We start from the raw sequence: 72,089 nt of genomic DNA, 5'->3' as shown, positions 1-72,089 counted from the left end.
TAGAAACAGACTGTGATCAATATGAATCAATTGTGATCAATGGAAACAGACTGTGATCCATATGAATCAATTGAGATCAATGGAAACAGACTGTGATCCATATGAATCAATTGCGATCAATAGGAACAGACTGTGATCCATATGAATCAATTGTGATCAATAGAAACAGACAGTGATCAATATGAATCAATTGCGATCAATATAAACAGACTGTGATCAATATGAATCAATTGTGACCAATGTGAACAGACTGCGATCCATATGAATCAATTGTGATCAAGGGGAACAGACTGTGATCCAGTTTAATCAATTGTGATCAATAGGAACAGGCTGTGATCCATATGAATCAATTGTGATCACTGGAAACAGACTGTGATCAATATGAATCAAATGTGATCAATAAAATAGACAGTGATCCATATGAATCAATTGTGATCAATAGAAACAGACAGTGATCAATATGAATCAATTGTGACCAATATGAACAGACTGCGATCAATATGAATCAATTGTCATCAAGGGGAACAGACTGTGGTCCATATGAATCAATTGTGATCAATGGGAATAGACTGTGATCCAAATGAATCAATTGTGATAAACAGGAACCGATTGTGACCCATATGAATCAATAATGATCAATAGAAACAGACTGATCAATATCAATCCATTGTGATCAATAGAAACAGACTGGGATCCATATGAATCAATTGTGATCACTGGAAACAGCCTGTGATCCATGTGAATCAATTGTGATCACTGGAAACAGACTGTGATCCATGTGAATCAATTGTGATCAATTCAAACAGACTGTGATCCATATGAATCAATTGTGATCACTGGAAACAGACTGTGATCCATGTGAATCAAGTGTGACCAATGGGAAGAGACTGTGATCCAAATGAATCAATTGTGATCAATTCAAACAGACTGTGATCAATATGAATCAATTGTGATCAATTCAAACAGACTGTGATCAATATGAATCAATTGTGATCAAGGGAAACAGACTGTGACCCATATGAATCAATTGCGATCAATAGAAACAGACTGATCAATATGAATACATTGTGATCAATAGAAACAGACTGTGATCAATATGAATCAATTGTGATCAATGGGAACAGACTGTGATCCATATGAATCAATTGTGATCAGTGGAAACAGACTGTGATCCATGTGAATCAATTGTGATCAATGGGAAGAGACTGTGATCCATATGTATCAATTGTGATCAATTCAAACAGACTGTGATCCACATGAATCAATTGAGATCAATGGAAACAGACTGTGATCCATATTAATCAACTGTGATAAATGGGAACAGACTGTGATCGATATGAATCAATTGTGATCAATCCAAACAGACTGTGATCAATATGAATCAATTGTGATCAATAGAAACAGACTGATCAATATGAATACATTGTGATCAATAGAAACAGACTGTGATCAATATGAATCAATTGTGATCAATGGAAACAGACTGTGATCCATATGAATCAATTGAGATCAATGGAAACAGACTGTGATCCATATGAATCAATTGCGATCAATAGGAACAGACAGTGATCAATATGAATCAATTGCGATCAATATAAACAGACTGTGATCAATATGAATCAATTGTGACCAATGTGAACAGACTGCGATCCATATGAATCAATTGTGATCAAGGGGAACAGACTGTGATCCATTTTAATCAATTGTGATCAATAGGAACAGGCTGTGATCCATATGAATCAATTGTGATCACTGGAAACAGACTGTGATCAATATGAATCAAATGTGATCAATAAAATTGACAGTGATCCAGATGAATCAATTGTGATCAATAGGAACAGACTGTGATCCATATGAATCAATTGTGATCAATAGAAACAGACAGTGATCAATATGAATCAATTGTGACCAATGTGAACAGACTGCGATCAATATGAATCAATTGTCATCAAGGGGAACAGACTGTGGTCCATATGAATCAATTGTGATCAATGGGAACAGACTGTGAACCACATTAATCAATTGTGATCAATAGGAACAGACTGTGATCCATTTTAATCAATTGTGATCAATAGAAACAGACTGTGATCCATATGAATCCATTGTGATCAATAGGAACATACAGTGATCCATATGAATCAACAGTGAACAATAGGAGCAGACTGTGATCAATATGAATCAATTGTGATCAATTCAAACAGACTGTGATCCATATGAAACAATTGTGATCCAGAGGACCAGACTATGATCCATATGAATCAATTGTGATCAATTCAAACAGACTGTGATCAATATGAATCAATTGTGATCAATGGAAAGAGACTGTGATCGATATGAATCAATTGTGATCAATAGGAAAAGACTGTGACCCATATGAATCAATTGTGATCAATAGGAACAGACTGTGATCAATATGAATCAATATTGACCAATAGGAACACACCGTGATCCATATGAATCAATTGTGATCAATAGGAACAGACTATGATCAAAATGAATTAATTGTGATAAATATAAACAGACTGTAATCAACAGGAATCAATTGTGATCAAGTGAAACAGACTGTGATCAACATGAATCAATTGTGATCAATGGGAACAGAGTGTGATCAACTGAATTGGCCTGTGATCAACATGAATCAATTGTGATCAATGGAAACAGACCTTGATCCATATTAATCAACTGTGATCAATAGGAACAGACTGTGATCAACATGAATCAATTGTGATCAATGGGAACAGACTGTGATCAATTGAATTGGCCTGTGATCAACATGAATCAATTGTGATCAATGGGAACAGACTGTGATCATTTGAATTGGCCTGTGATCAACATGAATCAATTGTGATCAATGGGAACAGACTGTGATCAATATGAATCAATTGTGATCAATGGGAACAGACTGTGATCAACATGAATCAATTGTGATCAATGGAAACAGACTGTGATCACATGAATTGGCCTGTGATCAACATGAATCAATTGTGATCAATGGGAACAGACTGTGATCAATAAAATTGGCCTGTAATCCATATAAATCAATTTTGATCAAGGGGAGCAGTCTGTGATCTGTACGAATCAATTGTGATCAATAGGAACAGACTATGATCAAAATTAATCAATTGTGATAAATATAAACAGAATGTAATCAACATGAATCAATTGTGATCAATTGAAACAGACTGTGATCCATATAAATCAATTGTGATCAAGGGGAACAGTCTGTGATCGATATGAATCAATTGTGATCAAGGGGGACAGACTGTGATCCATATTAATCCACTGTGATCAATGGGAACAGACTGTAATCAATATGAAGCAATTGTGATCAATAGGTACAGACTGTGATCCGCATGAATCATTTGTGATTAAGGGGAACAGACTGTGTTCAATATTAATCAATTGTGATCAATGGGAACAGACTGTGATCAATCGAATTGGCCTGTGAACAACATGAATCAATTGTGAACAATGGGAACAGACTATGATCAATAGAATTGTCCTGTGATCAACATGAATCATTTGTGATCAATAAGAACAGACTGTGATCCATATTAATCCACGGTGATCAATAGGAACAGACTGCGATCTGCATGAATCAATTGTGATCAATGGGAACAGACTGTGATCCATATTAATCAATTGTGATCAATGGAAACAGACTGTGATCCATATTAATCAATTGTGATCAGTAGGAACAGACTGCGATCCATATGAATCAATTGTGATCAATAGGAACAGACTGCGATCCATATGAATCAATTGTGATCAATAGGAACAGACTGTGATCCATATTAATCAATTGTGATCAATAGGAACAGACTGTGATCAACATGAATCAATTGTGATCAATAGGAATAGACTGTGATCAATTGAATTGGCCTGTGATCAACATGAATCAATTGTGATCAATGGAAACAGACTGTGATCATTTGAATTGGCCTGTGATCAATATCAATCAATTGTGATCAATGGGAACAGACTGTGATCAATATGAATCAATTGTGATCAATGGGAACAGACTGTGATCAACATGAATCAATTATGATCAATGGGAACAGACTGTGATCAATAAAATTGGCCTGTAATCCATATAAATCAATTTTGATCAAGGGGAGCAGTCTGTGATCTGTACGAATCAATTGTGATCAATAGGAACAGACTATGATCAAAATTAATCAATTGTGATAAATATAAACAGAATGTAATCAACATGAATCAATTGTGATCAATTGAAACAGACTGTGATCAATATGAATCAATTGTGATCAAGGGAACCAGACTGTGATCCATATAAATCAATTGTGATCAAGGGGAACAGTCTGTGATCGATAGGAATCAATTGTGATCAAGGGGAACAGACTGTGATCCATATTAATCCACTGTGATCAATGGGAACAGACTGTGATCAATATGAATCAATTGTGATCAATAGGTACAGACTGCGATCCGCATGAATCATTTGTGATTAAGGGGAACAGACTGTGATCAATATTAATCAATTGTGATCAATGGGAACAGACTGTGATCAATCGAATTGGCCTGTGATCAACATGAATCAATTGTGATCAATGGGAACAGACTATGATCAATAGAATTGTCCTGTGATCAACATGAATCAATGGTGATCAATGGGAACAGACTGTGATCCATATAAATCAATTGTGATCAAGGGGAACAGTCTGTGACCCATATGAATCAATTGTGATCAATAGGAACAGACTATGATCAATATGAACAGACTGTAATCAGTATGAATCAATTGTGATCAAGGGGACCAGACTATGATCCATATGAGTCAATTGTGATCATGGGAAACAGACTGTGATCCATATTAATCAATTGTGATCAATAGGAACAGACTGCGATCCATATGAATCAATTGTGATCAATAGGAACAGACTGTGATCCATATTAATCAACTGTGATCAATAGGAACAGACTTTGATCAACATGAATCAATTGTGATCAATGGGAACAGACTGTGATCAATAGAATTGGCCTGTGATCAACATGAATCATTTGTGATCAATAAGAACAGACTGTGATCCATATTAATCCACGGTGATCAATGGGAACAGACTGCGATCTGCATGAATCAATTGTGATCAATGGGAACAGACTGTGATCCATATTAATCAATTGTGATCAATGGAAACAGACTGCGATCCATATTAATCAATTGTGATCAGTAGGAACAGACTGCGATCCATATGAATCAATTCTGATCAATAGGAACAGACTGCGAGCCATATGAATCAATTGTGATCAATAGGAACAGACTGTGATCCATATTAATCAATTGTGATCAATAGGAACAGACTGTGATCAACATGAATCAATTGTGATCAATGGGAAGAGACGGTGATCAATAGAATTGGCTGTGATCAACATGAATCATTTGTGATCAATAAGAACAGACTGTGATCCATGATGCTGACTGATCAATGGACAGACTGTTCTGCATGCTTCAATTGTGATGCTGAACAGCAGGATCCTCTTAATCAACTGCAATTCAAAAAGATGTGACTGCATATTAATCATTTGTGATCAATGGAAACAGACTGCGATCCATATTAATCAATAGTGATCAATGGAAACAGACTGTGATCGACATGAATCAATTGTGTTCAATGCAAACAGACTGTGATCCAGACTGCTTCATTTGTGATGACTGCAGGACACTCTTCCCAGACTGCTTCATCGTGATGCTGACTGCAGACACTCTTCCAGATATTCACCAATTGTGACTCAAGACAGACTTGATCCATATGAATCAATGATGCTGACTGCAGGACACAGACCCAGACTGCTTAAGAATGATGTGACTGCAGGACACTCTTCCAGACGCTTCACTGTGATCTGACTGCAGGACACTGATCCAGACTGCAATTGTGATCAATGCAGGACACTCTTCCCAGACTGCTTCACCGTGATCAATGACTGCAGGACAACTCTTCCAGATGCTTCATCGTGATGCTGACTGCAGGATCAATCTTCCCAGACTGCTTCAACGTGATGCTGACTGCAGGACACTCTTCCCAGACTGCTTCACCGTGATCTGACTGCAGGACACTCTTCAAGACTGCTTCACCTGATGCTGACTGCAGGACACTCTTCCCAGACTGCTTCAAATGATGCTGACTGCAGGACACTCTTCCCAGATGCTTCAATCAATGTGACTGAGGACACTGTTCCAGATGAATCAATTGTGATCAATAGGACACTCTTCCAGACTGAATCAATTGTGATCAATAGGACACTCTTCCCAGATGCTTCAATTATGATCTGACAGCAGGACTCTTCCCAGACTGAATCAATTGTGCTGACTGCAGGACACTCTTCCAGACTGCTTCATGTGATGCTGAATGCAGGACACTCTTCCAGACTGCTTCACGTGATGCTGACTGCAGGACACTCTTCCCAGACTGCTTCAATTGATGCTGACTGCAGGACACTCTTCCCAGACTGCTTCATGTGATGCTGACTGCAGGAACTCTTCCCAGACTGCTTCACCTGATGCTGACTGCAGGACACTCTTCCCAGACTGCTTCAATCAATGCTGACTGCAGGACACTCTTCCCAGACTGCTTCACGTGATGCTGACTGCAGGACACTCTTCCCAGACTGCTTCAATGTGATCAACTGCAGGACACTCTTCCCAGACTGCTTCACCAATGCTGACTGCAGGACACTCTTCCAGACTGCTTCAGTGATGCTGTCTGCAGGACGCTCTTCCCAGACTGCTTCATCGTGATGCTGACTGCAGGACACTCTTCCCAGACTGCTTCACCACGATGCTGACTGCAGGACACTCTTCCCAGACTGCTTCATCGTGACGCTGACTGCAGGACACTCTTCCCAGACTGCTTCACTGCGATGCTGACTGCAGGACACTCTTCCCAGACTGCTTCACCATGATACTGACTGCGAGACACTCTTCCCAGACAGCTTCACCACGATGCTGACTGCAGGACACTCTTCCCAGACTGCGTCATCGTGATGCTGACTGCAGGACACACTTCCCAGACTGCTTCACTGCAATGGTGACTGCAGGACACTCTTCCCAGACTGCTTCACCATGATGCTGACAGCAGGACACTCTTCCCAGACTGCTTCACCATGATGCTGACTGCAGGACACTCTTCCCAGACTGCTTCACCATGATGCTGACATGCAGGACACTCTTCCCAGACTGCTTCACACAGATAGCTGACTGCAGGACACTCTTCCCAGACTGCTTCACCAGTGATGCTGACTGCAGGACACTCTTCCAGACTGCTTCATCGTGAAACTGACTGCAGGACACTCTTCCCAGACTGCATCATTGTGAGGCTGACTGCAGGACACTCTTCCCAGACTGCTTCATCGTGATGCTGACAGCAGGACACTCTTCCCAGACTGCTTCACCGTGATGCTGACTGCAGGACACTCTTCCCAGACTGCTTCAAAGTGATACTGACTGCAGGACACTCTTCCCAGACTGCTTCATCGTGACGCTGACTGCAGGACACTCTTCCCAGACTGCTTCACCGTGATGCTGACTGCAGGACACTCTTCCCAGACTGCTTCACCGTGATGCTGACTGCAGGACACTCTTCCCAGACTGCTTCACCGTGATGCTGACTGCAGGACACTCTTCCCAGACTGCTTCACCACGATGCTGACTGCAGGACTCTCTTCCCAGACTGCTTCACCGTGATGCTGACTGCAGGACACTCTTCCCAGACTGCTTCACCGTGATGCTGACTGCAGGACACTCTTCCCAGACTGCTTCACCATGATGCTGACTGCAGGACAATCTTCCAGACTGCTTCACCGTGATGCTGACTGCAGGACACTCTTCCCAGACTGCTTCACCGTGATGCTGACTGCAGGACACTCTTCCCAGACTGCTTCACCGTGATGCTGACTGCAGGACACTCTTCCCAGACTGCTTCACCTTGATGCTGACTGCAGGACACTCTTCCCAGACTGCTTCACCGTGAAGCTGACTGCAGGACACTCTTCCCAGACTGCTTCACCGTGATACTGACTGCAGGACACTCTTCCCAGACTGCTTCACCGTGATGCTGACTGCAGGACACTCTTCCCAGACTGCTTCACCCTGATGCTGACTGCAGGACACTCTTCCCAGACTGCTTCACCGTGATGCTGACTGCAGGACACTCTTCCCAGACTGCTTCATCGTGATGCTGACTGCAGGAAACTCTTCCCAGACTGCTTCACCGTGATGCTGACTGCAGGACACTCTTCCCAGACTGCTTCACCGTTATGCTGTCTGCAGGACACTCTTCCCAGAATGCTTCATCCGTGATGCTGACTGCAGGACACTCTTCCCAGACTGCTTCACCGTGATGCTGACTGCAGGACACTCTTCCCAGACTGCTTCACCGTGATGCTGACTGCAGGACACTCTTCCCAGACTGCTTCATCGTGATGCTGACTGCAGGACACTCTTCCCAGACTGCTTCACCGTGATGCTGACTGCAGGACACTCTTCCCAGACTGCTTCACCGTGATGCTGACTGCAGGACACTCTTCCCAGACTGCTTCACCGTGATGCTGACTGCAGGACACTCTTCCCAGACTGCTTCACTGATGCTGACTGCAGGACACTCTTCCCAGACTGCTTCACCGTGATGCTGACTGCAGGACACTCTTCCCAGACTGCTTCACAGGATGCTGACTGCAGGACACTCTTCCCAGACTGCTTCACCGATGATGCTGACTGCAGGACACTCTTCCAGACTGCTTCACCGTGATGCTGACAGCAGGACACTCTTCCCAGACTGCTTCACCAAGATGCTGACTGCAGGACACTCTTCCCAGACTGCTTCACATGATGCTGACTGCAGGACACTCTTCCCAGACTGCTTCACCGAGATGCTGACAGCAGGACACTCTTCCCAGACTGCTTCACAACGATGCTGACTGCAGGACACTCTTCCCAGACTGCTTCACCGCGATGCTGACTGCAGGACACTCTTCCCAGACTGCTTCACCATGATACTGACTGCAGGACACTCTTCCCAGACTGCTTCAACACAATGCTGACTGCAGGACACTCTTCCCAGACTGCTTCACCGTGAAACTGACTGCAGGACACTCTTCCCAGACTGCTTCATTGTGATGCTGACTGCAGGACACTCTTCCCAGACTGCGTCATCGTGATGCTGACTGCAGGACACTCTCCCAGCCTGCTTCACGTGATGCTGACTGCAGGACACTCTTCCCAGACTGCTTCATCGTGTTGCTGAGCTGCAGGGACACTCTTCCAGACTGCTTCACCGTGATGCTGACTGCAGGACACTCTTCCCAGACTGCTTCACCAGCGATGCTGACAGCAGGAAACTCTTCCCAGACTGCTTCACACGATACTGACTGCAGGACACTCTTCCCAGACTGCTTCACCATGATGCTGAATGCAGGACACTCTTCCCAGACTGCTTCACAGCGATGCTGACAGCAGGACACTCTTCCCAGACTGCTACACAACGATGCTGACTGCAGGACACTCTTCCCAGACAGCTTCACTGCGATGCTGACTGCAGGACACTCTTCCCAGACTGCTTCATCGTGATACTGACTGCAGGACACTCTTCCCAGACTGCTTCATCGTGATGCTGACTGCAGGACACTCTTCCCAGAATGCTTCATCGTGATGCTGACTGCAGGACACTCTTCCCAGACTGCTTCACCACGATGCTGACTGCAGGACACTCTTCCCAGACTGCTTCACTGTGATGCTGACTGCAGGACACTCTTCCCAGACTGCTTCACCGTGATGCTTACTGCAGACACTCTTCCCATACGAGCTTCACTGTCGTGATGCTGACTGCAGGACCACTCTTCCCAGACTGCGTCCATCCGTGATACTGACTGCAGGACATCTCTATCCCAGACTGCTTCACTCGTGATGCCTGCCGCAGGACACTCGTCCCCGACTGCTTCACCGCTGATGCTGACTGCCAGGACACTCTTCCCAGATTGCTTCATCGTGATGCTGACTGCAAGACGCTCTTCCCAGACTGCGTCATCGTGATGCTGACTGCAGGACACTCTTCCCAGACTGCTTCACTGCGGTGCTGACTGCAGGACACTCTTCCCAGACTGCTTCACGATGTTTCTGACAGCAGGACAATCTTCCCAGACTGCTTCACCGTGATGCTGACTGCAGGACTCTCTTCCCAGACTGCTTCATCGTGATGCTGACTGCAGGACACTCTTCCCAGACTGCTTCACCGCGATGCTGACTGCAGGACACTCTTCCCAGACTGCTTCACCGTGATGCTGACTGCAGGACACTCTTCCCAGACTGCTTCACCGTGATGCTGACTGCAGGACACTCTTCCCAGACTGCTTCACGTGATGCTGACTGCAGGACACTCTTCCCAGACTGCTTCATCGTGATGCTGACTGCAGGACACTCTTCCCAGACTGCTTCACCGTGATGCTGACTGCAGGACACTCTTCCCAGACTGCTTCACCGTGATGCTGACTGCAGGACACTCTTCCCAGACTGCTTCACCGTGATGCTGACAGCAGGACACTCTTCCCAGACTGCTTCACCGTGATGCTGACTGCAGGACACTCTTCCCAGACTGCTTCATCGTGATGCTGACTGCAGGACACTCTTCCCAGACTGCTTCACCGTGATGCTGACTGCAGGACACTCTTCCCAGACTGCTTCACCGTGATGCTGACTGCAGGACACTCTTCCCAGACTGCTTCACGTGATGCTGACTGCAGGACACTCTTCCCAGACTGCTTCACCGTGATGCTGACTGCAGGACACTCTTCCCAGACTGCTTCACCGTGATGCTGACTGCAGGACACTCTTCCCAGACTGCTTCACCGTGATGCTGACTGCAGGACACTCTTCCCAGACTGCTTCACCGTGATGCTGACTGCAGGACACTCTTCCCAGACTGCTTCACCGTGATGCTGACTGCAGGACACTCTTCCCAGACTGCTTCACATCGATGCTGACTGCAGGACACTCTTCCCAGACTGCTTCATCGTGATGCTGACTGCAGGACACTCTTCCCAGACTGCTTCACCGTGATGCTGACTGCAGGACACTCTTCCCAGACTGCTTCACTGTGATGCTGACTGCAGGACACTCTTCCCAGACTGCTTCACCGTGATGCTGACTGCAGGACACTCTTCCCAGACTGCTTCATCGTGATGCTGACTGCAGGACACTCTTCCCAGACTGCTTCACCGCGATGCTGACTGCAGGACACTCTTCCCAGACTGCTTTATTGTGATGCTGACTGCAGGACACTCTTCCCAGACTGCTTCACCGTGATGCTGACTGCAGGACACTCTTCCCAGAATGCTTCATCGTGATGCTGACTGCAGGACACTCTTCCCAGACTGCTTCACCGTGATGCTGACTGCAGGACACTCTTCCCAGACTGCTTCACCGTGATGCTGACTGCAGGACACTCTTCCCAGACTGCTTCATCGTGATGCTGACTGCAGGACACTCTTCCCAGACTGCTTCACCGTGATGCTGACTGCAGGACACTCTTCCCAGACTGCTTCACCATGATGCTGACTGCAGGACACTCTTCCCAGACTGCTTCACCATGATGCTGACTGCAGGACACTCTTCCCAGACTGCTTCACCGTGATGCTGACTGCAGGACACTCTTCCCAGACTGCTTCATCGTGATGCTGACTGCAGGACACTCTTCCCAGACTGCTTCACCGCGATGCTGACTGCAGGACACTCTTCCCAGACTGCTTCACCGAGATGCTGACTGCAGGACACTCTTCCCAGACTGCTTCTCCACGTTGCAGACTGCAGGACTCTCTTCCCAGACTGCTTCACCGTGATGCTGACTGCAGGACACTCTTCCCAGACTGCTTCACCGTGATGCTGACTGCAGGACACTCTTCCCAGACTGCTTCACTGTGATGCTGACTGCAGGACACTCTTCCAGACTGCTTCAACCGTGATGCTGACTGCAGGACACTCTTCCCAGACTGCTTCACCGTGATGCTGACTGCAGGACACTCTTCCCAGACTGCTTCACCATGATGCTGACTGCAGGACACTCTTCCCAGACTGCTTCACCGTGATGCTGACTGCAGGACACTCTTCCCAGACTGCTTCACTGTGATGCTGACTGCAGGACACTCTTCCCAGACTGCTTCACACGATGCTGACTGCAGGACACTCTTCCCACACTGCTTCACCATGATGCTGACAGCAGGACACTCTTCCCAGACTGCTTCACCATGATGTTCACTGCAGGACACTCTTCCCAATCTTCTTCACCATGATACTGACTGCAGGACACTCTTCCCAGACAGCTTCAACAGTGATGCTGACTGCAGGACACTCTTCCCAGACTGCTTCACCGTGATGCTGACTGCAGGACACTCTTCCCAGACTGCTTCATCGAGACGCTGACTGCAGGACACTCTTCTCAGACTGCTTCACCACGATGCTGACTGCAGGACACTCTTCCCAGACTGCTTCACTGTGATGCTGACTGCAGGACACTCTTCCCAGACTGCTTCAACGTGATGCTGACTGCAGGACACTCTTCCCAGACTGCTTCATCGTGATGCTGACTGCAGGACACTCTTCCCAGACTGCTTCATCGTGATGCTGACTGCAGGACACTCTTCCCAGACTGCTTCACCGTGATGCTGACTGCAGGACACTCTTCCCAGACTGCTTCACCGTGATGCTGACTGCAGGACACTCTTCCCAGACTGCTTCACCGTGATGCTGACTGCAGGACACTCTTCCCAGACTGCTTCATCGTGATGCTGACTGCAGGACACTCTTCCCAGACTGCTTCACCGTGATGCTGACTGCAGGACACTCTTCCCAGACTGCTTCACCGTGATGCTGACTGCAGGACGCTCTTCCCAGACTGCTTCACCGTGATGCTGACTGCAGGACACTCTTCCCAGACTGCTTCACCGAGATGCTGACTGCAGGACACTCTTCCCAGACTGCTTCACCATGATGCTGACTGCAGGACACTCTTCCCAGACTGCTTCACCATGATGCTGACTGCAGGACACTCTTCCCAGACTGCTTCAAAACAATGCTGACTGCAGGACACTCTTCCCAGACTGCTTCACCAATGATGCTGACTGCAGGACACTCTTCCTAGACTGCTTCACTGCGATGCTGACTGCAGGACACTCTTCCCAGACTGCTTCACCGCGATGCTGACAGCAGGACACTCTTCCCAGACTGCTTCACCGTGATGCTGACTGCAGGACACTCTTCCCAGACTGCTTCACCGTGATGCTGACTGCAGGACACTCTTCCCAGACTGCTTCACCGTGATGCTGACTGCAGGACACTCTTCCCAGACTGCTTCATCGTGATACTGACTGCAGGACACTCTTCCCAGACTGCTTCACCGTGATGCTGACTGCAGGACACTCTTCCCAGACTGCTTCATCGTGATGCTGACTGCAGGACACTCTTCCCAGACTGCTTCACCGTGATGCTGACTGCAGGACACTCTTCCCAGACTGCTTCTCCACGATGCTGACTGCAGGACACTCTTCCCAGACTGCTTCACCGTGATGCTGACTGCAGGACACTCTTCCCAGACTGCTTCACCGTGATGCTGACTGCAGGACACTCTTCCCAGACTGCTTCACAACGATACTGACTGCAGGACACTCTTCCCAGACTGCTTCACCATGATGCTGACTGCAGGACACTCTTCCCAGACTGCTTCACCGCGATGCTGACTGCAGGACACTCTTCCCAGACTGCTTCACCGTGATGCTGACTGCAGGACACTCTTCCCAGACTGCTTCACCGTGATGCTGACTGCAGGACACTCTTCCCAGACTGCTTCACCGTGATTCTGACTGCAGGACACTCTTCCCAGACTGCTTCAACGTGATGCTGACTGCAGGACACTCTTCCCAGACTGCTTCATCGTGATGCTGACTGCAGGACACTCTTCCCAGACTGCTTCATCGTGATGCTGACTGCAGGACACTCTTCCCAGACTGCTTCACCGTGATGCTGACTGCAGGACACTCTTCCCAGACTGCTTCACCGTGATGCTGACTGCAGGACACTCTTCCCAGACTGCTTCACTGTGATGCTGACTGCAGGACACTCTTCCCAGACTGCTTCTCCACGATGCTGACTGCAGGACACTCTTCCCAGACTGCTTCACCGTGATACTGACTGCAGGACACTCTTCCCAGACTGCTTCACCGTGATAGTGACTGCAGGACACTCTTCCCAGACTGCTTCACCGTGATGCTGACAGCAGGACACTCTTCCCAGACTGCTTCACCATGATGCTGACAGCAGGACACTCTTCCCAGTCTGCTTCACCATGATGCTGACTGCAGGACACTCTTCCCAGTCTGCTTCACCATGATGCTGACTGCAGGACACTCTTCCCAGACTGCTTCACCATGATGCTGACTGCAGGATACTCTTCCCAGTCTGCTTCACCATGATACTGACTGCAGGGCACTCTTTCCCAGACTGCTTCACTGTGATGCTGACTGCAGGCCACTCTTCCCAGACTGCTTCACTGCGATGCTGACTGCAGGACACTCTTCCCAGACTGCTTCATCATGATGCTGACTGCAGGACACTCTTCCCAGACTGCTTCAACACAATGCTGACTGCAGGACACTCTTCCCTGACTGCTTCCACGTGATGCTGACTGCAGGACACTCTTCCCAGACTGCTTCATCGTGATGCTGACTGCAGGACACTCTTCCCAGACTGCTTCATTGTGATGCTGACTGCAGGACACTCTTCCCAGACTGCTTCAACATGATGCTGACTGCAGGACACTCTTCCCAGACTGCTTCACCATGATGCTGACTGCAGGACACTCTTCCCAGACTGCTTCACCGTGATGCTGACTGCAGGACACTCTTCCCAGACTGCTTCACCGTGATGCTGACTGCAGGACACTCTTCCCAGACTGCTTCACCGTGATGCTGACTGCAGGACACTCTTCCCAGACTGCTTCACCGTGATGCTGACTGCAGGACACTCTTCCCAGACTGCTTCACCGTGATGCTGACTGCAGGACACTCTTCCCAGACTGCTTCACCATGATGCTGACTGCAGGACACTCTTCCCAGACTGCTTCACCGTGATGCTGACTGCAGGACACTCTTCCCAGACTGCTTCACCATGATGCTGACTGCAGGACACTCTTCCCAGACTGCTTCACCATGATGCTGACTGCAGGACACTCTTCCCAGACTGCTTCACTGTGATGCTGACTGCAGGACACTCTTCCCAGACTGCTTCACCGTGATGCTGACTGCAGGACACTCTTCCCAGACTGCTTCACCGTGATGCTGACTGCAGGACACTCTTCCCAGACTGCTTCACCGTGATGCTGACTGCAGGACACTCTTCCCAGACTGCTTCACCGTGATGCTGACTGCAGGACACTCTTCCCAGACTGCTTCACCGTGATGCTGACTGCAGGACACTCTTCCCAGACTGCTTCACCATGATGCTGACTGCAGGACACTCTTCCCAGACTGCTTCACCGTGATGCTGACTGCAGGACACTCTTCCCAGACTGCTTCACCATGATGCTGACTGCAGGACACTCTTCCCAGACTGCTTCACCGTGATGCTGACTGCAGGACACTCTTCCCAGACTGCTTCACCGTGATGCTGACTGCAGGACACTCTTCCCAGACTGCTTCACCGTGATGCTGACTGCAGGACACTCTTCCCAGACTGCTTCACCATGATGCTGACTGCAGGACACTCTTCCCAGACTGCTTCACCATGATGCTGACTGCAGGACACTCTTCCCAGACTGCTTCACCGTGATGCTGACTGCAGGACACTCTTCCCAGACTGCTTCACCGTGATGCTGACTGCAGGACACTCTTCCCAGACTGCTTCACCGTGATGCTGACTGCAGGACACTCTTCCCAGACTGCTTCACCGTGATGCTGACTGCAGGACACTCTTCCCAGACTGCTTCACCGTGATGCTGACTGCAGGACACTCTTCCCAGACTGCTTCACCGTGATGCTGACTGCAGGACACTCTTCCCAGACTGCTTCACCATGATGCTGACTGCAGGACACTCTTCCCAGACTGCTTCACCGTGATGCTGACTGCAGGACACTCTTCCCAGACTGCTTCACCGTGATGCTGACTGCAGGACACTCTTCCCAGACTGCTTCACCGTGATGCTGACTGCAGGACACTCTTCCCAGACTGCTTCACCGTGATGCTGACTGCAGGACACTCTTCCCAGACTGCTTCACCATGCTGACTGCAGGACACTCTTCCCAGACTGCTTCACCGTGATGCTGACTGCAGGACACTCTTCCCAGACTGCTTCACCGTGATGCTGACTGCAGGACACTCTTCCCAGACTGCTTCACCGTGATGCTGACTGCAGGACACTCTTCCCAGACTGCTTCACCGTGATGCTGACTGCAGGACACTCTTCCCAGACTGCTTCACCGTGATGCTGACTGCAGGACACTCTTCCCAGACTGCTTCACCGTGATGCTGACTGCAGGACACTCTTCCCAGACTGCTTCACCGTGATGCTGACTGCAGGACACTCTTCCCAGACTGCTTCACCGTGATGCTGACTGCAGGACACTCTTCCCAGACTGCTTCACCGTGATGCTGACTGCAGGACACTCTTCCCAGACTGCTTCACCGATGCTGACTGCAGGACACTCTTCCCAGACTGCTTCACCGTGATGCTGACTGCAGGACACTCTTCCCAGACTGCTTCACCGTGATGCTGACTGCAGGACACTCTTCCCAGACTGCTTCACCGTGATGCTGACTGCAGGACACTCTTCCCAGACTGCTTCACCGTGATGCTGACTGCAGGACACTCTTCCCAGACTGCTTCACCATGATGCTGACTGCAGGACACTCTTCCCAGACTGCTTCACCGTGATGCTGACTGCAGGACACTCTTCCCAGACTGCTTCACCGTGATGCTGACTGCAGGACACTCTTCCCAGACTGCTTCACCGTGATGCTGACTGCAGGACACTCTTCCCAGACTGCTTCACCGTGATGCTGACTGCAGGACACTCTTCCCAGACTGCTTCACCATGATGCTGACTGCAGGACACTCTTCCCAGACTGCTTCACCGTGATGCTGACTGCAGGACACTCTTCCCAGACTGCTTCACCATGATGCTGACTGCAGGACACTCTTCCCAGACTGCTTCACCGTGATGCTGACTGCAGGACACTCTTCCCAGACTGCTTCACCGTGATGCTGACTGCAGGACACTCTTCCCAGACTGCTTCACCGTGATGCTGACTGCAGGACACTCTTCCCAGACTGCTTCACCGTGATGCTGACTGCAGGACACTCTTCCCAGACTGCTTCACCGTGATGCTGACTGCAGGACACTCTTCCCAGACTGCTTCACCGTGATGCTGACTGCAGGACACTCTTCCCAGACTGCTTCACCGTGATGCTGACTGCAGGACACTCTTCCCAGACTGCTTCACCGTGATGCTGACTGCAGGACACTCTTCCCAGACTGCTTCACCATGATGCTGACTGCAGGACACTCTTCCCAGACTGCTTCACCGTGATGCTGACTGCAGGACACTCTTCCCAGACTGCTTCACCGTGATGCTGACTGCAGGACACTCTTCCCAGACTGCTTCACCGTGATGCTGACTGCAGGACACTCTTCCCAGACTGCTTCACCGTGATGCTGACTGCAGGACACTCTTCCCAGACTGCTTCACCGTGATGCTGACTGCAGGACACTCTTCCCAGACTGCTTCACCGTGATGCTGACTGCAGGACACTCTTCCCAGACTGCTTCACCGTGATGCTGACTGCAGGACACTCTTCCCAGACTGCTTCACCGTGATGCTGACTGCAGGACACTCTTCCCAGACTGCTTCACCGTGATGCTGACTGCAGGACACTCTTCCCAGACTGCTTCACCATGATGCTGACTGCAGGACACTCTTCCCAGACTGCTTCACCGTGATGCTGACTGCAGGACACTCTTCCCAGACTGCTTCACCGTGATGCTGACTGCAGGACACTCTTCCCAGACTGCTTCACCGTGATGCTGACTGCAGGACACTCTTCCCAGACTGCTTCACCGTGATGCTGACTGCAGGACACTCTTCCCAGACTGCTTCACCATGATGCTGACTGCAGGACACTCTTCCCAGACTGCTTCACCGTGATGCTGACTGCAGGACACTCTTCCCAGACTGCTTCACCGTGATGCTGACTGCAGGACACTCTTCCCAGACTGCTTCACCGTGATGCTGACTGCAGGACACTCTTCCCAGACTGCTTCACCGTGATGCTGACTGCAGGACACTCTTCCCAGACTGCTTCACCATGATGCTGACTGCAGGACACTCTTCCCAGACTGCTTCACCGTGATGCTGACTGCAGGACACTCTTCCCAGACTGCTTCACCATGATGCTGACTGCAGGACACTCTTCCCAGACTGCTTCACCATGATGCTGACTGCAGGACACTCTTCCCAGACTGCTTCACCGTGATGCTGACTGCAGGACACTCTTCCCAGACTGCTTCACCGTGATGCTGACTGCAGGACACTCTTCCCAGACTGCTTCACCGTGATGCTGACTGCAGGACACTCTTCCCAGACTGCTTCACCGTGATGCTGACTGCAGGACACTCTTCCCAGACTGCTTCACCGTGATGCTGACTGCAGGACACTCTTCCCAGACTGCTTCACCGTGATGCTGACTGCAGGACACTCTTCCCAGACTGCTTCACCATGATGCTGACTGCAGGACACTCTTCCCAGACTGCTTCACCGTGATGCTGACTGCAGGACACTCTTCCCAGACTGCTTCACCGATGCTGACTGCAGGACACTCTTCCCAGACTGCTTCACCGTGATGCTGACTGCAGGACACTCTTCCCAGACTGCTTCACCGTGATGCTGACTGCAGGACACTCTTCCCAGACTGCTTCACCGTGATGCTGACTGCAGGACACTCTTCCCAGACTGCTTCACCGTGATGCTGACTGCAGGACACTCTTCCCAGACTGCTTCACCATGATGCTGACTGCAGGACACTCTTCCCAGACTGCTTCACCGTGATGCTGACTGCAGGACACTCTTCCCAGACTGCTTCACCGTGATGCTGACTGCAGGACACTCTTCCCAGACTGCTTCACCGTGATGCTGACTGCAGGACACTCTTCCCAGACTGCTTCACCATGATGCTGACTGCAGGACACTCTTCCCAGACTGCTTCACCATGATGCTGACTGCAGGACACTCTTCCCAGACTGCTTCACCGTGATGCTGACTGCAGGACACTATTCCCAGACTGCTTCACCATGATGCTGACTGCAGGACACTCTTCCCAGACTGCTTCAACGCGATGCTGACTGCAGGACACTCTTCCCAGACTGCTTCACCGTGATGCTGACTGCAGGACACTCTTCCCAGACTGCTTCACCGTGATGCTGACTGCAGGACACTCTTCCCAGACTGCTTCACCGTGATGCTGACTGCAGGACACTCTTCCCAGACTGCTTCACCGTGATGCTGACTGCAGGACACTCTTCCCAGACTGCTTCACCGTGATGCTGACTGCAGGACACTCTTCCCAGACTGCTTCACCGTGATGCTGACTGCAGGACACTCTTCCCAGACTGCTTCACCGTGATGCTGACTGCAGGACACTCTTCCCAGACTGCTTCATCGTGATGCTGACTGCAGGACACTCTTCCCAGACTGCTTCACCACGATGCTGACTGCAGGACACTCTTCCCAGACTGCTTCACCGTGATGCTGACTGCAGGACACTCTTCCCAGACTGCTTCACCGTGATGCTGACTGCAGGACACTCTTCCCAGACTGCTTCACCGTGATGCTGACTGCAGGACACTCTTCCCAGACTGCTTCACCGTGATGCTGACTGCAGGACACTCTTCCCAGACTGCTTCACCGTGATGCTGACTGCAGGACACTCTTCCCAGACTGCTTCACCGTGATGCTGACTGCAGGACACTCTTCCCAGACTGCTTCACCGTGATGCTGACTGCAGGACACTCTTCCCAGACTGCTTCACCGTGATGCTGACTGCAGGACACTCTTCCCAGACTGCTTCACCGTGATGCTGACTGCAGGACACTCTTCCCAGACTGCTTCACCGTGATGCTGACTGCAGGACACTCTTCCCAGACTGCTTCACCGTGATGCTGACTGCAGGACACTCTTCCCAGACTGCTTCACCGTGATGCTGACTGCAGGACACTCTTCCCAGACTGCTTCACCGTGATGCTGACTGCAGGACACTCTTCCCAGACTGCTTCACCGTGATGCTGACTGCAGGACACTCTTCCCAGACTGCTTCACCGTGATGCTGACTGCAGGACACTCTTCCCAGACTGCTTCACCGTGATGCTGACTGCAGGACACTCTTCCCAGACTGCTTCACCGTGATGCTGACTGCAGGACACTCTTCCCAGACTGCTTCACCGTGATGCTGACTGCAGGACACTCTTCCCAGACTGCTTCACCGTGATGCTGACTGCAGGACACTCTTCCCAGACTGCTTCACCGTGATGCTGACTGCAGGACACTCTTCCCAGACTGCTTCACCGTGATGCTGACTGCAGGACACTCTTCCCAGACTGCTTCACCGTGATGCTGACTGCAGGACACTCTTCCCAGACTGCTTCACCGTGATGCTGACTGCAGGACACTCTTCCCAGACTGCTTCACCGTGATGCTGACTGCAGGACACTCTTCCCAGACTGCTTCACCGTGATGCTGACTGCAGGACACTCTTCCCAGACTGCTTCACCGTGATGCTGACTGCAGGACACTCTTCCCAGACTGCTTCACCGTGATGCTGACTGCAGGACACTCTTCCCAGACTGCTTCACCGTGATGCTGACTGCAGGACACTCTTCCCAGACTGCTTCACCGTGATGCTGACTGCAGGACACTCTTCCCAGACTGCTTCACCGTGATGCTGACTGCAGGACACTCTTCCCAGACTGCTTCACCGTGATGCTGACTGCAGGACACTCTTCCCAGACTGCTTCACCGTGATGCTGACTGCAGGACACTCTTCCCAGACTGCTTCACCGTGATGCTGACTGCAGGACACTCTTCCCAGACTGCTTCACCGTGATGCTGACTGCAGGACACTCTTCCCAGACTGCTTCACCATGATGCTGACTGCAGGACACTCTTCCCAGACTGCTTCACCGTGATGCTGACTGCAGGACACTCTTCCCAGACTGCTTCACCGTGATGCTGACTGCAGGACACTCTTCCCAGACTGCTTCACCGTGATGCTGACTGCAGGACACTCTTCCCAGACTGCTTCACCGTGATGCTGACTGCAGGACACTCTTCCCAGACTGCTTCACCGTGATGCTGACTGCAGGACACTCTTCCCAGACTGCTTCACCGTGATGCTGACTGCAGGACACTCTTCCCAGACTGCTTCACCGATGCTGACTGCAGGACACTCTTCCCAGACTGCTTCACCGTGATGCTGACTGCAGGACACTCTTCCCAGACTGCTTCACCGTGATGCTGACTGCAGGACACTCTTCCCAGACTGCTTCACCATGATGCTGACTGCAGGACACTCTTCCCAGACTGCTTCACCGTGATGCTGACTGCAGGACACTCTTCCCAGACTGCTTCACCGTGATGCTGACTGCAGGACACTCTTCCCAGACTGCTTCACCGTGATGCTGACTGCAGGACACTCTTCCCAGACTGCTTCACCGTGATGCTGACTGCAGGACACTCTTCCCAGACTGCTTCACCGTGATGCTGACTGCAGGACACTCTTCCCAGACTGCTTCACCGTGATGCTGACTGCAGGACACTCTTCCCAGACTGCTTCACCGTGATGCTGACTGCAGGACACTCTTCCCAGACTGCTTCACCGTGATGCTGACTGCAGGACACTCTTCCCAGACTGCTTCACCGTGATGCTGACTGCAGGACACTCTTCCCAGACTGCTTCACCGTGATGCTGACTGCAGGACACTCTTCCCAGACTGCTTCACCGTGATGCTGACTGCAGGACACTCTTCCCAGACTGCTTCACCGTGATGCTGACTGCAGGACACTCTTCCCAGACTGCTTCACCGTGATGCTGACTGCAGGACACTCTTCCCAGACTGCTTCACCGTGATGCTGACTGCAGGACACTCTTCCCAGACTGCTTCACCGTGATGCTGACTGCAGGACACTCTTCCCAGACTGCTTCACCATGATGCTGACTGCAGGACACTCTTCCCAGACTGCTTCACCGTGATGCTGACTGCAGGACACTCTTCCCAGACTGCTTCACCGTGATGCTGACTGCAGGACACTCTTCCCTTCACTGCTTGCTGACTGCAGGACACTGCACTTCCCAGACTCTTCCCAGACTGCTTCACTGCAGGACACTCTTCCCAATCTTCTTCACCATGATACTGACTGCAGGACACTCTTCCCAGACTGCTTCACCGTGATGCTGACTGCAGGACACTCTTCCCAGACTGCTTCATCGAGACGCTGACTGCAGGACACTCTTCCCAGACTGCTTCACCGTGATGCTGACTGCAGGACACTCTTCCCAGACTGCTTCACCGTGATGCTGACTGCAGGACACTCTTCCCAGACTGCTTCACCGTGATGCTGACTGCAGGACACTCTTCCCAGACTGCTTCACCGTGATGCTGACTGCAGGACACTCTTCCCAGACTGCTTCACCGTGATGCTGACTGCAGGACACTCTTCCCAGACTGCTTCACCGTGATGCTGACTGCAGGACACTCTTCCCAGACTGCTTCACCGTGATGCTGACTGCAGGACACTCTTCCCAGACTGCTTCACCGTGATGCTGACTGCAGGACACTCTTCCCAGACTGCTTCACCGTGATGCTGACTGCAGGACACTCTTCCCAGACTGCTTCACCGTGATGCTGACTGCAGGACACTCTTCCCAGACTGCTTCACCGTGATGCTGACTGCAGGACACTCTTCCCAGACTGCTTCACCGTGATGCTGACTGCAGGACACTCTTCCCAGACTGCTTCACCGTGATGCTGACTGCAGGACACTCTTCCCAGACTGCTTCACCGTGATGCTGACTGCAGGACACTCTTCCCAGACTGCTTCACCGTGATGCTGACTGCAGGACACTCTTCCCAGACTGCTTCACCGTGATGCTGACTGCAGGACACTCTTCCCAGACTGCTTCACCATGATGCTGACTGCAGGACACTCTTCCCAGACTGCTTCACCGTGATGCTGACTGCAGGACACTCTTCCCAGACTGCTTCACCGTGATGCTGACTGCAGGACACTCTTCCCAGACTGCTTCACCGTGATGCTGACTGCAGGACACTCTTCCCAGACTGCTTCACCATGATGCTGACTGCAGGACACTCTTCCCAGACTGCTTCACCATGATGCTGACTGCAGGACACTCTTCCCAGACTGCTTCACCATGATGCTGACTGCAGGACACTCTTCCCAGACTGCTTCACCGTGATGCTGACTGCAGGACACTCTTCCCAGACTGCTTCACCGTGATGCTGACTGCAGGACACTCTTCCCAGACTGCTTCACCGTGATGCTGACTGCAGGACACTCTTCCCAGACTGCTTCACCGTGATGCTGACTGCAGGACACTCTTCCCAGACTGCTTCACCATGATGCTGACTGCAGGACACTCTTCCCAGACTGCTTCACCGTGATGCTGACTGCAGGACACTCTTCCCAGACTGCTTCACCGTGATGCTGACTGCAGGACACTCTTCCCAGACTGCTTCACCGATGCTGACTGCAGGACACTCTTCCCAGACTGCTTCACCGTGATGCTGACTGCAGGACACTCTTCCCAGACTGCTTCACCGTGATGCTGACTGCAGGACACTCTTCCCAGACTGCTTCACCGTGATGCTGACTGCAGGACACTCTTCCCAGACTGCTTCACCATGATGCTGACTGCAGGACACTCTTCCCAGACTGCTTCACCGTGATGCTGACTGCAGGACACTCTTCCCAGACTGCTTCACCGTGATGCTGACTGCAGGACACTCTTCCCAGACTGCTTCACCGTGATGCTGACTGCAGGACACTCTTCCCAGACTGCTTCACCGATGCTGACTGCAGGACACTCTTCCCAGACTGCTTCACCGTGATGCTGACTGCAGGACACTCTTCCCAGACTGCTTCACCGTGATGCTGACTGCAGGACACTCTTCCCAGACTGCTTCACCGTGATGCTGACTGCAGGACACTCTTCCCAGACTGCTTCACCGTGATGCTGACTGCAGGACACTCTTCCCAGACTGCTTCACCGTGATGCTGACTGCAGGACACTCTTCCCAGACTGCTTCACCATGATGCTGACTGCAGGACACTCTTCCCAGACTGCTTCACCGTGATGCTGACTGCAGGACACTCTTCCCAGACTGCTTCACCGTGATGCTGACTGCAGGACACTCTTCCCAGACTGCTTCACCGTGATGCTGACTGCAGGACACTCTTCCCAGACTGCTTCACCGTGATGCTGACTGCAGGACACTCTTCCCAGACTGCTTCACCGTGATGCTGACTGCAGGACACTCTTCCCAGACTGCTTCACCGTGATGCTGACTGCAGGACACTCTTCCCAGACTGCTTCACCGTGATGCTGACTGCAGGACACTCTTCCCAGACTGCTTCACCGTGATGCTGACTGCAGGACACTCTTCCCAGACTGCTTCACCGATGCTGACTGCAGGACACTCTTCCCAGACTGCTTCACCGTGATGCTGACTGCAGGACACTCTTCCCAGACTGCTTCACCGTGATGCTGACTGCAGGACACTCTTCCCAGACTGCTTCACCGTGATGCTGACTGCAGGACACTCTTCCCAGACTGCTTCACCGTGATGCTGACTGCAGGACACTCTTCCCAGACTGCTTCACCGTGATGCTGACTGCAGGACACTCTTCCCAGACTGCTTCACCGTGATGCTGACTGCAGGACACTCTTCCCAGACTGCTTCACCGTGATGCTGACTGCAGGACACTCTTCCCAGACTGCTTCACCGTGATGCTGACTGCAGGACACTCTTCCCAGACTGCTTCACCGTGATGCTGACTGCAGGACACTCTTCCCAGACTGCTTCACCGTGATGCTGACTGCAGGACACTCTTCCCAGACTGCTTCACCGTGATGCTGACTGCAGGACACTCTTCCCAGACTGCTTCACCGTGATGCTGACTGCAGGACACTCTTCCCAGACTGCTTCACCGTGATGCTGACTGCAGGACACTCTTCCCAGACTGCTTCACCGTGATGCTGACTGCAGGACACTCTTCCCAGACTGCTTCACCGTGATGCTGACTGCAGGACACTCTTCCCAGACTGCTTCACCGTGATGCTGACTGCAGGACACTCTTCCCAGACTGCTTCACCGTGATGCTGACTGCAGGACACTCTTCCCAGACTGCTTCACCGTGATGCTGACTGCAGGACACTCTTCCCAGACTGCTTCACCGTGATGCTGACTGCAGGACACTCTTCCCAGACTGCTTCACCGTGATGCTGACTGCAGGACACTCTTCCCAGACTGCTTCACCGTGATGCTGACTGCAGGACACTCTTCCCAGACTGCTTCACCGTGATGCTGACTGCAGGACACTCTTCCCAGACTGCTTCACCGTGATGCTGACTGCAGGACACTCTTCCCAGACTGCTTCACCGTGATGCTGACTGCAGGACACTCTTCCCAGACTGCTTCACCGTGATGCTGACTGCAGGACACTCTTCCCAGACCGCTTCACCGTGATGCTGACTGCAGGACACTCTTCCCAGACTGCTTCACCGTGATGCTGACTGCAGGACACTCTTCCCAGACTGCTTCACCATGATGCTGACTGCAGGACACTCTTCCCAGACTGCTTCACCGTGATGCTGACTGCAGGACACTCTTCCCAGACTGCTTCACCGTGATGCTGACTGCAGGACACTCTTCCCAGACTGCTTCACCGTGATGCTGACTGCAGGACACTCTTCCCAGACTGCTTCACCGTGATGCTGACTGCAGGACACTCTTCCCAGACTGCTTCACCGTGATGCTGACTGCAGGACACTCTTCCCAGACTGCTTCACCGTGATGCTGACTGCAGGACACTCTTCCCAGACTGCTTCACCGTGATGCTGACTGCAGGACACTCTTCCCAGACTGCTTCACCGTGATGCTGACTGCAGGACACTCTTCCCAGACTGCTTCACCGTGATGCTGACTGCAGGACACTCTTCCCAGACTGCTTCACCGCGATACTGACTGCAGGACACTCTTCCCAGACTGCTTCACCACAATGCTGACTGCAGGACACTCTTCCCAGACTGCGTCATCGTGATGCTGCCTGCAGGTCTCTCTTCCAAGACTGCTTCACTGCAATGGTGACTGCAGGACACTCTTCCCAGACTGCTTCACCATGTTGCTGACTGCAGGACACTCTTCCCAGACTGCTTCACCGTGATGCTGACTGCAGGACACTCTTCGCAGACTGCTTCACCGTGATGCTGACTGCAGGACACTCTTCCCAGACTGCTTCACCGTGATGCTGACTGCAGGACACTCTTCCCAGACTGCTTCACCGTGATGCTGACTGCAGGACACTCTTCCCAGACTGCTTCACCATGATGCTGACTGCAGGACACTCTTCCCAGACTGCTTCACCGTGATGCTGACTGCAGGACACTCTTCCCAGACTGCTTCACCATGATGCTGACTGCAGGACACTCTTCCCAGACTGCTTCACCGTGATGCTGACTGCAGGACACTCTTCCCAGACTGCTTCACCGTGATGCTGACTGCAGGACACTCTTCCCAGACTGCTTCACCGTGATGCTGACTGCAGGACACTCTTCCCAGACTGCTTCACCGTGATGCTGACTGCAGGACACTCTTCCCAGACTGCTTCACCGTGATGCTGACTGCAGGACACTCTTCCCAGACTGCTTCACCGTGATGCTGACTGCAGGACACTCTTCCCAGACTGCTTCACCGTGATGCTGACTGCAGGACACTCTTCCCAGACTGCTTCACCGTGATGCTGACTGCAGGACACTCTTCCCAGACTGCTTCACCGTGATGCTGACTGCAGGACACTCTTCCCAGACTGCTTCACCGTGATGCTGACTGCAGGACACTCTTCCCAGACTGCTTCACCGTGATGCTGACTGCAGGACACTCTTCCCAGACTGCTTCACCGTGATGCTGACTGCAGGACACTCTTCCCAGACTGCTTCACCGATGCTGACTGCAGGACACTCTTCCCAGACTGCTTCACCATGATGCTGACTGCAGGACACTCTTCCCAGACTGCTTCACCGTGATGCTGACTGCAGGACACTCTTCCCAGACTGCTTCACCGTGATGCTGACTGCAGGACACTCTTCCCAGACTGCTTCACCGTGATGCTGACTGCAGGACACTCTTCCCAGACTGCTTCACCGTGATGCTGACTGCAGGACACTCTTCCTAGACTGCTTCACTGTGATACTGTCTGCAGGATACTCTTCCCAGAATGCTTCATCGTGATTCTGACTGCAGGACACTCTTCCCAGACTGCTTCACCACGATGCTGACTGCAGGACACTCTTCCCAGACTGCTTCACCGTGATGCTGACTGCAGGACACTCTTCCCAGACTGCTTCACCATGATGCTGACTGCAGGACACTCTTCCCACAGTGCTTCACCATGATGCTGACTGCAGGACACTCTTCCCAGACTGCTTCACCATGATACTGACTGCAGGGCATTCTTCCCAGACTGCTTCACTCTGATGCTGACTGCAGGACACTCTTCCCAGACTGCTTCATCGTGATGCTGACTGCAGGACACTCTTCCCAGACTGCTTCACCGTGATGCTGACTGCAGGACACTCTTCCCAGACTGCTTCACCGTGATGCTGAAAGCAGGACACTCTTCCCAGACTGCTTCACCATGATGCTGACAGCAGGACACTCTTCCCAGACTGCTTAACCATGATGCTGACTGCAGGACACTCTTCGCAGACTGCTTCACCGTGATGCTGAAAGCAGGACACTCTTCCCAGACTGCTTCACCATGATGCTGACAGCAGGACACTCTTCCCAGACTGCTTAACCATGATGCTGACTGCAGGACACTCTTCCCAGTCTGCTTCACCATGATACTGACTGCAGGACACTCTTCCCAGACAGCTTCACCGTGATGCTGACTGCAGGACACTCTTCCCAGACTGCTTCACCATGATGCTGACTGCAGGACACTCTTCCCAGACTGCTTCACCGTGATGCTGACTGCAGGACACTCTTCCCAGACTGCTTCACCGTGATGCTGACTGCAGGACACTCTTCCCAGACTGCTTCACCGTGATGCTGACTGCAGGACACTCTTCCCAGACTGCTTCACCGTGATGCTGACTGCAGGACACTCTTCCCAGACTGCTTCACCGTGATGCTGACTGCAGGACACTCTTCCCAGACTGCTTCACCGTGATGCTGACTGCAGGACACTCTTCCCAGACTGCTTCACCGTGATGCTGACTGCAGGACACTCTTCCCAGACTGCTTCACCGTGATGCTGACTGCAGGACACTCTTCCCAGACTGCTTCACCGTGATGCTGACTGCAGGACACTCTTCCCAGACTGCTTCACCGTGATGCTGACTGCAGGACACTCTTCCCAGACTGCTTCACCGTGATGCTGACTGCAGGACACTCTTCCCAGACTGCTTCACCGTGATGCTGACTGCAGGACACTCTTCCCAGACTGCTTCACCGTGATGCTGACTGCAGGACACTCTTCCCAGACTGCTTCACCGTGATGCTGACTGCAGGACACTCTTCCCAGACTGCTTCACCATGATGCTGACTGCAGGACACTCTTCCCAGACTGCTTCACCATGATGCTGACTGCAGGACACTCTTCCCAGACTGCTTCACCGTGATGCTGACTGCAGGACACTCTTCCCAGACTGCTTCACCGTGATGCTGACTGCAGGACACTCTTCCCAGACTGCTTCACCGTGATGCTGACTGCAGGACACTCTTCCCAGACTGCTTCACCGTGATGCTGACTGCAGGACACTCTTCCCAGACTGCTTCACCGTGATGCTGACTGCAGGACACTCTTCCCAGACTGCTTCACCGATGCTGACTGCAGGACACTCTTCCCAGACTGCTTCACCGTGATGCTGACTGCAGGACACTCTTCCCAGACTGCTTCACCGTGATGCTGACTGCAGGACACTCTTCCCAGACTGCTTCACCGTGATGCTGACTGCAGGACACTCTTCCCAGACTGCTTCACCGTGATGCTGACTGCAGGACACTCTTCCCAGACTGCTTCACCGTGATGCTGACTGCAGGACACTCTTCCCAGACTGCTTCACCGTGATGCTGACTGCAGGACACTCTTCCCAGACTGCTTCACCGTGATGCTGACTGCAGGACACTCTTCCCAGACTGCTTCACCGTGATGCTGACTGCAGGACACTCTTCCCAGACTGCTTCACCGTGATGCTGACTGCAGGACACTCTTCCCAGACTGCTTCACCGTGATGCTGACTGCAGGACACTCTTCCCAGACTGCTTCACCATGATGCTGACTGCAGGACACTCTTCCCAGACTGCTTCACCGTGATGCTGACTGCAGGACACTCTTCCCAGACTGCTTCACCGTGATGCTGACTGCAGGACACTCTTCCCAGACTGCTTCACCGTGATGCTGACTGCAGGACACTCTTCCCAGACTGCTTCACCGTGATGCTGACTGCAGGACACTCTTCCCAGACTGCTTCACCGTGATGCTGACTGCAGGACACTCTTCCCAGACTGCTTCACCGATGCTGACTGCAGGACACTCTTCCCAGACTGCTTCACCGTGATGCTGACTGCAGGACACTCTTCCCAGACTGCTTCACCGTGATGCTGACTGCAGGACACTCTTCCCAGACTGCTTCACCGTGATGCTGACTGCAGGACACTCTTCCCAGACTGCTTCACCGTGATGCTGACTGCAGGACACTCTTCCCAGACTGCTTCACCGTGATGCTGACTGCAGGACACTCTTCCCAGACTGCTTCACCGTGATGCTGACTGCAGGACACTCTTCCCAGACTGCTTCACCGATGCTGACTGCAGGACACTCTTCCCAGACTGCTTCACCGTGATGCTGACTGCAGGACACTCTTCCCAGACTGCTTCACCGTGATGCTGACTGCAGGACACTCTTCCCAGACTGCTTCACCGTGATGCTGACTGCAGGACACTCTTCCCAGACTGCTTCACCGTGATGCTGACTGCAGGACACTCTTCCCAGACTGCTTCACCGTGATGCTGACTGCAGGACACTCTTCCCAGACTGCTTCACCATGATGCTGACTGCAGGACACTCTTCCCAGACTGCTTCACCGTGATGCTGACTGCAGGACACTCTTCCCAGACTGCTTCACCGTGATGCTGACTGCAGGACACTCTTCCCAGACTGCTTCACCGTGATGCTGACTGCAGGACACTCTTCCCAGACTGCTTCACCGTGATGCTGACTGCAGGACACTCTTCCCAGACTGCTTCACCGTGATGCTGACTGCAGGACACTCTTCCCAGACTGCTTCACCATGATGCTGACTGCAGGACACTCTTCCCAGACTGCTTCACCGTGATGCTGACTGCAGGACACTCTTCCCAGACTGCTTCACCGTGATGCTGACTGCAGGACACTCTTCCCAGACTGCTTCACCGTGATGCTGACTGCAGGACACTCTTCCCAGACTGCTTCACCATGATGCTGACTGCAGGACACTCTTCCCAGACTGCTTCACCATGATGCTGACTGCAGGACACTCTTCCCAGACTGCTTCACCATGATGCTGACTGCAGGACACTCTTCCCAGACTGCTTCACCGTGATGCTGACTGCAGGACACTCTTCCCAGACTGCTTCACCGTGATGCTGACTGCAGGACACTCTTCCCAGACTGCTTCACCGTGATGCTGACTGCAGGACACTCTTCCCAGACTGCTTCACCGTGATGCTGACTGCAGGACACTCTTCCCAGACTGCTTCACCGATGCTGACTGCAGGACACTCTTCCCAGACTGCTTCACCGTGATGCTGACTGCAGGACACTCTTCCCAGACTGCTTCACCGTGATGCTGACTGCAGGACACTCTTCCCAGACTGCTTCACCGTGATGCTGACTGCAGGACACTCTTCCCAGACTGCTTCACCGTGATGCTGACTGCAGGACACTCTTCCCAGACTGCTTCACCGTGATGCTGACTGCAGGACACTCTTCCCAGACTGCTTCACCGTGATGCTGACTGCAGGACACTCTTCCCAGACTGCTTCACCGTGATGCTGACTGCAGGACACTCTTCCCAGACTGCTTCACCGTGATGCTGACTGCAGGACACTCTTCCCAGACTGCTTCACCGTGATGCTGACTGCAGGACACTCTTCCCAGACTGCTTCACCGTGATGCTGACTGCAGGACACTCTTCCCAGACTGCTTCACCGTGATGCTGACTGCAGGACACTCTTCCCAGACTGCTTCACCGTGATGCTGACTGCAGGACACTCTTCCCAGACTGCTTCACCGTGATGCTGACTGCAGGACACTCTTCCCAGACTGCTTCACCGTGATGCTGACTGCAGGACACTCTTCCCAGACTGCTTCACCGTGATGCTGACTGCAGGACACTCTTCCCAGACTGCTTCACCGTGATGCTGACTGCAGGACACTCTTCCCAGACTGCTTCACCGTGATGCTGACTGCAGGACACTCTTCCCAGACTGCTTCACCGTGATGCTGACTGCAGGACACTCTTCCCAGACTGCTTCACCGTGATGCTGACTGCAGGACACTCTTCCCAGACTGCTTCACCGTGATGCTGACTGCAGGACACTCTTCCCAGACTGCTTCACCGTGATGCTGACTGCAGGACACTCTTCCCAGACTGCTTCACCGTGATGCTGACTGCAGGACACTCTTCCCAGACTGCTTCACCGTGATGCTGACTGCAGGACACTCTTCCCAGACTGCTTCACCGTGATGCTGACTGCAGGACACTCTTCCCAGACTGCTTCACCGTGATGCTGACTGCAGGACACTCTTCCCAGACTGCTTCACCGTGATGCTGACTGCAGGACACTCTTCCCAGACTGCTTCACCGTGATGCTGACTGCAGGACACTCTTCCCAGACTGCTTCACCGTGATGCTGACTGCAGGACACTCTTCCCAGACTGCTTCACCGTGATGCTGACTGCAGGACACTCTTCCCAGACTGCTTCACCGTGATGCTGACTGCAGGACACTCTTCCCAGACTGCTTCACCGTGATGCTGACTGCAGGACACTCTTCCCAGACTGCTTCACCGATGCTGACTGCAGGACACTCTTCCCAGACTGCTTCACCGTGATGCTGACTGCAGGACACTCTTCCCAGACTGCTTCACCGTGATGCTGACTGCAGGACACTCTTCCCAGACTGCTTCACCGTGATGCAGACTGCAGGACACTCTTCCCAGACTGCTTCACCGTGATGCTGACTGCAGGACACTCTTCCCAGACTGCTTCACCGTGATGCTGACTGCAGGACACTCTTCCCAGACTGCTTCACCGTGATGCTGACTGCAGGACACTCTTCCCAGCCTGCTTCACCATGATGCTGACAGCAGGACACTCTTCCCAGACTGCTTCACCATGATGCTGACTGCAGGACACTCTTCCCAGACTGCTTCACCATGATGCTGACTGCAGGACACTCTTCCCAGACTGCTTCACCATGATGCTGACTGCAGGACACTCTTCCCAGACTGCTTCACCGTGATGCTGACTGCAGGACACTCTTCCCAGACTGCTTCATCGTGATGCTGACTGCAGGACACTCTTCCCAGACTGCTTCACCGTGATGCTGACTGCAGGACACTCTTCCCAGACTGCTTCACCGTGATGCTGACTGCAGGACACTCTTCCCAGACTGCTTCACCGTGATGCTGACTGCAGGACACTCTTCCCAGACTGCTTCACCGTGATGCTGACTGCAGGACACTCTTCCCAGACTGCTTCACCGTGATGCTGACTGCAGGACACTCTTCCCAGACTGCTTCACCGTGATGCTGACTGCAGGACACTCTTCCCAGACTGCTTCACCGTGATGCTGACTGCAGGACACTCTTCCCAGACTGCTTCACCGTGATGCTGACTGCAGGACACTCTTCCCAGACTGCTTCACCGTGATGCTGACTGCAGGACACTCTTCCCAGACTGCTTCACCGTGATGCTGACTGCAGGACACTCTTCCCAGACTGCTTCACCGTGATGCTGACTGCAGGACACTCTTCCCAGACTGCTTCACCGTGATGCTGACTGCAGGACACTCTTCCCAGACTGCTTCACCGTGATGCTGACTGCAGGACACTCTTCCCAGACTGCTTCACCGTGATGCTGACTGCAGGACACTCTTCCCAGACTGCTTCACCGTGATGCTGACTGCAGGACACTCTTCCCAGACTGCTTCACCGTGATGCTGACTGCAGGACACTCTTCCCAGACTGCTTCACCGTGATGCTGACTGCAGGACACTCTTCCCAGACTGCTTCACCGTGATGCTGACTGCAGGACACTCTTCCCAGACTGCTTCACCATGATGCTGACTGCAGGACACTCTTCCCAGACTGCTTCACCGTGATGCTGACTGCAGGACACTCTTCCCAGACTGCTTCACCGTGATGCTGACTGCAGGACACTCTTCCCAGACTGCTTCACCATGATACTGACTGCAGGACACTCTTCCCAGACTGCTTCACCATGATGCTGACTGCAGGACACTCTTCCCAGACTGCTTCACCATGATGCTGACTGCAGGACACTCTTCCCAGACTGCTTCACCGTGATGCTGACTGCAGGACACTCTTCCCAGACTGCTTCACCGTGATGCTGACTGCAGGACACTCTTCCCAGACTGCTTCACCGTGATGCTGACTGCAGGACACTCTTCCCAGACTGCTTCACCGTGATGCTGACTGCAGGACACTCTTCCCAGACTGCTTCACCGTGATGCTGACTGCAGGACACTCTTCCCAGACTGCTTCACCGTGATGCTGTCTGCAGGACACTCTTCCCAGACTGCTTCACCGTGATGCTGACTGCAGGACACTCTTCCCAGACTGCTTCACCACGATGCTGACTGCAGGACACTCTTCCCAGACTGCTTCACCGTGATGCTGACTGCAGGACACTCTTCCCAGACTGCTTCACCGTGATGCTGACTGCAGGACACTCTTCCCAGACTGCTTCACCACGATGCTGACTGCAGGACACTCTTCCCAGACTGCTTCACCGTGATGCTGACTGCAGGACACTCTTCCCAGACTGCTTCACCGTGATGCTGACTGCAGGACACTCTTCCCAGACTGCTTCACCGTGATGCTGACTGCAGGACACTCTTCCCAGACTGCTTCACCGTGATGCTGACTGCAGGACACTCTTCCCAGACTGCTTCACCATGATGCTGACTGCAGGACACTCTTCCCAGACTGCTTCACCGTGATGCTGACTGCAGGACACTCTTCCCAGACTGCTTCACCGTGATGCTGACTGCAGGACACTCTTCCCAGACTGCTTCACCGTGATGCTGACTGCAGGACACTCTTCCCAGACTGCTTCACCGTGATGCTGACTGCAGGACACTCTTCCCAGACTGCTTCACCGTGATGCTGACTGCAGGACACTCTTCCCAGACTGCTTCACCGTGATGCTGACTGCAGGACACTCTTCCCAGACTGCTTCACCGTGATGCTGACTGCAGGACACTCTTCCCAGACTGCTTCACCATGATGCTGACTGCAGGACACTCTTCCCAGACTGCTTCACCGTGATGCTGACTGCAGGACACTCTTCCCAGACTGCTTCACCGTGATGCTGACTGCAGGACACTCTTCCCAGACTGCTTCACCGTGATGCTGACTGCAGGACACTCTTCCCAGACTGCTTCACCGTGATGCTGACTGCAGGACACTCTTCCCAGACTGCTTCACCATGATGCTGACTGCAGGACACTCTTCCCAGACTGCTTCACCGTGATGCTGACTGCAGGACACTCTTCCCAGACTGCTTCACCGTGATGCTGACTGCAGGACACTCTTCCCAGACTGCTTCACCGTGATGCTGACTGCAGGACACTCTTCCCAGACTGCTTCACCGTGATGCTGACTGCAGGACACTCTTCCCAGACTGCTTCACCGATGCTGACTGCAGGACACTCTTCCCAGACTGCTTCACCGTGATGCTGACTGCAGGACACTCTTCCCAGACTGCTTCACCGTGATGCTGACTGCAGGACACTCTTCCCAGACTGCTTCACCGTGATGCTGACTGCAGGACACTCTTCCCAGACTGCTTCACCGTGATGCTGACTGCAGGACACTCTTCCCAGACTGCTTCACCGTGATGCTGACTGCAGGACACTCTTCCCAGACTGCTTCACCGTGATGCTGACTGCAGGACACTCTTCCCAGACTGCTTCACCATGATGCTGACTGCAGGACACTCTTCCCAGACTGCTTCACCATGATGCTGACTGCAGGACACTCTTCCCAGACTGCTTCACCATGATGCTGACTGCAGGACACTCTTCCCAGACTGCTTCACCGTGATGCTGACTGCAGGACACTCTTCCCAGACTGCTTCACCGTGATGCTGACTGCAGGACACTCTTCCCAGACTGCTTCACCGTGATGCTGACTGCAGGACACTCTTCCCAGACTGCTTCACCGTGATGCTGACTGCAGGACACTCTTCCCAGACTGCTTCACCGTGATGCTGACTGCAGGACACTCTTCCCAGACTGCTTCACCGATGCTGACTGCAGGACACTCTTCCCAGACTGCTTCACCGTGATGCTGACTGCAGGACACTCTTCCCAGACTGCTTCACCGTGATGCTGACTGCAGGACACTCTTCCCAGACTGCTTCACCATGATGCTGACTGCAGGACACTCTTCCCAGACTGCTTCACCGTGATGCTGACTGCAGGACACTCTTCCCAGACTGCTTCACCGATGCTGACTGCAGGACACTCTTCCCAGACTGCTTCACCATGATGCTGACTGCAGGACACTCTTCCCAGACTGCTTCACCGATGCTGACTGCAGGACACTCTTCCCAGACTGCTTCACCGTGATGCTGACTGCAGGACACTCTTCCCAGACTGCTTCACCGTGATGCTGACTGCAGGACACTCTTCCCAGACTGCTTCATCGTGATGCTGACTGCAGGACACTCTTCCCAGACTGCTTCACCGTGATGCTGACTGCAGGACACTCTTCCCAGACTGCTTCACCGTGATGCTGACTGCAGGACACTCTTCCCAGACTGCTTCACCGCGATGCTGACTGCAGGACACTCTTCCCAGACTGCTTCACCGTGATGCTGACTGCAGGACACTCTTCCCAGACTGCTTCACCAGATGCTGACTGCAGGACACTCTTCCCAGACTGCTTCACCGTGATGCTGACTGCAGGACACTCTTCCCAGACTGCTTCATCGTGATGCTGACTGCAGGACACTCTTCCCAGACTGCTTCACCGTGATGCTGACTGCAGGACACTCTTCCCAGACTGCTTCACCGTGATGCTGACTGCAGGACACTCTTCCCAGACTGCTTCACCGTGATGCTGACTGCAGGACACTCTTCCCAGACTGCTTCACCGTGATGCTGACTGCAGGACACTCTTCCCAGACTGCTTCACCGTGATGCTGACTGCAGGACACTCTTCCCAGACTGCTTCACCGTGATGCTGACTGCAGGACACTCTTCCCAGACTGCTTCACCATGATGCTGACTGCAGGACACTCTTCCCAGACTGCTTCACCGTGATGCTGACTGCAGGACACTCTTCCCAGACTGCTTCACCGTGATGCTGACTGCAGGACACTCTTCCCAGACTGCTTCACCGTGATGCTGACTGCAGGACACTCTTCCCAGACTGCTTCACCGTGATGCTGACTGCAGGACACTCTTCCCAGACTGCTTCACCATGATGCTGACTGCAGGACACTCTTCCCAGACTGCTTCACCATGATGCTGACTGCAGGACACTCTTCCCAGACTGCTTCACCATGATGCTGACTGCAGGACACTCTTCCCAGACTGCTTCACCGTGATGCTGACTGCAGGACACTCTTCCCAGACTGCTTCACCGTGATGCTGACTGCAGGACACTCTTCCCAGACTGCTTCACCGTGATGCTGACTGCAGGACACTCTTCCCAGACTGCTTCACCGTGATGCTGACTGCAGGACACTCTTCCCAGACTGCTTCACCATGATGCTGACTGCAGGACACTCTTCCCAGACTGCTTCACCGTGATGCTGACTGCAGGACACTCTTCCCAGACTGCTTCACCGTGATGCTGACTGCAGGACACTCTTCCCAGACTGCTTCACCGATGCTGACTGCAGGACACTCTTCCCAGACTGCTTCACCGATGCTGACTGCAGGACACTCTTCCCAGACTGCTTCACCGTGATGCTGACTGCAGGACACTCTTCCCAGACTGCTTCACCGTGATGCTGACTGCAGGACACTCTTCCCAGACTGCTTCACCATGATGCTGACTGCAGGACACTCTTCCCAGACTGCTTCACCGTGATGCTGACTGCAGGACACTCTTCCCAGACTGCTTCACCGTGATGCTGACTGCAGGACACTCTTCCCAGACTGCTTCACCGTGATGCTGACTGCAGGACACTCTTCCCAGACTGCTTCACCATGATGCTGACTGCAGGACACTCTTCCCAGACTGCTTCACCATGATGCTGACTGCAGGACACTCTTCCCAGACTGCTTCACCGTGATGCTGACTGCAGGACACTCTTCCCAGACTGCTTCACCATGATGCTGACTGCAGGACACTCTTCCCAGACTGCTTCACCATGATGCTGACTGCAGGACACTCTTCCCAGACTGCTTCACCGTGATGCTGACTGCAGGACACTCTTCCCAGACTGCTTCACCGTGATGCTGACTGCAGGACACTCTTCCCAGACTGCTTCACCGTGATGCTGACTGCAGGACACTCTTCCCAGACTGCTTCACCGTGATGCTGACTGCAGGACACTCTTCCCAGACTGCTTCACCGTGATGCTGACTGCAGGACACTCTTCCCAGACTGCTTCACCGTGATGCTGACTGCAGGACACTCTTCCCAGACTGCTTCACCGTGATGCTGACTGCAGGACACTCTTCCCAGACTGCTTCACCGTGATGCTGACTGCAGGACACTCTTCCCAGACTGCTTCACCGTGATGCTGACTGCAGGACACTCTTCCCAGACTGCTTCACCGTGATGCTGACTGCAGGACACTCTTCCCAGACTGCTTCACCGTGATGCTGACTGCAGGACACTCTTCCCAGACTGCTTCACCGTGATGCTGACTGCAGGACACTCTTCCCAGACTGCTTCACCGTGATGCTGACTGCAGGACACTCTTCCCAGACTGCTTCACCGTGATGCTGACTGCAGGACACTCTTCCCAGACTGCTTCACCATGATGCTGACTGCAGGACACTCTTCCCAGACTGCTTCACCGTGATGCTGACTGCAGGACACTCTTCCCAGACTGCTTCACCGTGATGCTGACTGCAGGACACTCTTCCCAGACTGCTTCACGTGATGCTGACTGCAGGACACTCTTCCCAGACTGCTTCACCGTGATGCTGACTGCAGGACACTCTTCCCAGACTGCTTCACCGTGATGCTGACTGCAGGACACTCTTCCCAGACTGCTTCACCGTGATGCTGACTGCAGGACACTCTTCCCAGACTGCTTCACCGTGATGCTGACTGCAGGACACTCTTCCCAGACTGCTTCACCGTGATGCTGACTGCAGGACACTCTTCCCAGACTGCTTCACCGTGATGCTGACTGCAGGACACTCTTCCCAGACTGCTTCACCATGATGCTGACTGCAGGACACTCTTCCCAGACTGCTTCACCGTGATGCTGACTGCAGGACACTCTTCCCAGACTGCTTCACCGTGATGCTGACTGCAGGACACTCTTCCCAGACTGCTTCACCGATGCTGACTGCAGGACACTCTTCCCAGACTGCTTCACCGTGATGCTGACTGCAGGACACTCTTCCCAGACTGCTTCACCGTGATGCTGACTGCAGGACACTCTTCCCAGACTGCTTCACCATGATGCTGACTGCAGGACACTCTTCCCAGACTGCTTCACCGTGATGCTGACTGCAGGACACTCTTCCCAGACTGCTTCACCGTGATGCTGACTGCAGGACACTCTTCCCAGACTGCTTCACCGTGATGCTGACTGCAGGACACTCTTCCCAGACTGCTTCACCGTGATGCTGACTGCAGGACACTCTTCCCAGACTGCTTCACCGTGATGCTGACTGCAGGACACTCTTCCCAGACTGCTTCACCGTGATGCTGACTGCAGGACACTCTTCCCAGACTGCTTCACCGTGATGCTGACTGCAGGACACTCTTCCCAGACTGCTTCACCATGATGCTGACTGCAGGACACTCTTCCCAGACTGCTTCACCGTGATGCTGACTGCAGGACACTCTTCCCAGACTGCTTCACCGTGATGCTGACTGCAGGACACTCTTCCCAGACTGCTTCACCATGATGCTGACTGCAGGACACTCTTCCCAGACTGCTTCACCGTGATGCTGACTGCAGGACACTCTTCCCAGACTGCTTCACCATGATGCTGACTGCAGGACACTCTTCCCAGACTGCTTCACCGTGATGCTGACTGCAGGACACTCTTCCCAGACTGCTTCACCGTGATGCTGACTGCAGGACACTCTTCCCAGACTGCTTCACCGTGATGCTGACTGCAGGACACTCTTCCCAGACTGCTTCACCGTGATGCTGACTGCAGGACACTCTTCCCAGACTGCTTCACCGTGATGCTGACTGCAGGACACTCTTCCCAGACTGCTTCACCGTGATGCTGACTGCAGGACACTCTTCCCAGACTGCTTCACCATGATGCTGACTGCAGGACACTCTTCCCAGACTGCTTCACCATGATGCTGACTGCAGGACACTCTTCCCAGACTGCTTCACCGTGATGCTGACTGCAGGACACTCTTCCCAGACTGCTTCACCGTGATGCTGACTGCAGGACACTCTTCCCAGACTGCTTCACCGTGATGCTGACTGCAGGACACTCTTCCCAGACTGCTTCACCGTGATGCTGACTGCAGGACACTCTTCCCAGACTGCTTCACCGTGATGCTGACTGCAGGACACTCTTCCCAGACTGCTTCACCGTGATGCTGACTGCAGGACACTCTTCCCAGACTGCTTCACCGTGATGCTGACTGCAGGACACTCTTCCCAGACTGCTTCACCGTGATGCTGACTGCAGGACACTCTTCCCAGACTGCTTCACCGTGATGCTGACTGCAGGACACTCTTCCCAGACTGCTTCACCGTGATGCTGACTGCAGGACACTCTTCCCAGACTGCTTCACCGTGATGCTGACTGCAGGACACTCTTCCCAGACTGCTTCACCATGATGCTGACTGCAGGACACTCTTCCCAGACTGCTTCACCGTGATGCTGACTGCAGGACACTCTTCCCAGACTGCTTCACCGTGATGCTGACTGCAGGACACTCTTCCCAGACTGCTTCACCATGCTGACTGCAGGACACTCTTCCCAGACTGCTTCACCGTGATGCTGACAGCAGGACACTCTTCCCAGACTGCTTCACCATGATGCTGACTGCAGGACACTCTTCCCAGACTGCTTCACCGTGATGCTGACTGCAGGACACTCTTCCCAGACTGCTTCACCGTGATGCTGACTGCAGGACACTCTTCCCAGACTGCTTCACCGTGATGCTGACTGCAGGACACTCTTCCCAGACTGCTTCACCGTGATGCTGACTGCAGGACACTCTTCCCAGACTGCTTCACCGTGATGCTGACTGCAGGACACTCTTCCCAGACTGCTTCACCATGATGCTGACTGCAGGACACTCTTCCCAGACTGCTTCACCGTGATGCTGACTGCAGGACACTCTTCCCAGACTGCTTCACCATGATGCTGACTGCAGGACACTCTTCCCAGACTGCTTCACCATGATGCTGACTGCAGGACACTCTTCCCAGACTGCTTCACCGTGATGCTGACTGCAGGACACTCTTCCCAGACTGCTTCACCATGATGCTGACTGCAGGACACTCTTCCCAGACTGCTTCACCGTGATGCTGACTGCAGGACACTCTTCCCAGACTGCTTCACCGTGATGCTGACTGCAGGACACTCTTCCCAGACTGCTTCACCGTGATGCTGACTGCAGGACACTCTTCCCAGACTGCTTCACCGTGATGCTGACTGCAGGACACTCTTCCCAGACTGCTTCACCGTGATGCTGACTGCAGGACACTCTTCCCAGACTGCTTCACCGTGATGCTGACTGCAGGACACTCTTCCCAGACTGCTTCACCGTGATGCTGACTGCAGGACACTCTTCCCAGACTGCTTCACCGTGATGCTGACTGCAGGACACTCTTCCCAGACTGCTTCACCGTGATGCTGACTGCAGGACACTCTTCCCAGACTGCTTCACCGTGATGCTGACTGCAGGACACTCTTCCCAGACTGCTTCACCATGATGCTGACTGCAGGACACTCTTCCCAGACTGCTTCACCGTGATGCTGACTGCAGGACACTCTTCCCAGACTGCTTCACCATGATGCTGACTGCAGGACACTCTTCCCAGACTGCTTCACCATGATGCTGACTGCAGGACACTCTTCCCAGACTGCTTCACCATGATGCTGACTGCAGGACACTCTTCCCAGACTGCTTCACCGTGATGCTGACTGCAGGACACTCTTCCCAGACTGCTTCACCGTGATGCTGACTGCAGGACACTCTTCCCAGACTGCTTCACCGTGATGCTGACTGCAGGACACTCTTCCCAGACTGCTTCACCGTGATGCTGACTGCAGGACACTCTTCCCAGACTGCTTCACCGATGCTGACTGCAGGACACTCTTCCCAGACTGCTTCACCATGATGCTGACTGCAGGACACTCTTCCCAGACTGCTTCACCGTGATGCTGACTGCAGGACACTCTTCCCAGACTGCTTCACCGATGCTGACTGCAGGACACTCTTCCCAGACTGCTTCACCGTGATGCTGACTGCAGGACACTCTTCCCAGACTGCTTCACCATGATGCTGACTGCAGGACACTCTTCCCAGACTGCTTCACCATGATGCTGACTGCAGGACACTCTTCCCAGACTGCTTCACCATGATGCTGACTGCAGGACACTCTTCCCAGACTGCTTCACCGTGATGCTGACTGCAGGACACTCTTCCCAGACTGCTTCACCGTGATGCTGACTGCAGGACACTCTTCCCAGACTGCTTCACCGTGATGCTGACTGCAGGACACTCTTCCCAGACTGCTTCACCATGATGCTGACTGCAGGACACTCTTCCCAGACTGCTTCACCATGATGCTGACTGCAGGACACTCTTCCCAGACTGCTTCACCATGATGCTGACTGCAGGACACTCTTCCCAGACTGCTTCACCGTGATGCTGACTGCAGGACACTCTTCCCAGACTGCTTCACCGTGATGCTGACTGCAGGACACTCTTCCCAGACTGCTTCACCGTGATGCTGACTGCAGGACACTCTTCCCAGACTGCTTCACCGTGATGCTGACTGCAGGACACTCTTCCCAGACTGCTTCACCGTGATGCTGACTGCAGGACACTCTTCCCAGACTGCTTCACCGTGATGCTGACTGCAGGACACTCTTCCCAGACTGCTTCACCGTGATGCTGACTGCAGGACACTCTTCCCAGACTGCTTCACCGTGATGCTGACTGCAGGACACTCTTCCCAGACTGCTTCACCGTGATGCTGACTGCAGGACACTCTTCCCAGACTGCTTCACCGTGATGCTGACTGCAGGACACTCTTCCCAGACTGCTTCACCGTGATGCTGACTGCAGGACACTCTTCCCAGACTGCTTCACCATGATGCTGACTGCAGGACACTCTTCCCAGACTGCTTCACCGTGATGCTGACTGCAGGACACTCTTCCCAGACTGCTTCACCGTGATGCTGACTGCAGGACACTCTTCCCAGACTGCTTCACCGTGATGCTGACTGCAGGACACTCTTCCCAGACTGCTTCACCGTGATGCTGACTGCAGGACACTCTTCCCAGACTGCTTCACCGTGATGCTGACTGCAGGACACTCTTCCCAGACTGCTTCACCGTGATGCTGACTGCAGGACACTCTTCCCAGACTGCTTCACCGTGATGCTGACTGCAGGACACTCTTCCCAGACTGCTTCACCATGATGCTGACTGCAGGACACTCTTCCCAGACTGCTTCACCGTGATGCTGACTGCAGGACACTCTTCCCAGACTGCTTCACCATGATGCTGACTGCAGGACACTCTTCCCAGACTGCTTCACCGTGATGCTGACTGCAGGACACTCTTCCCAGACTGCTTCACCGTGATGCTGACTGCAGGACACTCTTCCCAGACTGCTTCACCATGCTGACTGCAGGACACTCTTCCCAGACTGCTTCACCGTGATGCTGACTGCAGGACACTCTTCCCAGACTGCTTCACCGTGATGCTGACTGCAGGACACTCTTCCCAGACTGCTTCACCGTGATGCTGACTGCAGGACACTCTTCCCAGACTGCTTCACCGTGATGCTGACTGCAGGACACTCTTCCCAGACTGCTTCACCGTGATGCTGACTGCAGGACACTCTTCCCAGACTGCTTCACCGTGATGCTGACTGCAGGACACTCTTCCCAGACTGCTTCACTGCGATGCTGACTGCAGGACACTCTTCCCAGACTGCTTCACCATGATGCTGACTGCAGGACACTCTTCCCAGACTGCTTCACCATGCTGCTGACAGCAGGGAACTCTTCCCAGACTGCTTCACCGTGATGCTGACTGCAGGAGACTCTTCCCAGACTGCTTCACCGCGATGCTGACAGCAGGGAACTCTTCCCAGACTGCTTCACCATGATGCTGACTGCAGGACACTCTTCCCAGACTGCTTCACCGTGATGCTGACTGCAGGACACTCTTCCCAGACTGCTTCACCGTGATGCTGACTGCAGGACACTCTTCCCAGACTGCTTCACCGTGATGCTGACTGCAGGACACTCTTCCCAGACTGCTTCACCGTGATGCTGACTGCAGGACACTCTTCCCAGACTGCTTCACCGAGATGCTGACTGCAGGACACTCTTCCCAGACTGCTTCACCGAGATGCTGACTGCAGGACACTCTTCCCAGACTGCTTCACCATGATGCTGACTGCAGGACACTCTTCCCAGACTGCTTCACCGTGATGCTGACTGCAGGACACTCTTCCCAGACTGCTTCACCATGATGCTGACTGCAGGACACTCTTCCCAGACTGCTTCACCGTGATGCTGACTGCAGGACACTCTTCCCAGACTGCTTCACCATGATACTGACTGCAGGACACTCTTCCCAGACTGCTTCACCACAATCCTGACTGCAGGACACTCTTCCCAGACTGCTTCACCGTGATGCTGACTGCAGGACACTCTTCCCAGACTGCTTCACCGTGATGCTGACTGCAGGACACTCTTCCCAGACTGCTTCACCGTGATGCTGACTGCAGGACACTCTTCCCAGACTGCTTCACCGTGATGCTGACTGCAGGACACTCTTCCCAGACTGCTTCACCGTGATGCTGACTGCAGGACACTCTTCCCAGACTGCTTCACCGTGATGCTGACTGCAGGACACTCTTCCCAGACTGCTTCACCGTGATGCTGACTGCAGGACACTCTTCCCAGACTGCTTCACCGTGATGCTGACTGCAGGACACTCTTCCCAGACTGCTTCACCGTGATGCTGACTGCAGGACACTCTTCCCAGACTGCTTCACCGTGATGCTGACTGCAGGACACTCTTCCCAGACTGCTTCACCGATGCTGACTGCAGGACACTCTTCCCAGACTGCTTCACCGTGATGCTGACTGCAGGACACTCTTCCCAGACTGCTTCACCGTGATGCTGACTGCAGGACACTCTTCCCAGACTGCTTCACCGTGATGCTGACTGCAGGACACTCTTCCCAGACTGCTTCACCGTGATGCTGACTGCAGGACACTCTTCCCAGACTGCTTCACCATGATGCTGACTGCAGGACACTCTTCCCAGACTGCTTCACCATGATGCTGACTGCAGGACACTCTTCCCAGACTGCTTCACCATGATGCTGACTGCAGGACACTCTTCCCAGACTGCTTCACCGTGATGCTGACTGCAGGACACTCTTCCCAGACTGCTTCACCATGATGCTGACTGCAGGACACTCTTCCCAGACTGCTTCACCGTGATGCTGACTGCAGGACACTCTTCCCAGACTGCTTCACCGTGATGCTGACTGCAGGACACTCTTCCCAGACTGCTTCACCGTGATGCTGACTGCAGGACACTCTTCCCAGACTGCTTCACCGTGATGCTGACTGCAGGACACTCTTCCCAGACTGCTTCACCGTGATGCTGACTGCAGGACACTCTTCCCAGACAGCTTCACCAATGATGCTGACTGCAGGACACTCTTCCCAGACTGCTTCACCATGATGCTGACTGCAGGACACTCTTCCCAGACTGCTTCATCGTGATGCTTACTGCAGGACACTCTTCCCAGACTGCTTCACCGCGATGCTGACAGCAGGACACTCTTCCCAGACTGCTACACAACGATGCTGACTGCAGGACACTCTTCCCAGACTGCTTCACCGTGATGCTGACTGCAGGACACTCTTCCCAGACTGCTTCACCGTGATGCTGACTGCAGGACACTCTTCCCAGACTGCTTCACCGTGATGCTGACTGCAGGACACTCTTCCCAGACTGCTTCACCGTGATGCTGACTGCAGGACACTCTTCCCAGACTGCTTCACCGTGATGCTGACTGCAGGACACTCTTCCCAGACTGCTTCACCATGATGCTGACTGCAGGACACTCTTCCCAGACTGCTTCACCGTGATGCTGACTGCAGGACACTCTTCCCAGACTGCTTCACCGTGATGCTGACTGCAGGACACTCTTCCCAGACTGCTTCACCGTGATGCTGACTGCAGGACACTCTTCCCAGACTGCTTCACCGTGATGCTGACTGCAGGACACTCTTCCCAGACTGCTTCACCGATGCTGACTGCAGGACACTCTTCCCTGACTGCGTCATCGTGATGATGACTGCAGGACACTCTTCCCAGACTGCTTCATTGTGATGCTGACTGCAGGAAACTCTTCTCAGACTGCTTCATTGTGATGCTGACTGCAGGACACTCTTCCCAGACTGCTTCACCGTGATGCTGACTGCAGGACACTCTTCCCAGACTGCTTCACCATGATGCTGACTGCAGGACACTCTTCCCAGACTGCTTCACCGTGATGCTGACTGCAGGACACTCTTCCCAGACTGCTTCACCGTGATGCTGACTGCAGGACACTCTTCCCAGACTGCTTCACCGTGATGCTGACTGCAGGACACTCTTCCCAGACTGCTTCACCGTGATGCTGACTGCAGGACACTCTTCCCAGACTGCTTCACCGTGATGCTGACTGCAGGACACTCTTCCCAGACTGCTTCACCATGATGCTGACTGCAGGACACTCTTCCCAGACTGCTTCACCGTGATGCTGACTGCAGGACACTCTTCCCAGACTGCTTCACCATGATGCTGACTGCAGGACACTCTTCCCAGACTGCTTCACCGTGATGCTGACTGCAGGACACTCTTCCCAGACTGCTTCACCGTGATGCTGACTGCAGGACACTCTTCCCAGACTGCTTCACCATGATGCTGACTGCAGGACACTCTTCCCAGACTGCTTCACCGTGATGCTGACTGCAGGACACTCTTCCCAGACTGCTTCACCGTGATGCTGACTGCAGGACACTCTTCCCAGACTGCTTCACCGTGATGCTGACTGCAGGACACTCTTCCCAGACTGCTTCACCGTGATGCTGACTGCAGGACACTCTTCCCAGACTGCTTCACCGATGCTGACTGCAGGACACTCTTCCCAGACTGCTTCACCATGATGCTGACTGCAGGACACTCTTCCCAGACTGCTTCACCGTGATGCTGACTGCAGGACACTCTTCCCAGACTGCTTCACCATGATGCTGACTGCAGGACACTCTTCCCAGACTGCTTCACCGTGATGCTGACTGCAGGACACTCTTCCCAGACTGCTTCACCGTGATGCTGACTGCAGGACACTCTTCCCAGACTGCTTCACCGTGATGCTGACTGCAGGACACTCTTCCCAGACTGCTTCACCGTGATGCTGACTGCAGGACACTCTTCCCAGACTGCTTCACCGTGATGCTGACTGCAGGACACTCTTCCCAGACTGCTTCACCGTGATGCTGACTGCAGGACACTCTTCCCAGACTGCTTCACCGTGATGCTGACTGCAGGACACTCTTCCCAGACTGCTTCACCATGATGCTGACTGCAGGACACTCTTCCCAGACTGCTTCACCGTGATGCTGACTGCAGGACACTCTTCCCAGACTGCTTCACCGTGATGCTGACTGCAGGACACTCTTCCCAGACTGCTTCACCGTGATGCTGACTGCAGGACACTCTTCCCAGACTGCTTCACCATGATGCTGACTGCAGGACACTCTTCCCAGACTGCTTCACCGTGATGCTGACTGCAGGACACTCTTCCCAGACTGCTTCACCGTGATGCTGACTGCAGGACACTCTTCCCAGACTGCTTCACCGTGATGCTGACTGCAGGACACTCTTCCCAGACTGCTTCACCGTGATGCTGACTGCAGGACACTCTTCCCAGACTGCTTCACCGAGATGCTGACTGCAGGACACTCTTCCCAGACTGCTTCACCGTGATGCTGCCTGCAGGACACTCTTCCCAGACTGCTTCACCGCGATGCTGACTGCAAGACACTCTTCCCAGACTCCTTCACCGTGATGCTGACTGCAGGACATTCTTCCCAGACTGCTTCACCGATGCTGACTGCAGGACACTCTTCCCAGACTGCTTCACCGATGCTGACTGCAGGACACTCTTCCCAGACTGCTTCACCATGATGCTGACTGCAGGACACTCTTCCCAGACTGCTTCACCGTGATGCTGACTGCAGGACACTCTTCCCAGACTGCTTCACCGTGATGCTGACTGCAGGACACTCTTCCCAGACTGCTTCACCGATGCTGACTGCAGGACACTCTTCCCAGACTGCTTCACCGTGATGCTGACTGCAGGACACTCTTCCCAGACTGCTTCACCGTGATGCTGACTGCAGGACACTCTTCCCAGACTGCTTCACCATGATGCTGACTGCAGGACACTCTTCCCAGACTGCTTCACCGTGATGCTGACTGCAGGACACTCTTCCCAGACTGCTTCACCATGATGCTGACTGCAGGACACTCTTCCCAGACTGCTTCACCGTGATGCTGACTGCAGGACACTCTTCCCAGACTGCTTCACCGTGATGCTGACTGCAGGACACTCTTCCCAGACTGCTTCACCGTGATGCTGACTGCAGGACACTCTTCCCAGACTGCTTCACCGTGATGCTGACTGCAGGACACTCTTCCCAGACTGCTTCACCGTGATGCTGACTGCAGGACACTCTTCCCAGACTGCTTCACCATGATGCTGACTGCAGGACACTCTTCCCAGACTGCTTCACCATGATGCTGACTGCAGGACACTCTTCCCAGACTGCTTCACCATGATGCTGACTGCAGGACACTCTTCCCAGACTGCTTCACCGTGATGCTGACTGCAGGACACTCTTCCCAGACTGCTTCACCGTGATGCTGACTGCAGGACACTCTTCCCAGACTGCTTCACCGTGATGCTGACTGCAGGACACTCTTCCCAGACTGCTTCACCGTGATGCTGACTGCAGGACACTCTTCCCAGACTGCTTCACCGTGATGCTGACTGCAGGACACTCTTCCCAGACTGCTTCACCATGCTGACTGCAGGACACTCTTCCCAGACTGCTTCACCGTGATGCTGACTGCAGGACACTCTTCCCAGACTGCTTCACCGTGATGCTGACTGCAGGACACTCTTCCCAGACTGCTTCACCGTGATGCTGACTGCAGGACACTCTTCCCAGACTGCTTCACCGTGATGCTGACTGCAGGACACTCTTCCCAGACTGCTTCACCGTGATGCTGACTGCAGGACACTCTTCCCAGACTGCTTCACCGTGATGCTGACTGCAGGACACTCTTCCCAGACTGCTTCACCGTGATGCTGACTGCAGGACACTCTTCCCAGACTGCTTCACCATGATGCTGACTGCAGGACACTCTTCCCAGACTGCTTCACCATGATGCTGACTGCAGGACACTCTTCCCAGACTGCTTCACCGTGATGCTGACTGCAGGACACTCTTCCCAGACTGCTTCACCGTGATGCTGACTGCAGGACACTCTTCCCAGACTGCTTCACCGTGATGCTGACTGCAGGACACTCTTCCCAGACTGCTTCACCATGATGCTGACTGCAGGACACTCTTCCCAGACTGCTTCACCGTGATGCTGACTGCAGGACACTCTTCCCAGACTGCTTCACCGTGATGCTGACTGCAGGACACTCTTCCCAGACTGCTTCACCGTGATGCTGACTGCAGGACACTCTTCCCAGACTGCTTCACCGTGATGCTGACTGCAGGACACTCTTCCCAGACTGCTTCACCATGATGCTGACTGCAGGACACTCTTCCCAGACTGCTTCACCGTGATGCTGACTGCAGGACACTCTTCCCAGACTGCTTCACCGTGATGCTGACTGCAGGACACTCTTCCCAGACTGCTTCACCGTGATGCTGACTGCAGGACACTCTTCCCAGACTGCTTCACCGTGATGCTGACTGCAGGACACTCTTCCCAGACTGCTTCACCATGATGCTGACTGCAGGACACTCTTCCCAGACTGCTTCACCATGATGCTGACTGCAGGACACTCTTCCCAGACTGCTTCACCGTGATGCTGACTGCAGGACACTCTTCCCAGACTGCTTCACCGTGATGCTGACTGCAGGACACTCTTCCCAGACTGCTTCACCGTGATGCTGACTGCAGGACACTCTTCCCAGACTGCTTCACCGTGATGCTGACTGCAGGACACTCTTCCCAGACTGCTTCACCGTGATGCTGACTGCAGGACACTCTTCCCAGACTGCTTCACCGTGATGCTGACTGCAGGACACTCTTCCCAGACTGCTTCACCGTGATGCTGACTGCAGGACACTCTTCCCAGACTGCTTCACCGTGATGCTGACTGCAGGACACTCTTCCCAGACTGCTTCACCGTGATGCTGACTGCAGGACACTCTTCCCAGACTGCTTCACCGTGATGCTGACTGCAGGACACTCTTCCCAGACTGCTTCACCGTGATGCTGACTGCAGGACACTCTTCCCAGACTGCTTCACCGTGATGCTGACTGCAGGACACTCTTCCCAGACTGCTTCACCGTGATGCTGACTGCAGGACACTCTTCCCAGACTGCTTCACCGTGATGCTGACTGCAGGACACTCTTCCCAGACTGCTTCACCATGATGCTGACTGCAGGACACTCTTCCCAGACTGCTTCACCGTGATGCTGACTGCAGGACACTCTTCCCAGACTGCTTCACCGTGATGCTGACTGCAGGACACTCTTCCCAGACTGCTTCACCGTGATGCTGACTGCAGGACACTCTTCCCAGACTGCTTCACCGTGATGCTGACTGCAGGACACTCTTCCCAGACTGCTTCACCGTGATGCTGACTGCAGGACACTCTTCCCAGACTGCTTCACCGTGATGCTGACTGCAGGACACTCTTCCCAGACTGCTTCACCGTGATGCTGACTGCAGGACACTCTTCCCAGACTGCTTCACCGTGATGCTGACTGCAGGACACTCTTCCCAGACTGCTTCACCGTGATGCTGACTGCAGGACACTCTTCCCAGACTGCTTCACCGTGATGCTGACTGCAGGACACTCTTCCCAGACTGCTTCACCGTGATGCTGACTGCAGGACACTCTTCCCAGACTGCTTCACCATGATGCTGACTGCAGGACACTCTTCCCAGACTGCTTCACCGTGATGCTGACTGCAGGACACTCTTCCCAGACTGCTTCACCGTGATGCTGACTGCAGGACACTCTTCCCAGACTGCTTCACCGTGATGCTGACTGCAGGACACTCTTCCCAGACTGCTTCACCGTGATGCTGACTGCAGGACACTCTTCCCAGACTGCTTCACCGTGATGCTGACTGCAGGACACTCTTCCCAGACTGCTTCACCGTGATGCTGACTGCAGGACACTCTTCCCAGACTGCTTCACCGTGATGCTGACTGCAGGACACTCTTCCCAGACTGCTTCACCATGATGCTGACTGCAGGACACTCTTCCCAGACTGCTTCACCATGATGCTGACTGCAGGACACTCTTCCCAGACTGCTTCACTGTGATGCTGACTGCAGGACACTCTTCCCAGACTGCTTCACCGTGATGCTGACTGCAGGACACTCTTCCCAGACTGCTTCACCGTGATGCTGACTGCAGGACACTCTTCCCAGACTGCTTCACCGTGATGCTGACTGCAGGACACTCTTCCCAGACTGCTTCACCGTGATGCTGACTGCAGGACACTCTTCCCAGACTGCTTCACCGTGATGCTGACTGCAGGACACTCTTCCCAGACTGCTTCACCGTGATGCTGACTGCAGGACACTCTTCCCAGACTGCTTCACCGTGATGCTGACTGCAGGACACTCTTCCCAGACTGCTTCACCGTGATGCTGACTGCAGGACACTCTTCCCAGACTGCTTCATCGTGATGCTGACTGCAGGACACTCTTCCCAGACTGCTTCACTGTGATGCTGACTGCAGGACACTCTTCCCAGACTGCTTCACGATGCTGACTGCAGGACACTCTTCCCAGACTGCTTCACCGTGATGCTGACTGCAGGACTCTCTTCCCAGACTGCTTCACCGTGATGCTGACTGCAGGACACTCTTCCCAGACTGCTTCACCGTGATGCTGACTGCAGGACACTCTTCCCAGACTGCTTCACCGTGATGCTGACTGCAGGACACTCTTCCCAGACTGCTTCACCATGATGCTGACTGCAGGACACTCTTCCCAGACTGCTTCACCGTGATGCTGACTGCAGGACACTCTTCCCAGACTGCCTCACCGTGATGCTGACTGCTGGACACTCTTTCCAGACTGCTTCACTGTGATGCTGACTGCAGGACACTCTTCCCAGACTGCTTCACCGTGATGCTGACTGCAGGACACTCTTCCCAGACTGCTTCACCGTGATGCTGACTGCAGGACACTCTTCCCAGACTGCATCACCGTGATGCTGACTGCAGGACACTCTTCCCAGATTGCTTCACCATGATGCTGACTGCAGGACACTCTTCCCAGACTGCTTCACCATGATGCTGACTGCAGGACACTCTTCCCAGACTGCTTCACCGTGATGCTGACTGCAGGACACTCTTCCCAGACTGCTTCACCGTGATGCTGACTGCAGGACACTCTTCCCAGACTGCTTCACCGATGCTGACTGCAGGACACTCTTCCCAGACTGCTTCACCGTGATGCTGACTGCAGGACACTCTTCCCAGACTGCTTCACCGTGATGCTGACTGCAGGACACTCTTCCCAGACTGCTTCACCGTGATGCTGACTGCAGGACACTCTTCCCAGACTGCTTCACCGTGATGCTGACTGCAGGACACTCTTCCCAGACTGCTTCACCGTGATGCTGACTGCAGGACACTCTTCCCAGACTGCTTCACCGTGATGCTGACTGCAGGACACTCTTCCCAGACTGCTTCACCGTGATGCTGACTGCAGGACACTCTTCCCAGACTGCTTCACCGTGATGCTGACTGCAGGACACTCTTCCCAGACTGCTTCACCGTGATGCTGACTGCAGGACACTCTTCCCAGACTGCTTCACCATGATGCTGACTGCAGGACACTCTTCCCAGACTGCTTCACCGTGATGCTGACTGCAGGACACTCTTCCCAGACTGCTTCACCGTGATGCTGACTGCAGGACACTCTTCCCAGACTGCTTCACCATGATGCTGACTGCAGGACACTCTTCCCAGACTGCTTCACCATGCTGACTGCAGGACACTCTTCCCAGACTGCTTCACCATGATGCTGACTGCAGGACACTCTTCCCAGACTGCTTCACCGTGATGCTGACTGCAGGACACTCTTCCCAGACTGCTTCACCGTGATGCTGACTGCAGGACACTCTTCCCAGACTGCTTCACCGTGATGCTGACTGCAGGACACTCTTCCCAGACTGCTTCACCGTGATGCTGACTGCAGGACACTCTTCCCAGACTGCTTCACCGTGATGCTGACTGCAGGACACTCTTCCCAGACTGCTTCACCGTGATGCTGACTGCAGGACACTCTTCCCAGACTGCTTCACCATGATGCTGACTGCAGGACACTCTTCCCAGACTGCTTCACCGTGATGCTGACTGCAGGACACTCTTCCCAGACTGCTTCACCGTGATGCTGACTGCAGGACACTCTTCCCAGACTGCTTCACCGTGATGCTGACTGCAGGACACTCTTCCCAGACTGCTTCACCGTGATGCTGACTGCAGGACACTCTTCCCAGACTGCTTCACCGTGATGCTGACTGCAGGACACTCTTCCCAGACTGCTTCACCGTGATGCTGACTGCAGGACACTCTTCCCAGACTGCTTCACCGTGATGCTGACTGCAGGACACTCTTCCCAGACTGCTTCACCGTGATGCTGACTGCAGGACACTCTTCCCAGACTGCTTCACCATGATGCTGACTGCAGGACACTCTTCCCAGACTGCTTCACCGTGATGCTGACTGCAGGACACTCTTCCCAGACTGCTTCACCGTGATGCTGACTGCAGGACACTCTTCCCAGACTGCTTCACCGTGATGCTGACTGCAGGACACTCTTCCCAGACTGCTTCACCGTGATGCTGACTGCAGGACACTCTTCCCAGACTGCTTCACCGTGATGCTGACTGCAGGACACTCTTCCCAGACTGCTTCACCGTGATGCTGACTGCAGGACACTCTTCCCAGACTGCTTCACCGTGATGCTGACTGCAGGACACTCTTCCCAGACTGCTTCACCGTGATGCTGACTGCAGGACACTCTTCCCAGACTGCTTCACCGTGATGCTGACTGCAGGACACTCTTCCCAGACTGCTTCACCGTGATGCTGACTGCAGGACACTCTTCCCAGACTGCTTCACCGTGATGCTGACTGCAGGACACTCTTCCCAGACTGCTTCACCGTGATGCTGACTGCAGGACACTCTTCCCAGACTGCTTCACCGTGATGCTGACTGCAGGACACTCTTCCCAGACTGCTTCACCGTGATGCTGACTGCAGGACACTCTTCCCAGACTGCTTCACCGTGATGCTGACTGCAGGACACTCTTCCCAGACTGCTTCACCATGATGCTGACTGCAGGACACTCTTCCCAGACTGCTTCACCGTGATGCTGACTGCAGGACACTCTTCCCAGACTGCTTCACCATGATGCTGACTGCAGGACACTCTTCCCAGACTGCTTCACCATGATGCTGACTGCAGGACACTCTTCCCAGACTGCTTCACCGTGATGCTGACTGCAGGACACTCTTCCCAGACTGCTTCACCGTGATGCTGACTGCAGGACACTCTTCCCAGACTGCTTCACCGTGATGCTGACTGCAGGACACTCTTCCCAGACTGCTTCACCGTGATGCTGACTGCAGGACACTCTTCCCAGACTGCTTCACCGTGATGCTGACTGCAGGACACTCTTCCCAGACTGCTTCACCGTGATGCTGACTGCAGGACACTCTTCCCAGACTGCTTCACCGTGATGCTGACTGCAGGACACTCTTCCCAGACTGCTTCACCGTGATGCTGACTGCAGGACACTCTTCCCAGACTGCTTCACCGTGATGCTGACTGCAGGACACTCTTCCCAGACTGCTTCACCGTGATGCTGACTGCAGGACCCTCTTCCCAGACTGCTTCACCATGTTGCTCACTGCAGGACACCCTTCCCAGACTGCTTCACCATGATGCTGACTGCAGGACACTCTTCCCAGACTGCTTCACCATGATGCTGACTGCAGGACACTCTTCCCAGACTGCTTCACCGTGATGCTGACTGCAGGACACTCTTCCCAGACTGCTTCACCATGATGCTGACTGCAGGACACTCTTCCCAGACTGCTTCACCATGATGCTGACTGCAGGACACTCTTCCCAGACTGCTTCACCGTGATGCTGACTGCAGGACACTCTTCCCAGACTGCTTCACCGTGATGCTGACTGCAGGACACTCTTCCCAGACTGCTTCACCGTGATGCTGACTGCAGGACACTCTTCCCAGACTGCTTCACCGTGATGCTGACTGCAGGACACTCTTCCCAGACTGCTTCACCGTGATGCTGACTGCAGGACACTCTTCCCAGACTGCTTCACCGTGATGCTGACTGCAGGACACTCTTCCCAGACTGCTTCACCGTGATGCTGACTGCAGGACACTCTTCCCAGACTGCTTCACCGTGATGCTGACTGCAAGACACTCTTCCCAGACTCCTTCACCGTGATGCTGACTGCAGGACACTCTTCCCAGACTGCTTCACCATGATGCTGACTGCAGGACACTCTTCCCAGACTGCTTCACCGTGATGCTGACTGCAGGACACTCTTCCCAGACTGCTTCATCGTGATGCTGACTGCAGGACACTCTTCCCAGACTGCTTCAGCGTGATGCTGACTGCAGGACACTCTTCCCAGACTGCTTCACCGTGATGCTGACTGCAGGACACTCTTCCCAGACTGCTTCACCGTGATGCTGACTGCAGGACACTCTTCCCAGACTGCTTCACCGTGATGCTGACTGCAGGACACTCTTCCCAGACTGCTTCACCGTGATGCTGACTGCAGGACACTCTTCCCAGACTGCTTCACCGTGATGCTGACTGCAGGACACTCTTCCCAGACTGCTTCACCGTGATGCTGACTGCAGGACACTCTTCCCAGACTGCTTCACCGTGATGCTGACTGCAGGACACTCTTCCCAGACTGCTTCACCGTGATGCTGACTGCAGGACACTCTTCCCAGACTGCTTCACCGTGATGCTGACTGCAGGACACTCTTCCCAGACTGCTTCACCGTGATGCTGACTGCAGGACACTCTTCCCAGACTGCTTCACCGTGATGCTGACTGCAGGACACTCTTCCCAGACTGCTTCACCATGATGCTGAATGCAGGACACTCTTCCCAGACTGCTTCACCGCGATGCTGACAGCAGGACACTCTTCCCAGACTGCTTCACCATGATGCTGACTGCAGGACACTCTTCCCAGACTGCTTCACCATGATGCTGACTGCAGGACACTCTTCCCAGACTGCTTCACCGTGATGCTGACTGCAGGACACTCTTCCCAGACTGCTTCACCGTGATGCTGACTGCAGGACACTCTTCCCAGACTGCTTCATCGTGATGCTGACTGCAGGACACTCTTCCCAGACTGCTTCATCGTGATGCTTACTGCAGGACACTCTTCCCAGACTGCTTCATCCTGATGCTGACTGCAGGACACTCTTCCCAGACTGCTTCACCGTGATGCTGACTGCAGGACACTCTTCCCAGACTGCTTCACAACGATACTGACTGCAGGACACTCTTCCCAGACTGCTTCACCGTGATGCTGACTGCAGGACACTCTTCCCAGACTGCTTCACCGTGATGCTGACTGCAGGACACTCTTCCCAGACTGCTTCACCGATGCTGACTGCAGGACACTCTTCCCAGACTGCTTCACCGTGATGCTGACTGCAGGACACTCTTCCCAGACTGCTTCACTGATGCTGACTGCAGGACACTCTTCCCAGACTGCTTCACCGCGATGCTGACTGCAGGACACTCTTCCCAGACTGCTTCACCGTGATGCTGACTGCAGGACACTCTTCCCAGACTGCTTCACCGTGATGCTGACTGCAGGACACTCTTCCCAGACTGCTTCACCGTGATGCTGACTGCAGGACACTCTTCCCAGACTGCTTCACCATGATGCTGACTGCAGGACACTCTTCCCAGACTGCTTCACCATGATGCTGACTGCAGGACACTCTTCCCAGACTGCTTCACCGTGATGCTGACTGCAGGACACTCTTCCCAGACTGCTTCACCGTGATGCTGACTGCAGGACACTCTTCCCAGACTGCTTCACCGTGATGCTGACTGCAGGACACTCTTCCCAGACTGCTTCACCGTGATGCTGACTGCAGGACACTCTTCCCAGACTGCTTCACCGTGATGCTGACTGCAGGACACTCTTCCCAGACTGCTACACAACGATGCTGACTGCAGGACACTCTTCCCAGACTGCGTCATCGTGATGCTGACTGCAGGACACTCTTCCCAGACTGCTTCACCGTGATGCTGACTGCAGGACACTCTTCCCAGACTGCTTCACCGTGATGCTGACTGCAGGACACTCTTCCCAGACTGCTTCACCGTGATGCTGACTGCAGGATACTCTTCCCAGACTGCTTCATCGCGATGCTGACTGCAGGACACTCTTCCCAGACTGCTTCACCACGATGCTGACAGCAGGACACTCTTCCTAGACTGCTTCACTGTGATGCTGACTGCAGGACACTCTTCCCAGACTGCTTCACCATGATGCTGACAGCAGGACACTCTTCCCAGACTGCTTCACCATGATGCTGACTGCAGGACACTCTTCCCAGTCTGCTTCACCATGATACTGACTGCAGGACACTCTTCCCAGAATGCTTCACCATGATGCTGACTGCAGGACACTCTTCCCAGACTGCTTCACCATGATGCTGACTGCAGGACACTCTTCCCAGACTGCTTCACCGTGATGCTGACTGCAGGACACTCTTCCCAGACTGCTTCACCGTGATGCTGACTGCAGGACACTCTTCCCAGACTGCTTCATCGTGATGCTGACTGCAGGACACTCTTCCCAGACTGCTTCACCGTGATGCTGACTGCAGGACACTCTTCCCAGACTGCTTCACCGTGATGCTGACTGCAGGACACTCTTCCCAGACTGCTTCACCGTGATGCTGACTGCAGGACACTCTTCCCAGACTGCTTCACCGTGATGCTGACTGCAGGACACTCTTCCCAGACTGCTTCACCGTGATGCTGACTGCAGGACACTCTTCCCAGACTGCTTCACCGTGATGCTGACTGCAGGACACTCTTCCCAGACTGCTTCACCGTGATGCTGACTGCAGGACACTCTTCCCAGACTGCTTCACCGTGATGCTGACTGCAGGACACTCTTCCCAGACTGCTTCATCGTGATGCTGACTGCAGGACACTCTTCCCAGACTGCTTCACCATGATGCTGACTGCAGGACACTCTTCCCAGACTGCTTCACCGTGATGCTGACTGCAGGACACTCTTCCCAGACTGCTTCACCGTGATGCTGACTGCAGGACACTCTTCCCAGACTGCTTCACCGTGATGCTGACTGCAGGACACTCTTCCCAGACTGCTTCACCGTGATGCTGACTGCAGGACACTCTTCCCAGACTGCTTCACCATGATGCTGACTGCAGGACACTCTTCCCAGACTGCTTCACCGTGATGCTGACTGCAGGACACTCTTCCCAGACTGCTTCACCGTGATGCTGACTGCAGGACACTCTTCCCAGACTGCTTCACCGTGATGCTGACTGCAGGACACTCTTCCCAGACTGCTTCACCGTGATGCTGACTGCAGGACACTCTTCCCAGACTGCTTCACCGTGATGCTGACTGCAGGACACTCTTCCCAGACTGCTTCACCGTGATGCTGACTGCAGGACACTCTTCCCAGACTGCTTCACCGTGATGCTGACTGCAGGACACTCTTCCCAGACTGCTTCACCGTGATGCTGACTGCAGGACACTCTTCCCAGACTGCTTCACCGTGATGCTGACTGCAGGACACTCTTCCCAGACTGCTTCACCGTGATGCTGACTGCAGGACACTCTTCCCAGACTGCTTCACCGTGATGCTGACTGCAGGACACTCTTCCCAGACTGCTTCACCGTGATGCTGACTGCAGGACACTCTTCCCAGACTGCTTCACCGTGATGCTGACTGCAGGACACTCTTCCCAGACTGCTTCACCGTGATGCTGACTGCAGGACACTCTTCCCAGACTGCTTCACCATGATGCTGACTGCAGGACACTCTTCCCAGACTGCTTCACCGTGATGCTGACTGCAGGACACTCTTCCCAGACTGCTTCACCGTGATGCTGACTGCAGGACACTCTTCCCAGACTGCTTCACCATGATGCTGACTGCAGGACACTCTTCCCAGACTGCTTCACCGTGATGCTGACTGCAGGACACTCTTCCCAGACTGCTTCACCATGATGCTGACTGCAGGACACTCTTCCCAGACTGCTTCACCGTGATGCTGACTGCAGGACACTCTTCCCAGACTGCTTCACCGTGATGCTGACTGCAGGACACTCTTCCCAGACTGCTTCACCGTGATGCTGACTGCAGGACACTCTTCCCAGACTGCTTCACCGTGATGCTGACTGCAGGACACTCTTCCCAGACTGCTTCACCGCGATGCTGACTGCAGGACACTCTTCCCAGACTGCTTCACCGAGATGCTGACTGCAGGACACTCTTCCCAGACTGCTTCACCATGCTGACTGCAGGACACTCTTCCCAGACTGCTTCACCATGACGCTGACTGCAGGACACTCTTCCCAGACTGCTTCACCGCGATGCTGACTGCAGGACGCTCTTCCCAGACTGCTTCACCGAGATGCTGACTGCAGGACACTCTTCCCAGACTGCTTCACCATGCTGCTGACTGCAGGACACTCTTCCCAGACTGCTTCACCATGATACTGACTGCAGGACACTCTTCCCAGACTGCTTCACCGCGATGCTGACTGCAGGACACTCTTCCCAGACTGCTTCACCATGATACTAACTGCAGGACACTCTTCCCAGACTGCTTCACCGTGATGCTGACTGCAGGACACTCTTCCCAGACTGCTTCACCGTGATGCTGACTGCAGGACACTCTTCCCAGACTGCTTCACCGTGATGCTGACTGCAGGACACTCTTCCCAGACTGCTTCACCGTGATGCTGACTGCAGGACACTCTTCCCAGACTGCTTCACCGTGATGCTGACTGCAGGACACTCTTCCCAGACTGCTTCACCGATGCTGACTGCAGGACACTCTTCCCAGACTGCTTCACCGTGATGCTGACTGCAGGACACTCTTCCCAGACTGCTTCACCGTGATGCTGACTGCAGGACACTCTTCCCAGACTGCTTCACCGTGATGCTGACTGCAGGACACTCTTCCCAGACTGCTTCACCGTGATGCTGACTGCAGGACACTCTTCCCAGACTGCTTCACCGTGATGCTGACTGCAGGACACTCTTCCCAGACTGCTTCACCATGATGCTGACTGCAGGACACTCTTCCCAGACTGCTTCACCATGATGCTGACTGCAGGACACTCTTCCCAGACTGCTTCACCATGATGCTGACTGCAGGACACTCTTCCCAGACTGCTTCACCGTGATGCTGACTGCAGGACACTCTTCCCAGACTGCTTCACCGTGATGCTGACTGCAGGACACTCTTCCCAGACTGCTTCACCGTGATGCTGACTGCAGGACACTCTTCCCAGACTGCTTCACCGTGATGCTGACTGCAGGACACTCTTCCCAGACTGCTTCACCGTGATGCTGACTGCAGGACACTCTTCCCAGACTGCTTCACCGATGCTGACTGCAGGACACTCTTCCCAGACTGCTTCACCGTGATGCTGACTGCAGGACACTCTTCCCAGACTGCTTCACCGTGATGCTGACTGCAGGACACTCTTCCCAGACTGCTTCACCGTGATGCTGACTGCAGGACACTCTTCCCAGACTGCTTCACCATGATGCTGACTGCAGGACACTCTTCCCAGACTGCTTCACCGTGATGCTGACTGCAGGACACTCTTCCCAGACTGCTTCACCGTGATGCTGACTGCAGGACACTCTTCCCAGACTGCTTCACCATGATGCTGACTGCAGGACACTCTTCCCAGACTGCTTCACCGTGATGCTGACTGCAGGACACTCTTCCCAGACTGCTTCACCATGATGCTGACTGCAGGACACTCTTCCCAGACTGCTTCACCGTGATGCTGACTGCAGGACACTCTTCCCAGACTGCTTCACCGTGATGCTGACTGCAGGACACTCTTCCCAGACTGCTTCACCGTGATGCTGACTGCAGGACACTCTTCCCAGACTGCTTCACCGTGATGCTGACTGCAGGACACTCTTCCCAGACTGCTTCACCGTGATGCTGACTGCAGGACACTCTTCCCAGACTGCTTCACCGTGATGCTGACTGCAGGACACTCTTCCCAGACTGCTTCACCATGATGCTGACTGCAGGACACTCTTCCCAGACTGCTTCACCGTGATGCTGACTGCAGGACACTCTTCCCAGACTGCTTCACCATGATGCTGACTGCAGGACACTCTTCCCAGACTGCTTCACCGTGATGCTGACTGCAGGACACTCTTCCCAGACTGCTTCACCATGATGCTGACTGCAGGACACTCTTCCCAGACTGCTTCACCATGATGCTGACTGCAGGACACTCTTCCCAGACTGCTTCACCGTGATGCTGACTGCAGGACACTCTTCCCAGACTGCTTCACCGTGATGCTGACTGCAGGACACTCTTCCCAGACTGCTTCACCGTGATGCTGACTGCAGGACACTCTTCCCAGACTGCTTCACCGTGATGCTGACTGCAGGACACTCTTCCCAGACTGCTTCACCATGATGCTGACTGCAGGACACTCTTCCCAGACTGCTTCACCGTGATGCTGACTGCAGGACACTCTTCCCAGACTGCTTCACCGTGATGCTGACTGCAGGACACTCTTCCCAGACTGCTTCACCGTGATGCTGACTGCAGGACACTCTTCCCAGACTGCTTCACCGTGATGCTGACTGCAGGACACTCTTCCCAGACTGCTTCACCGTGATGCTGACTGCAGGACACTCTTCCCAGACTGCTTCACCGTGATGCTGACTGCAGGACACTCTTCCCAGACTGCTTCACCGTGATGCTGACTGCAGGACACTCTTCCCAGACTGCTTCACCGTGATGCTGACTGCAGGACACTCTTCCCAGACTGCTTCACCGTGATGCTGACTGCAGGACACTCTTCCCAGACTGCTTCACCGTGATGCTGACTGCAGGACACTCTTCCCAGACTGCTTCACCGTGATGCTGACTGCAGGACACTCTTCCCAGACTGCTTCACCGTGATGCTGACTGCAGGACACTCTTCCCAGACTGCTTCACCATGATGCTGACTGCAGGACACTCTTCCCAGACTGCTTCACCGATGCTGACTGCAGGACACTCTTCCCAGACTGCTTCACCGTGATGCTGACTGCAGGACACTCTTCCCAGACTGCTTCACCGTGATGCTGACTGCAGGACACTCTTCCCAGACTGCTTCACCGTGATGCTGACTGCAGGACACTCTTCCCAGACTGCTTCACCGTGATGCTGACTGCAGGACACTCTTCCCAGACTGCTTCACCGTGATGCTGACTGCAGGACACTCTTCCCAGACTGCTTCACCGTGATGCTGACTGCAGGACACTCTTCCCAGACTGCTTCACCATGATGCTGACTGCAGGACACTCTTCCCAGACTGCTTCACCGTGATGCTGACTGCAGGACACTCTTCCCAGACTGCTTCACCGTGATGCTGACTGCAGGACACTCTTCCCAGACTGCTTCACCGTGATGCTGACTGCAGGACACTCTTCCCAGACTGCTTCACCGTGATGCTGACTGCAGGACACTCTTCCCAGACTGCTTCACCATGCTGACTGCAGGACACTCTTCCCAGACTGCTTCACCGTGATGCTGACTGCAGGACACTCTTCCCAGACTGCTTCACCGTGATGCTGACTGCAGGACACTCTTCCCAGACTGCTTCACCGTGATGCTGACTGCAGGACACTCTTCCCAGACTGCTTCACCGTGATGCTGACTGCAGGACACTCTTCCCAGACTGCTTCACCGTGATGCTGACTGCAGGACACTCTTCCCAGACTGCTTCACCGTGATGCTGACTGCAGGACACTCTTCCCAGACTGCTTCACCGTGATGCTGACTGCAGGACACTCTTCCCAGACTGCTTCACCATGATGCTGACTGCAGGACACTCTTCCCAGACTGCTTCACCATGATGCTGACTGCAGGACACTCTTCCCAGACTGCTTCACCATGATGCTGACTGCAGGACACTCTTCCCAGACTGCTTCACCATGATGCTGACTGCAGGACACTCTTCCCAGACTGCTTCACCATGATGCTGACTGCAGGACACTCTTCCCAGACTGCTTCACCGTGATGCTGACTGCAGGACACTCTTCCCAGACTGCTTCACCGTGATGCTGACTGCAGGACACTCTTCCCAGACTGCTTCACCGTGATGCTGACTGCAGGACACTCTTCCCAGACTGCTTCACCGTGATGCTGACTGCAGGACACTCTTCCCAGACTGCTTCACCGTGATGCTGACTGCAGGACACTCTTCCCAGACTGCTTCACCGATGCTGACTGCAGGACACTCTTCCCAGACTGCTTCACCATGATGCTGACTGCAGGACACTCTTCCCAGACTGCTTCACCGTGATGCTGACTGCAGGACACTCTTCCCAGACTGCTTCACCATGATGCTGACTGCAGGACACTCTTCCCAGACTGCTTCACCGTGATGCTGACTGCAGGACACTCTTCCCAGACTGCTTCACCATGATGCTGACTGCAGGACACTCTTCCCAGACTGCTTCACCGTGATGCTGACTGCAGGACACTCTTCCCAGACTGCTTCACCGTGATGCTGACTGCAGGACACTCTTCCCAGACTGCTTCACCGTGATGCTGACTGCAGGACACTCTTCCCAGACTGCTTCACCGTGATGCTGACTGCAGGACACTCTTCCCAGACTGCTTCACCGTGATGCTGACTGCAGGACACTCTTCCCAGACTGCTTCACCGTGATGCTGACTGCAGGACACTCTTCCCAGACTGCTTCACCGTGATGCTGACTGCAGGACACTCTTCCCAGACTGCTTCACCGTGATGCTGACTGCAGGACACTCTTCCCAGACTGCTTCACCATGATGCTGACTGCAGGACACTCTTCCCAGACTGCTTCACCGTGATGCTGACTGCAGGACACTCTTCCCAGACTGCTTCACCGTGATGCTGACTGCAGGACACTCTTCCCAGACTGCTTCACCGTGATGCTGACTGCAGGACACTCTTCCCAGACTGCTTCACCGTGATGCTGACTGCAGGACACTCTTCCCAGACTGCTTCACCATGATGCTGACTGCAGGACACTCTTCCCAGACTGCTTCACCGTGATGCTGACTGCAGGACACTCTTCCCAGACTGCTTCACCGTGATGCTGACTGCAGGACACTCTTCCCAGACTGCTTCACCGTGATGCTGACTGCAGGACACTCTTCCCAGACTGCTTCACCATGATGCTGACTGCAGGACACTCTTCCCAGACTGCTTCACCGTGATGCTGACTGCAGGACACTCTTCCCAGACTGCTTCACCGTGATGCTGACTGCAGGACACTCTTCCCAGACTGCTTCACCGTGATGCTGACTGCAGGACACTCTTCCCAGACTGCTTCACCGTGATGCTGACTGCAGGACACTCTTCCCAGACTGCTTCACCGTGATGCTGACTGCAGGACACTCTTCCCAGACTGCTTCACCGTGATGCTGACTGCAGGACACTCTTCCCAGACTGCTTCACCGTGATGCTGACTGCAGGACACTCTTCCCAGACTGCTTCACCATGATGCTGACTGCAGGACACTCTTCCCAGACTGCTTCACCGTGATGCTGACTGCAGGACACTCTTCCCAGACTGCTTCACCGTGATGCTGACTGCAGGACACTCTTCCCAGACTGCTTCACCGTGATGCTGACTGCAGGACACTCTTCCCAGACTGCTTCACCGTGATGCTGACTGCAGGACACTCTTCCCAGACTGCTTCACCGTGATGCTGACTGCAGGACACTCTTCCCAGACTGCTTCACCGTGATGCTGACTGCAGGACACTCTTCCCAGACTGCTTCACCGTGATGCTGACTGCAGGACACTCTTCCCAGACTGCTTCACCGTGATGCTGACTGCAGGACACTCTTCCCAGACTGCTTCACCATGATGCTGACTGCAGGACACTCTTCCCAGACTGCTTCACCATGATGCTGACTGCAGGACACTCTTCCCAGACTGCTTCACCATGATGCTGACTGCAGGACACTCTTCCCAGACTGCTTCACCGTGATGCTGACTGCAGGACACTCTTCCCAGACTGCTTCACCGTGATGCTGACTGCAGGACACTCTTCCCAGACTGCTTCACCGTGATGCTGACTGCAGGACACTCTTCCCAGACTGCTTCACCGTGATGCTGACTGCAGGACACTCTTCCCAGACTGCTTCACCGTGATGCTGACTGCAGGACACTCTTCCCAGACTGCTTCACCGTGATGCTGACTGCAGGACACTCTTCCCAGACTGCTTCACCGTGATGCTGACTGCAGGACACTCTTCCCAGACTGCTTCACCGTGATGCTGACTGCAGGACACTCTTCCCAGACTGCTTCACCGTGATGCTGACTGCAGGACACTCTTCCCAGACTGCTTCACCGTGATGCTGACTGCAGGACACTCTTCCCAGACTGCTTCACCGTGATGCTGACTGCAGGACACTCTTCCCAGACTGCTTCACCGTGATGCTGACTGCAGGACACTCTTCCCAGACTGCTTCACCGTGATGCTGACTGCAGGACACTCTTCCCAGACTGCTTCACCGTGATGCTGACTGCAGGACACTCTTCCCAGACTGCTTCACCGTGATGCTGACTGCAGGACACTCTTCCCAGACTGCTTCACCGTGATGCTGACTGCAGGACACTCTTCCCAGACTGCTTCACCATGATGCTGACTGCAGGACACTCTTCCCAGACTGCTTCACCGTGATGCTGACTGCAGGACACTCTTCCCAGACTGCTTCACCATGATGCTGACTGCAGGACACTCTTCCCAGACTGCTTCACCGTGATGCTGACTGCAGGACACTCTTCCCAGACTGCTTCACCGTGATGCTGACTGCAGGACACTCTTCCCAGACTGCTTCACCGTGATGCTGACTGCAGGACACTCTTCCCAGACTGCTTCACCGTGATGCTGACTGCAGGACACTCTTCCCAGACTGCTTCACCATGCTGACTGCAGGACACTCTTCCCAGACTGCTTCACCGTGATGCTGACTGCAGGACACTCTTCCCAGACTGCTTCACCGTGATGCTGACTGCAGGACACTCTTCCCAGACTGCTTCACCGTGATGCTGACTGCAGGACACTCTTCCCAGACTGCTTCACCATGATGCTGACTGCAGGACACTCTTCCCAGACTGCTTCACCATGATGCTGACTGCAGGACACTCTTCCCAGACTGCTTCACCATGATGCTGACTGCAGGACACTCTTCCCAGACTGCTTCACCATGATGCTGACTGCAGGACACTCTTCCCAGACTGCTTCACCGTGATGCTGACTGCAGGACACTCTTCCCAGACTGCTTCACCGTGATGCTGACTGCAGGACACTCTTCCCAGACTGCTTCACCGTGATGCTGACTGCAGGACACTCTTCCCAGACTGCTTCACCGTGATGCTGACTGCAGGACACTCTTCCCAGACTGCTTCACCGTGATGCTGACTGCAGGACACTCTTCCCAGACTGCTTCACCGTGATGCTGACTGCAGGACACTCTTCCCAGACTGCTTCACCGATGCTGACTGCAGGACACTCTTCCCAGACTGCTTCACCGTGATGCTGACTGCAGGACACTCTTCCCAGACTGCTTCACCGTGATGCTGACTGCAGGACACTCTTCCCAGACTGCTTCACCGTGATGCTGACTGCAGGACACTCTTCCCAGACTGCTTCACCGTGATGCTGACTGCAGGACACTCTTCCCAGACTGCTTCACCGTGATGCTGACTGCAGGACACTCTTCCCAGACTGCTTCACCATGATGCTGACTGCAGGACACTCTTCCCAGACTGCTTCACCATGATGCTGACTGCAGGACACTCTTCCCAGACTGCTTCACCGTGATGCTGACTGCAGGACACTCTTCCCAGACTGCTTCACCATGATGCTGACTGCAGGACACTCTTCCCAGACTGCTTCACCGTGATGCTGACTGCAGGACACTCTTCCCAGACTGCTTCACCGTGATGCTGACTGCAGGACACTCTTCCCAGACTGCTTCACCATGATGCTGACTGCAGGACACTCTTCCCAGACTGCTTCACCGTGATGCTGACTGCAGGACACTCTTCCCAGACTGCTTCACCGTGATGCTGACTGCAGGACACTCTTCCCAGACTGCTTCACCGTGATGCTGACTGCAGGACACTCTTCCCAGACTGCTTCACCGTGATGCTGACTGCAGGACACTCTTCCCAGACTGCTTCACCATGATGCTGACTGCAGGACACTCTTCCCAGACTGCTTCACCGTGATGCTGACTGCAGGACACTCTTCCCAGACTGCTTCACCGTGATGCTGACTGCAGGACACTCTTCCCAGACTGCTTCACCGTGATGCTGACTGCAGGACACTCTTCCCAGACTGCTTCACCGTGATGCTGACTGCAGGACACTCTTCCCAGACTGCTTCACCGTGATGCTGACTGCAGGACACTCTTCCCAGACTGCTTCACCGTGATGCTGACTGCAGGACACTCTTCCCAGACTGCTTCACCGTGATGCTGACTGCAGGACACTCTTCCCAGACTGCTTCACCGTGATGCTGACTGCAGGACACTCTTCCCAGACTGCTTCACCGTGATGCTGACTGCAGGACACTCTTCCCAGACTGCTTCACCGATGCTGACTGCAGGACACTCTTCCCAGACTGCTTCACCGTGATGCTGACTGCAGGACACTCTTCCCAGACTGCTTCACCATGATGCTGACTGCGGGACGCTCTTCCCAGACTGCTTCACCATGATGCTGACTGCAGGACACTCTTTCCAGGCTGCTTCACTGCAATGTTGACTGCAGGATACTCTTGCCAGACTGCTTCACCTTGATGCTGACTGCAGGTCGGTCTTCCCAGACTGCTTCACCGCGATACTGGTTGCACGATGCTCTTCCCAGAATGCTTCATCATAATGCTGACTGCATGACTCTCTTCCCAGACTGCTTCACCGTGATGTTGACTGCAGGACACTCTTCCCAGACTGTTTCACCGTGATGCTGACTGCAGGACACTCTGCCTAGACTGCTTCACCGTGATACTGACTGCAGGACACTCTTCCCAGACTGCTTCACCATGATGCAGACTGTAGGACACTCTTTCCAGACTGCTTCACCGTGATACTGACGGCAGGACACTCTTCCCAGACTGCTTCACCATGATGCTGACTGCAGGACACTCTTCCCAGACTGCTTCACCGTGATGCTGACTTCAGGACATTCTTCCCAGACTGCTTCACCGTGATGCCGACTGCAGGACCCTCTTCCCAGACTGTTTCACCGTGATTCTGACTGCAGGACATTCTTCCTAGACTGCTTCACCATGATGCTGAATGCAGGACACTCTTCCCAGACTGATTCAACTCGATGCTTACTGCAGGACACTCTTCCCAGACTGCTTCAATGTGATGCTGACTGCAGGACACTCTTCCCAGACTGCTTCACCGTGATACTGACTGCAGGACGCTCTTCCCAGAAAGCTTCACCATGATGCTGACTGCAGGACGCTCTCCCAGACTGCTTCACCGTGATGCTGACTGCAGGACATCCTTCCCAGACTGCTTCACCGTGATGCTGACTGCAGGTCATTCTTCCCAGACTGCTTCACTGTGATGCTGACTGCAGGACACTCTTCCCAGACTGCTTCACCGTGATGCTGACTGCAGGACACTCTTCCCCGACTGCTTCACCATGATGCTGACTGCAGGACAGTCTTCCTAGACTGCATCACCTTGATGCTTTTTGCAGGACACTCTTCCCAGACTGCTTCACAGCGATGCTGACTGCAGGACACTCTTCCCAGACTGTTTCAACACGATGCTGAGTGCAGGACACTCTTCCCAGACTGCTTCACCGTGATGCTGACTGCAGGACATTCTTCCTAGACTGCTTCACCGTGATATTGACTGTAGGACACTCTTCCCAGACTGTTTCACCATTATGCTGACTGCAGGACATTCTTCCCAAACTGCTTCACCATGATGCTGACAGCAGGACACTCTTTCCAGACTGCTTCACCGTGATGCTGACTTCAGGACATTCTTCCCAGAGTGCTTCACCGCGATACCTACTGCGGGACACTCTTCTCAGACTGCTTCACTGATATACTGACTGTAGGACATTCTTCCCAGAGTGCTTCACCATGATGCTGACTGCAGGACACTCTTCCCAGACTGTTTCACCGTTATTCTGACTGCAGGACATTCTTCCCAGACTGCTTCACCGTGATACTGACTGCAGGACACTCTTCCCAGACTGCTTCAATGTGATGCTGACTGCAGGACACTCTTCCCAGATTGCTTCACCGTGATACTGACTGCAGGACACTCTTCCCAGACTGCTTCACCATGATGCTGACTGCAGGACACTCTTCCCAGATTGCTTCACCGTGATGCTGACTGTAGGACATCCTTCCCAGAGTGCTTCACCGCGATACCTACTGCAGGACACTCTTCCCAGACTGCTTCAATGTGATGCTGAATGCAGGACACTCTTCCCAGACTGATTCACCTCGATGCTTACTGCAGGACACTCTTCCCAGATTGCTTCACCGTGATACTGACTGCAGGACACTCTTCCCAGTCTGCTTCACCATGATGCTGACTGCAGGACACACTTCCCAGATTGCTTCACCGTGATGCTGACTGTAGGACATTCTTCCCAGAGTGCTTCACCGCGATACCTACTGCAGGACACTCTTCTCAGACTGCTTCACTGATATAATGACTGCAGGACACTCTTCCCAGACTGCTTCACTGTGATGCTGACTGCAGGACACTCTTCCCAGACTTTTCAAAGCGATGCTGACTACAGGACACTCTTCCCAGACTGTTTCACTGTGATGCTGACTGCAGAACACTCTTCCCAGACTGCTTCACCGTGATGCTATCTGCAGGTCACTCTTCCCAGACTGCTTCACCATGATGCTGACTGCAGGACACTCTTCCCAGACTGCTTCACCATGATGCTGACTGCAGGACACTCTTCCCAGACTGCTTCACCATGATGCTGACTGCGGGACGCTCTTACCAGACTGCTTCACCATGATGCTGACTGCAGGACACTCTTTCCAGACTGCTTCATTGCAATGCTGACTGCAGGATACTCTTGCCAGACTGCTTCACCTTGATGCTGACTGCAGGTCGGTCTTCCCAGACTGCTTCACCGCGATACTGGTTGCAGGACGCACTTCCCAGAATGCTTCATCATAATGCTGACTGCATGACACTCTTCCCAGAATGCTTCATTGCGATACTGACTGCAGACTCTCATCCCAGACTGCTTCACCGTGATGTTGACTGCAGGACACTCTTCCCAGACTGTTTCACTGTGATGCTGACTGCAGGACACTCTTCCCAGACTGCTTCACCATGATGCTGACTGCAGGACAGTCTTCCTAGACTGCTTCAACTTGATGCTTTTTGCAGGACACTCTTCCCAGACTGCTTCACAGCGATGCTGACTGCAGGACACTCTTCCCAGACTGTTTCAACACGATGCTGAGTGCAGGACACTCTTCCCAGACTGCTTCACCGTGATGCTGACTGCAGGACATTCTTCCTAGACTGCTTCACCGTGATATTGACTGTAGGACACTCTTCCCAGACTGCTTCACCATTATGCTGACTGCAGGACATTCTTCCCAAACTGCTTCACCGTGATGCTGACTGCAGGACACTCTTTCCAGACTGCTTCACCGTGATGCTGACTTCAGGACATTCTTCCCAGAGTGCTTCACCGCGATACCTACTGCAGGACACTCTTCTCAGACTGCTTCACTGATATACTGACTGCAGGACACTCTTCCCAGACTGCTTCACCGTGATGCTGACTGCAGGACACTCTTCCCAGACTGTTTCACCGTAATGCTGGCTGGACGACACTCTGCCTAGACTGCTTCACTGTGATACTGACTGCAGGACACTCTTCCCAGACTGCTTCACCGTGATGCAGACTGCAGGACACTCTTCCCAGACTGCTTCAGCATGATGCTGACTGCAGGATTTTCTTCCCAGACTGCTTTACCGCGATGTTGACTGCAGGACACTCTTCCCAGACTGCTTCACCGCGATGCTGACTGCAGGACACTCTTCCCAGACTGCTTCACTGTGATGCTGACTGCAGGACACTCTTCCCAGACTGCTTCACTGTGATGCTGACTGCAGGACACTCTTCCCAGACTGTTTCACCTTTATTCTGACTGCTGGACAATCTTCCCAGACTGCTTCACCATGATGCTGAATGCAGGAAACTCTTCCCAGACTGATTCACCTCGATGCTTACTGCAGGACACTCTTCCCAGACTGCTTCAATGTGATGCTGACTGCAGGACACTCTGCCTAGACTGCTTCACCGTGATGCTGACTGCAGGACACTCTTCCCAGACTGCTTCACCATGATGCAGACTGCAGGACATTCTTCCCCGACTGCTTCACCATGATGCTGACTGCAGGACACTCTTCCCAGACTGCTTCACCGTGATGCTGACTGCAGGACACGCTTCCCAGACTGCTTCACCG

Source organism: Carcharodon carcharias (genome assembly GCF_017639515.1).
Source record: "Carcharodon carcharias isolate sCarCar2 chromosome 19 unlocalized genomic scaffold, sCarCar2.pri SUPER_19_unloc_2, whole genome shotgun sequence".
NCBI lineage: Eukaryota > Metazoa > Chordata > Chondrichthyes > Lamniformes > Lamnidae > Carcharodon > Carcharodon carcharias.
Note: the sequence above shows the minus strand (reverse complement) of the source record.